At 32.9% G+C, this 72,089-nt stretch overlaps 1 protein-coding gene and 1 long non-coding RNA gene across 2 annotated transcripts; both read left to right on the top strand.

Moving 5' to 3' along the window:
• The first annotated feature begins 25,268 nt into the window (after positions 1 to 25,268).
• On the top strand, positions 25,269 to 33,820 carry LOC142231037 (uncharacterized). Its single transcript, XM_075301655.1, has 2 exons — positions 25,269 to 26,258; positions 33,800 to 33,820. Exons 1-2 carry the CDS (start codon positions 25,269 to 25,271, stop codon positions 33,818 to 33,820), a joined length of 1,011 nt encoding a protein of 336 aa, XP_075157770.1.
• Positions 33,821 to 43,724: 9,904 nt separating this feature from the next.
• Positions 43,725 to 44,245, top strand: LOC142229892 (uncharacterized). Its single transcript, XR_012720524.1, has 3 exons — positions 43,725 to 43,853; positions 43,983 to 44,059; positions 44,154 to 44,245. It is a non-coding gene; the product is annotated as an uncharacterized LOC142229892 (long non-coding RNA).
• The last annotated feature ends 27,844 nt before the right edge of the window (positions 44,246 to 72,089 follow it).

Below are 72,089 nucleotides of genomic sequence, written 5' to 3' on the forward strand. Positions count from 1 at the left end.
TGCTATTTAAGTGTGTCATCTTGATGTAATATGGCCAAAATACCCACATTTTACACACAATTCTGTGATTATTTCCCCATATCGTAGTCATATCCTACACACTGTAATGCCAAACTTTCCATAGAATGGTCGAATTTTAAAAAATATCCGACTTGTGGAAATATCGCCCGAATTGGGCAAATTATATATCATAACCCATAATTGAACATATATCTTGGCGAGATTTAACCAATATCCTTGTAAAATCGACACTGCTGAGTAGCAAAACTTGTAAATATTACTCAAATTGTCCTATATCTCGAATACATATGTATCGCCCGATAAATCATAAATGCTCTTTTGTACAATTTCATCAAAATTGCTCTAGCTTTATATTTCCCAAATTTTTTACTAACATTGTGTTTTATCCCAGGGTGTTAGCCGATTTAATTGTTAATTCTAGCGATTTTGTAGAAGTACAACAAATTGTCTCCAAATCGTTTCAGATATAAATATTTGTATATGGGAATATAAACCTTGATAATAACTCCCAACAAATTTGAAGAAGTTGAGATGGTAACACAAATTTTGGTCTACATAATGGTGAAGGGTATAATATAGTCGACCCCGCCCTACTTTAGACTTTACTTACTTGTTATACCCTCCACCATAGGATGCGGGTATATTAACTTTGTCTTTCCGTTTGCAACACATAGAAATATTGCTCTAAGACTCCACAAAGTATATATATTCTGGGTCGTGGTGAAATTCTTAGTCGATCTGAGCATGTCCGTCCGTCCGTCTGTTGAAATCGCGCTAACTTCCGAACGAAACAAGCTATCGACTTGAAACTAGGCACAAGTAGTTGTTATTGATGTAGGTCGGACGGTATTGCAAATGGGCCATATCAGTCCATTTTTACGTATAGCCCCCATATAAACGGACCCCCAAATTTGGCTTGCAGACCCTCTAAGAGAAGCAAATTTCATCCGATCCGGCTGAAATTTGGTACATGGTGTTAGTATATGGTCTCTAGCCACCACGCAAAAATTGGTCCACATCGGTCCATAATTATATCTAGCCCCCATATAAACCGATCCCACGATTTGAACTCCGGTGCCTTTTGTAGAAGCAAAATTCATCCGATCTGGTTGAAATTCGGTACGTGGTGGTAGTATATGATATTTAACAACCATGCCAAAAGTGGTCCATATCAGTCCATAATCATATATAGCCCCCATATAAACCGATCCAGAGATTTGGTTTTGAATCCTCTTGGAGGAGCAAAATTCATCCGAGTCAGTTGAAATTTGGTACATTGTGCTATATATGGCCGTTAACAACCATGCCTAACTAGGTCCACATCGGTCTATAGTTATATATAGCCCTCAGATAAATCGATCCCCAATCACACAAAAATTGGTCCATATCAAATTCATAATTGTATATAGCCCCCATATAAGCGACCCCCATATTTCAATTCTGGCTCCCTACGTACCGTGCAATAGTCCATATCGATTCGTAATTATTTGTAGACTTACCTACACATACCTTTTTTGTCTAATATATACCACGTATGGACTAACTCACAATTAAGAAAACGATTTAATATACCACAACCCAAGTAATTCGATTGTGGATGACAGTCTTTCGTAAAAGTTTCTACGCTCTCCATGGTGGAGGGTACATAAGTTTCGGCCTGGCCGAACTTACGGCCATATATACTTGTTTTTAAATAAAAATGTTACTAATTAGCACCTATATTTAAGAAAAATTAATTTTGATGTTATTTTTTCAATTGCAATTGCATAGCTTAAAAATGTTTTTTGTTTTGCCTTTTTATTGAAATGCATATTTGTGCATATTAAGTTTCGGTTTTTATATGATAAAATACATTGGAATTGTTTTAACCAAAACATAAGTTTATTTTAATATTATTTAAATTCCCGATTTTTTTAAGATTTTTGAAATGCAAATGCCGATTATGACGATTTCTCCGAAAAAAAGTGACGATTTTTCTGGACATTTTATTGGCAGCCCTGGTTCCATGGCTCGTGCATCTCTCCCTATGAGTAAAGTTGGTCGCGATTTTTTTACATCATGCGGATGAACATTTCGTCTTTTTCGCACTTGAAGCACCGTCCTGTGGCAAATTCCTAAAGTTCTTGCTATTTTCCGCGCTGACTCATTATTTTTTGTCATTTCGACAATTTGATTTTCCTTGGCAACCGATATTTTTCGCATTCTTCACTATTTGTATATTTTTGGGGAAAAATCAACAAGTGTGCACTAAACTGCTTGTCAATAACTTATCTATTTTGTTGATCGCACATCAACTCAAATAACGGTAAATAATCGTCATGCTTTTAACTCATTTTCCAGTGTTATCAGAGTAGAAAAATTAAAATGTGCAAAAGTGGATACATTGACTTTTTCATTATTTTGAATTATTCTTCAAACCGATGATGTTGTATTGAAAAAATGTGTTTCGAGTTTAAGTTTTGTGCTAATTAAGGTACTAAATAAAAAAGAAAAGTTCGCATTTTGGTTATTTTTATAGAGCTTACAGCCTTTTAAAGTTGAAATTGACAATTATGTATCCACATGTGATCGCCACTGTATATAACTATGGACTGATAAGAACCAATTTCTGCATGGTTTTTAGAGGCCAACATCACCACGCACCAAATTTAAACTAGATCTGTTGAAATTTGCTTCTCCTAGATACTCCGCAAACCAACACCACGCACCAAATTTAAACTAGATCCGATGAAATTTGCTTCTCCTAGAGGCTCCGCAAGCGCCTCGTAAAAATGGTCCGATATGGTCCATTGCAATTTCATTCGACCTACATCAATAACAACCACTTGTGCCAAGTTTCAGGTCGATAACTTGTTTTATTTGGAAGTTAGCGAGATTCCCACAAACGGGCGGACGCACCTCGCTAGATCGACTTAGAATTTCACCACGATATGTTCGATATGTTCAAATGACAAAGTTTATTTACCACTCATCCAATGGTGGAGGGTATAATAAACAATCTGATTTGAATTTTTCGTTGTACAAAAAATACACACGCCTATATATTAAATATCTTTGAATATAGTTACAATAATTAGTTTAACTTGTTTTTACACTAATTTTATTACACATTTAACTGATTATACGTCACACTGTGGATTTAATTACTTGAGGCTCGTTGATCCTTCAACGTAAAGAGTAACGAAAGTTTTCGTTTTGTCTGAAATACTCACTGTAGCATTGAACTCAGCCATCGGTGTATACGGTGGGAGCAATTCTTCAGAAATTTCCATGTTCGACATGTTGTATATGTAGTCCTGTCGAAATAAGAAAAACATGGAATAAATTCAAGGTCAAACTAACAAAAATAGTTCTATGGCATAATAAAAATTTTATAAATTAAAATTTGTGTTCTTAGATGGTCAAGAGTAAAATCGGGATACTCTGATAGAAAAATTTCGTAGCTTTAATGAAAAGTAACACAAAAATTGACCCAACGAAGTAATACCATAAATAGGAGGAACTATTTTGTTATTAAAATTTTAGTCTACTAAATAAGAGAATATTTCATAATAGCTATGAATAATTTCTAATTATACAATTATTTTTGGAGCTTTATGGACAGATATAGATTAAGGAACATGGTTAATAGAGCCATTGAAAAGAAAACGCCAGATACAAATCTATACACGCCTGGACTGTACATGTTTCGGTTCGGGCGAATGAACCTTTCCACAGCCTTTAGTATAGATCTGGCTGGGAGTGGTAACTCAATTTTGGGCCCTTTATGCTAACTCCTTATGGAGAAAACATTTGGGAAATTTCCTCTTACAAATTGAATCATCTTTTCTCCCACTGTACATCATCTTTTCATATAACTTACATTTCGTTGACGTTTGTTCGCTTTGTAGTGAGGTCGGTCTCAACTTCGTAAAACTTCACGTTTCGGGCGCGGTAATAAGGTTCTAGATCAAAACATTGATCTCCACTGTCAGTCATATAATATACTTTAAAATTAACTTAAATTGTATAGAATTGGGGGTCTAAGAATCTATGTCAAAACAAGTATATAAGTCCGTAAGTTCGGCCAGGCCGAATCTTAGGTACCCTCCACCATGGATTGGGTATAAATTTATACTATAGACTGTCATCCAAAATGGAATTACTTGGGTTGTGGTAATACGATGGCTGTTCGGAAACTTCTTAGCCTATCAATGAAAGAGGATAGTTTTTCAAAAATATTTTTATTTTTCAATATAATCTCCTGAAACTTCAATGCACTTAGCCCAACGCTTTTCTAGCAATTCTATCCCTTGATTAAAATAGTTTTCCCCAAGGTCTTCAACATAGTGGTTTACAACTGTAATTGCATCTTCTTTTGAGGTAAAACGCTTGCCAGCAAGGAATTTTTTTTAGATTTGGGAACAAGTAAAAGTCACTGGGAGCTAAATCAGGAGAATAAGGTGGGTGGTCAAGCAACTCGTACTTTAATTCGTTGATTTTAGCTTGTTGTCTTGATGAAAAATTATTTTTTTGTGTTGTAAGCCAAGACGTTTTTCTCGAATTTGTACATTTAATTGATCCAAAAGGTTGTAATAGTACTCTGAACTTATTGTTTTACCCTTTTGCAGATAGTCAATCAATAAAATATCTTTGAAGTCAAAAAAAAACCGTTGCCATAACCTTACCATCCGATCGAATTGGGTTTGCCTTCTTTGGGGCACTTCCTCCAGCTTCAGTCCATTGTTTAGATTGTTCTTTTGTCTCTGGAGTATTGTGGTGGATCCATGTCGCATTTACAGTTATGAAACAATGCTTAAAATACATTTTATTTCGCTTAAAACGATCCAAACAAGCTTGAGAAATGTTCATTCTTATGCGTTATTGATCGACTGTTAACAAATGCCGCACCCATCTTGCAGAAAGCTTTTTCATCTGTAGGTCTTCATGCAAAATTAAATGGACTCGATCATTTGAGATGCCCATGATATTAGCAATTTCACGCACTTTTATTCGTCGATCATTTAATACCATATCATGCACTTTGGCTACAATTTCAGTTGTTGTTGCTGTTTTTGGACGTCCACTACGTGGTTCATCTTCAATGCTTGTACAACCACGTAACACATTCACCATATCATTATGAATTTCTCGTCCCGATAAACCTTTTTTATGTAAATATTTAATGACAGCACGCATTTCTAATTTTTCCATTGTAAAAAAATTGCGGATGGGTTTTTTTGGAACACCTGTTTCTATATGAAGGAGTTGCCAGATCGAAACAAAATTTACCATGTGTTCATAACAGAGATGGAAGTTTCCAAAGCACTTAACTGTTTTCTGTTTATACCGCGCTTTTTGTGCAAGGCTAAGAAGTTTCCGAACTGCCCTCGTATATTCTGGGTCGTGGTGAAATTCTGAGTCGATCTAAGCATTTATATATATTCTGGGTCGTGGTGAAATTTTTAGTCGATCTAAGCATGTCCGTCCGTCCGTCTTTTGAAATCACTCTAACTTCCGAACGAAACAAGCTATCGACTTGAAACTTGGCACAAGTAGTTGCTATTGATGTAGGTCGGATGGTATTGAAAATGGGCCATATCGGGCCACTTATACGTATAGCCCCCATATAAACCGATGCTCAGATTTGGCTTGCGGAGCCTCTTGGAGGAGCCAAATTCATCCGATCCGGTTGAAATTTGGTACATGCACAGAAAAAAATATCACCAAAATATTTCCAATTAAAAAGTTAATTGAAGTTGAATTTTTTTTCAATTAATAAATTAATTGGTACAATTAACTTTTTAATCAAGATAGAAACATTAAGTTAATTAAGTCAATGATTGAAAATTTTAAAATTTTTAATTAAAAAGTTAATTGATACAATACACTTTTAATCATATTCGGAAGACTAAGTCAGTTAAAAAAGTGATTAACATTTTTTTTAAATTTTTAATTAAATTTTTTTTTCAAACAATCAATTGTTAATCCAAATAAAAATTCTAAGCCAATTCAAAAGGTAATTGAAAATAGTTACCTTTTTTTAATTAATAAATTAATTGAGTTTTGCAATCAACATCAATTAAATTTTTAATTGAATCAATTAAAAAATTAATTGAAATTTGGTAATGAAATCAATTAATTTTTTAATCAAGATTTTTTTCTATGCCCAATTAAAACTGTGATTGATACTATCATTTTCGTGATTGAAGACATTTCAATTAAAAAATTAATTGGATCAATTAATTTCGTGATTGAATCAGAAAAAATTTTTTTTGTGTGTGGTGTTAGTATATGGTCTCTAACAAACATGCAAGAATTGGTCAATATCGCTACATAATTATATATAGCCCCCATATAAACCGAACCCCAGATTTGGCTGGCGGAGCCTTTAAGAGAAGCAAATTTCATCCGATCTGGCCGAAATTTAGTAAATGGTGTTAGTATATGGTCTCTGACAACTACGCATAAATTGGTCCACATCGGTCCATAATTGTATGTAGCCCCCATATAAACCGATCCCTGGATTTGGCTTGCAGAGCCTCTAAGAGAAGCAAATTTCATCCAATCGGGCTGAAATTTGGTACATGGTGTTAATATCTGGTCTCTAACAACTACGCATAAATTGGTCCACATCGGTCCATAATTGTATGTAGCCCCCATATAAACCGATTCCCAGATTTGACCTCCGGAGCCTCATGGATGAGCAAAATTCATCCGATTCGGTTGAATATCATCTCTAACAACCGTGCCAGAATTGGTCCATATCGGTTCATAATTATATATAGGCCACATTTAAACCGATCCCCCAGATTTGACCTCCAGAGCTCTTGGAGGAGCAACATTCATCCGATCCGGTTGAAATTTGGTACGTGGTGAAATTTGGTACATTGCGCTAGTATTTTATATGGCCGCTAACAACCACAAAATCGGTCCATATCGGTCTATAGTTATATATAGCCGATCCCCAAAAATAATCTACCAAAATTTTATTTCTATAGAAAATTTTGTCAAAATGTTATTACTATACAAAATTTTGTCAAAATTTTATTTCTATAGAAAATTTTGTCAAAATTTTATTTCTATAGAAAATTTTGTCAAACTGAATTATATACGTATTGAGAAGATGGTGTTACGAAGTTTTAAGATACCTTGCCATCTTGCAAATGTTACCGCAACCCAAGTAATTGTGGATGACAGTTTTTCGTAGAAGTTTCTACGCAATCCATGGTGGAGGGTACATAAGATTCAGCCTGGACGAACTTACGGCCGTATATACTTGTCTTTTTTTACTAAAACTTATTTTTTAGTTGATAACTTACCGCTTTGATGGGACATGTTTTAGGCAAATTACTTTGAGACTTTACTATATGTACCAATTGTTTAAGCACTGGCATAACATTCACACTCTTCAATGTATCGCATAGATTTAATTTAACATCCAAGAATTTTATAGCTTTCGTTCTATACTTTGGTCTTGCTATAAGCACCACAGTAAGCAGAGACGTAGGGGGATATGGTTGAATTAATTCAAAGTGAGTATTAAATAGATATCCGCTTTTCCCCATTTTTTGCAAATTGCATTGACCTTGCTTAAAAACACCGGAGGTCAAAATACAAGTCAAATTAGCAATTTCCAGTCGAAAGTTTCGTTTTGCAGCCTATAATTTAAAAATTTCTATAGTGGTATGAGTCATCATTAAAACGTAGGTTATGCTTACTCCAGATAATATCAAGCTGTGCCAAATGCTTAGAACAAGAAGTAGTTTATACACGTAGTACATTGTAGATGAATGACTGACTGTGGCAAAATGTAGACTATTTGAAATTTTGTTCGCGACAAAAATTTTAAAAGTGCAATGACTTAAAAATAATTACCCAATAATTCAAAATTCTTTGATTTATGTTTAGATAAAAATATGCCTCTACCCCACTCTACTGCGGTAGTGTAATGTCAATAAATGTCCTCGTACCGAAGTGAGGCGGCACCGACTATATTAAATCCTCCACCACTGCGTAGATCCCAATTTTTAGTACAATATAAAAGATTATATTCCCACATACATTTAAAATTGAACAAATTTGGACAACATTGTCCAAATTCTCAACAATTAAAATTTAAATCGGCTTACGCCCTAGGGCGAAACACAATGTTAGTAAAAAAGTAGGAAATATGTAAAGCTAAAGCCATTTTCATGCTATTGCAGAAAAGTACATTTATAATTTATCGAGCGACACATATGTTTTAGAGGTACAGCTAAATTTGAGACTTTTTCCAATGTTCGCTATTTAATAGTGGTGGTCTAGATCTCGCCAAATAGGTGGTCAATTGAGGGTAGTAATCCCCCCATTTTGGTCTAAATGCACACAGAGAATAGATTGGTTGGAAATTGATTGTTATAATGAAAATTCCACATTTACAATTCAATGATAGCTGGGTCAATTTACATTCATTTTTTCCAAGCATTTCTTCGTCATTTCTACCACTTGGTGATTATTGGAATGGATGCATTATAAATAGTTGTAGTAACCAATTGTCTCTATTAAAAAAAATTCAGAATATCAGTCAATACGGCCTATTTCAAATCAGATTAGTAACTAACAGTTAATAATTACAACTTAGATTCGGTATACACAGCCGAATGTAATTTGTATTATTGGTCAAATGCCATTTTTGTCATTGCTAATTTATAGCCGAAATAAATAATTTTTCAAATTACAATTCTAAACCACTATAAATATGAAAAGCTCAAGCCCGCTTAATTATATATGTCTTTAGAAATCGACCGCAAAATAATGGCTGATAAGTCCCCGGTCTGACACATAGATGGCGTCGCTAGTATTAAATGCATATTACTTTTATATAGTACCAACCTTCAAATGATTCGTGTCAAAATTTGACGTCTGTAAGTCAATTAGTTTGTGAGATAGGGCGTCTTTTGTGAAGCAATTTTTCTTATTGTGAAAAAAATGGAAAAAAATAAATTTCGTGTTTTGATAAAATACTTTTTTCTGAAGGGAAAAATACGGTGAAAGCAAAAACTTAGCTTGATAATGAGTTTCCGGACTCTGCCCCAGGGAAATCAACAATAATTGATTGGTATGCAAAATTCAAGTGTTTGAAATGAGCACGAAGGACGGTGAAAGCAGTAGACGTCCAAAAGAGGTGGTTACCGACGAAAACATCAAAAAAAAAATCCACAAAATGATTTTGAATGACCGTAAAATGAAGTTGATCGAGATAGCAGAGGCCTTAAAGATATCAAAGGAATGCGTTGGTCATATCTTTCATAAATATTTGGATATGCGGAAGCTCTGTGCAAAATGAGTGCCGCGCGAGCTGACATTTGACCAAAAACAACAACGTGTTGATGATTCTGAGCGGTGTTTGCAGCTGTTAACTCGTAATACACCCGAGTTTTTCCGTCGATATGTGACAATGGATTAAGCATGGCTCCATCACTACATTCCTGAGTCCAATCGACAGTCGGCTGAGTGGACAGCGACCGGTGAACCGTCTCCGAAGCGTGGAAAGATTCAAAAGTCCGCTGGCAAAGTAAAGGCCTCTGTTTTTTGGGATGCGCATGGAATAATTTTTATCGATTATCTTGAGAAGGGAAAAACCATCAACAGTGACTATTATATGGCGTTATTGGAGTGTTTGAAGGTCCACCAAAACAACGCACGGTGCCACAAGTCATTGAGAACGATGGCAAAAATTCATGAATTGGGCTTCGAATTGCTTCCCCACCCACCGTATTCTCCAGATCTGGCCCCAGCGACTTTTTCTTGTTCTCAGACCTCAAAAGGATGCTCGCTGGGAAAAAATTTGGCTGCAATGAAGAGGTGATCGCCGAAACTGAGGCCTATTTTGAGGCAAAACCGAAGGAGTACTACCAAAATGGTATCAAAAAATTGGAAGGTCGTTATAATCGTTGTATCGCTCTTGAATGGAACTATGTTGAATAATAAAAACGAATTTTGACAAAAAAATGTGTTTTTCTTTGTTAGACCGGGGACCTTAGACCTGGGACTTATCAGCCAACATGTTAGTGGTGATGGGTGTAATATAGACGGCCACGCCCGACTTTTGACTCTCCTTATTTGTTCAAATTTATAAAAGATTGATGAGTCGAATTACCAATTAGTGCATATCCCTTCCCACCAAAAAAAAAGTTGAAGGTTCTTCCCAAGTCGTTACTTTCAATTTTCATTCAAGCAAGGCTCTTGTAGGAATGGAATTAATTTTCCTTTCAAAACGAATCTCTCTTGAGGTGATGTATAAAAATCCTGTTTTATCACTGAAAAAAAGCATGTCCGGTTCCAAAGATTTTGTCTTTACTTTAAAATTTTTTTTGATTCCGAGTCGAAGAAGCGGAGAATACAAGTAAGGATACTTTTAAGACACAATTTTCTTTTAAATTTAGGTTTTGTGTACTTGCTTCTAGGATGCAAATTTTAATTTTTCGCTTTCTCAGCTTTTTTTCTTCATATGCTATCAAAGTCCTTTAAAAACGACGACATTTTCATTTTCCAAATTAGACAACTTTATTTTCCAAATTAGGACTCTACTTCCAGTAGAAATTATGCTATGTTTGAAGTAAAAAACTTATTTAAAATAAAGTTTTGAAAAACATGTCCTATATTTGAACGATTTTTTGCTTTGTAGTAAAGATGCAAAAAGACAACAAATTTAAAGACAATTTCATTAAATTTAAAGAATTTTTCCGAATTATTAAAGTCATGTTGACCTTAGCCTATAAATTTTTTCTTTCATGTTAAGATACCCATTTTTAAGTCAAATCACTTAATTATAAGGACAATATGACTTCATTGAAAAGTTTATCGACTTTTGGACAAGGAAAATAACTTTATTTTAGAGAAATGCATTTTCTATGCTAAGCAAAATTTGTATTCGTATTTTAAAGACATGAAATCTTTGACCTCACAACAATATTTTTTTCAGTGTACATATTTTTCGCAACAAATTTAAATGTTCTGTATTTTACTTTGTATTAAAAAAATTTAATCCATTTCTGGGCAGACGTGGAATTTTCGTTAAAATATTTTCTAGTATTATTCAATACGCCTTTACGTAAATATTTTTATTTTTATTTTAGGTTTTCCCTTTTGTTTTTGAAATACTGAAATAGTATCACATCTCAAGGTCTAATGCGAAATCAATGCTACGGATGCTTAAAAAGATGACTTCCTTCCCAGCAAACAATTTGGAAGTTCTTCTCAAGGCACAACTTTAAAAGAACTTCCAAAAATGCTCTCCGAAAGATGTTCTCTATTTTAACTGCACAGGAAGTTCATTTGAGTCAATTTTTTTATAACACGCGTTTTTTCATATATTTAAAGGAAAAATTATTTTTATTTGTTGCAAATAGGTTAAAAACAGTAATAAGAATTAATAAAATGGTACAAATTATTTAAATTTAGTCGAAAAAAATGTTAAATACTTTCTAGAAAAGTTGCGAATTTTTCAAAATATTTGATGACAAACGTTCTAGACAAGCGTTATAATGCTTTAAAAATCATAAAAAAATTAAAAATTATTTATTTGTCAAAATATCACACAAATTCTTAATTCACATCCAAAACACTGAACTCACCTCACACCTTAAGAAGTGATGCAAATTCAGTGCAGCGGCTGTTGAAATGTTGGACATTAAATTCATCGCATCTGTGTCAATTTGACACCACTTCCGGATCCAAAAAGAACATTTTCACTACTTTTTTGGACACGCTTTTTTTACTGAGATGTATCGTTTCTGACCCAATTGTGATTCAGAAAAGAATATTTTCATTGCTTTTTTGGCTACGCTCTTTTGCTGGGTTGTAGTACTTCCGTTTGCCATCACAATCGATACCGACTTTCCGTTTTTTCCCTTAAAAGTCGATGTTAACCATCACCAAAAGTCAATTATCGAAATTATCTAAAGTCGATTTGCCGAATTTGAAGATTATTGTTTTGACTTGTATTCAATTAACCGATTTATCTTAGATCAGCGATAAACATTGAGAAAAATGTGTTAATGTATTGAAAGAGTCCTATGGCGACATTAAAGACAACTCAAAATTTAGTGAAACTGTTCAAATTTACTTTAAATGTTCTAGAAACATAAATACAGTTCCTGATCTTCCTAAATGTATTGACCATTTATTACATTTATTTATGTTCACTAGCTGAAATAAATCGCGGTTAAGATGCTAAACATTCGTCGCTATAGTAAATTTTTTCATTACCACCCAAAATGTGGTGCAGAGTATAATTTAGTCGAAACCGTCTAGTTTTAGCTCTGGCTCATTTGCAATTATACTGAGAATAATAACCACAATAAAAAAAAACAATTACAGTTTAACTCATTCTGGTGCTAAATGTTACCAATTAAAAACAAAAAAAAACTGAAATGATTGCTTACTTGCAAGATCTTTTCGAAGAGATTAATATCCCAGCAAAAAAAGGATGTTATTCTTAAGGTACAATTTTATAAGCACTTCCAAAAATAGCTTTCCAAAGATGTTCTTTATTTTAACTATACAGGAAGTTCTTTTAATTTATTTCTTTTATAGCTCGCCTTTTTATATTTTTAACCCTTTCACTGCCGAAATAAAACTAATGTTAAAAACTTTAATTTTTCTTCTGTTTTTACTTGTACTAACAGCATGTAGAACAAAAATTGTCATTTTTAAAACCTACCTCAACTACTTCAAGAACTATATGAGCTTGTTTTGAAAATTTGATGCTTGAATTGTGACCAAATGGCCTTACGAAAATAAGCTCTATTTGGCCTATAATGTCCTTTAAAGTGTGAGCAAAAATACAAAAAAGAACATGTAAAAGTGTCAGCTATAGTATTCGTATGAATGTCCATTTACTAGAAACATACAGTAAAAAAATTGTCTCAAATTTTCGTATTTTTCGTTTATTTCTAAAGAAGTTCACAAAAATGTATTTTAGACCTCACCAATGGAAAATATTTATAGCTTATTTAGATTAAAACCTCTTCTTTAAAATAACATCGAGAAATAAATCGAAACTAAGTAGAAAAATAGAATTTGGTGTCTCTTTCGAATGTCGTTCAAAGTGGACATCGGTAGTGAAAGGGTTAATGGGTAATTTTAACTTCCTTTGTTTCACATAGGTTAAAAACACTGTTAGAATTACCCAGCAAAAAAATTGGAAGATGCTCTAAAGCCACAACTTTAAAAACACTTCAAAAAATATTCTCCCAGCGATGTTCTTTATTTTAACTACACATTCATATATAATTCATTTTTTTTTCATATTTTTAATGGGTAATTTTAACTTTTTTAGATTCAAAGGAGTGATGCAAATTCAGTGCAATGGCTATTGAAATGGTGGACATCGGTCCTTCGACAAGCCCATGTTAAATTCATCGCTTCTGCGCCTATTTTGCACGACTTCCGGATTCAAAAAGAAAAATTTTACTACTTTTTTGGCGACGATTTTTTGGCTGGGATATCAAAGTGTACTTACCATAACCTGGATTGAACTCCACAATATATTAACCTCCACAATAATTAAGATTTTTGACTTCACTTAATAATGTTTGTACTGATTCTGAGCCAAAAATGCGAATTCTTTAAAATAACTGTATTTTTACATCTAGATTCTACGAGGGTTGCCTTTTATATTTCTCCGATATAAGATTATTTTCCTTATCCAAAAGTCGGAAAATTTTTCAATGAACTACTTTGTCCTTATAATTAAGTCATTAGGCCTAAAAATGGATATCTTTACATGAAAGAAAATTTTGTTTGACCAAAGTCAACTTACCTTTAATAATTCTGACAAATTCTTCAAAATAAATAAAATCGTATTTAAATTTGTTGACTTTTTGTATCTTGACTACAAAGCTAAAAAAGCTTTCAAAAATAGGAGATATCTTTTATCACATTTTGTGCTTGAAACTTAGCATAATTTCTACTTGAAGTCAAGTTTGTATATAATCAAGTATAACATTTTTTGTATGTTAATATGTATATGAACCCTCAAAAAAATCGCTTCTCTAACATATGTTCCAAACATATGCAGGAGGCACATATATTATTGGATACTGCCGAAACATTAATATATTTGTTTTATGTGAACATATTATACGTTTGGAATCATTTTGGGCCCAAAAATACTATATGCTTGGAAGAATTTTCCCCAAAGAAGATTGTGTTCATTTCCTCACATAATTTTCACTTCCACGAAATTTTTTAGTTCTTGGCACCGTTTTCTGTAATACAAATAATGTTGAAGAAATTATTCAATTTTATACATTTTTTAAAATTTACCTTTCGCCTGGACGGAGAATACAGTTTGTAAGCCAACACACTATCCACTGGGCTACGTAGCTGTTATAGTCACCAGTAGACAATTATCGTTATAAGTTACATTTATATAGCATAGTTTGAAGCGCCCATGAGCCCATGCAACCATAACATTATTTAACAGAAACATACATTTGTTGGCAACGTGGAGCAGTGGTTAGCATGTCTGCATTGCATGCAAAGGGTCGTGGGTTCAATCCCTGCTCCGACCGAACACCATTTTGTATACCCTCCACCATAGGATAACTTTGTCATTCCGTTTGTAACACATCGAAATATTGCTCTAAGACATGGGGTCTGCAAATTCTGAGTCAGTCTAACCATGTCCGTCCGTCCGTCCGTCTGTTGAAATCACGCTAATTTCCGAACGAAACAAGCTATCGACTTGAAACTTGGCATAAGTAGTTGTTATTGATGTAGGTCGGATAGTATTGCAAATGGGCCATACCGGTCCACTTTTACGTACAGGCCCCATATAAACGGACCCTCAGATTTGGCTTGCGGAGCCTCTAAGAGAAGCATATTTCATCCGATCCGGCTGAAATTTTGTACATGGTGTTGGTATACGGTATGTAATAACCATGCAAAAATTGGTCCACATCGGTTCATAATTATATATAGCCCCCATATAAACCGTTCTCCAGATTTGACCTCCGGAGCCTCTTGGTGGAGCAAAATTCATCCGATCCGGTTCAAATTTGGAACGTGGTGTTAGTATATGGCCGCTAAAAACCATACCAAAATTGGTCCACATCGGTCTATAGTTGTATATAGACGATCTCCAATCACACAAAAATTGGTCCATATCAGTTCATAATCATGTTTGCCACTCGAGCCAAAAATAATCTACCAAAATTTTATTTCTATAGAAAATTTTGTGAAAATTTTATTTCTACAGAAAATTTTGTCAAAATTGTATTTCTATAGAAAATTTTGTCAAAATTTTATTTCTATAGAAAATTTTGTCAATATTTTATTTCTATAGAAAATTTTGTCAAACTTTTATTTCTATAGAAAATTTTGTCAAAATTTTATTTCTATAGAAAATTGAAGAGAAGCCAACAATAACAAACAAAACAAAAAAAAATTTATTTCTATAGAAAACGTGGTGTTAGTATATGGCCGCTAAAAACCATACCAAAATTGGTCCATATCGGTCTATAGTTGTATATAGACGATCTCCAATCACACAAAAATTGGTCCATATCAGTTCATAATCATGTTTGCCACTCGAGCCAAAAATAATCTACCAAAATTTTATTTCTATAGAAAATTTTGTGAAAATTTTATTTCTATAGAAAATTTTGTGAAAATTTTATTTCTATAGAAAATTTTGTCAAAATTTTATTTCTATAGAAAATTTTGTCAAAATTTTATTTCTATAGAAAATTTTGTCAAAATTTTATTTCTATAGAATATTTTGTCAAACTTTTATTTCTATAGAAAATTTTGTCAAAATTTTATTTCTATAGAAAATTGAAGAGTAGCCAACAATAACAAACAAAACGAAAAAAAAATTATTTCTATAGAAAATTTTGTCAAAATTTTATTTCTATAGAAAATTTTGTCAAAATTTTATTTCTATAGAAAATTTTGTCAAAATTTTATTTCTATAGAAAATTTTGTCAAAATTTTATTTCTATAGACAATTTTGTCAAACTGAATTATAAACGTATTTAATCGGCACTTTTTGATGGACAACGTATGGACTTACTTATAATTTAGACGACGGTGTTAGGAGGCTTTAAGATACCTTGCCATCGGCAAGCGTTACCGCAACTCAAGTAATTCGATTGTGGATGGCAGTGTTTAGAAGAAGTTTCTACGCAAGCCATGGTGGAGGGTACATAAGCTTCGGCCTGGCCGAACTTGCTGCCTATATACTTGTTTTTTTTTTTTTTAATTTACACATTTATATTTATACTATATTAAATTTTTATAATAAAACTTCGAAATGTGGGTTATTAAAGATTTACAGTCAGAAACAGTGCTTGATATAAACGAAATGGACTGAGCTTTTGGATAAAATATTATTATACCCTTCACCACTACTGTGGTACAGGGTATAATAAGTTTGAGCATTTGTATGTAACGGCAAGAAATAATTGTCATAGACCCATCTTTTAGTATACCGATCGGCTTAGAATTAAATTCTATCTAGCGATATCCGTCTGTCTGTATATGTAATTTTGTGCACAAAGTACAGGTCGCAGTTTAAGTCCGATCGTCCTCAAATTTGACATAACGTCTTTCTTCGGGTAGAAGACAATCGCTATTGATTTTGGAAAAAAATCGGTTCAGATTTAGATATAGCTGCCATATATAGTTATAACCGATTTGATCATAATTCACGTATTTATGAACCGACGTTCTTCAAATTTTGTACATCTGAATATTTTGTCAGTCCCGTCAAAACTGCCAAATATCAGCTAAATCGGTTCAGATTTATATATAGCTCCCATATATATCTTTCGTCCGATTTGGACTTATATGGCCCCAAAAGCGAGAGTTTTGCCCTGATTTGCTTCAAATTTTGCACAACGTGTACGTTTAATAGTATCGTTATTTGTGCCAAATTTAGTTGAAATCGGTTTAGATTTAGATATAGCTCCCCTATATATCTTTGTCCGATTTTGACTTATATTGCTTCAAAAGCCAGAGTTTTGCCCTGATTTGATTAAAATTTTGTACAAGGAGTACGTTTAATAGTATCGTTAATTGTGCCAAATTTAGTTGAAATTGGTTCAGATTTATATATAGCTCCCATATATATCTTTCGACCGATTTGGACTTATATGGCCCCAAAAGCCAGAATTTTGCCCTGATTTGCTTCAAATTTTGCACAACAAGTACGCTTAATAGTATCGTTAAGTGTGCTTAATTTGGTTAAAATCGGTTCCCATTTAAATATAGCTCCCATATATATCTTTCGTCCTATTTGGATTTATATGGCCTCAAAAGCCAGAGTTTTGCCCTGAGTTGCTACTCTGATTTACGTGAAATTTTGCAGAGGAAGTAGAATTGAACTTGAAACTTTGCACAGGCAGTAGAATTAAGGTTCTGCATATGCGTGTTTATTTTGTTTGAAATCGGATCAGATTTTGATATAGCTCCCATATATATCTTTCGCCCAATTTTCCGTCATATGACCACAGAGGTAAAAGATGTTATCAGATTTACGTGAAATTTTGCACAGGGAGTAGATTCAACATAGTAACTATGCATGTGAAATTTGATTGCAATCGGTTCAGATTTCGATATAGATTCCATATATATGTTTTTCCTATTTAGGCAAAACTGGTCGAAATACCTACATTTTCCTTATCAAATCGCCACTGCCAAGTCGAAAACTTATCAAAATGACTTAAATTTTCCTATTACTCTATTACACATCTATCGACCGATAAATCATAAATACACTTTTGCGAAGTTGCCTCAAAATTGGTTCATATTTAAATGTTTCCTATATTTTTTTACTAATATTGTGTTCCACCTCAGCGCATTAGCCGACTTAAATGTAAAATCTATAAGTATTGCAGAACTCTGTACAGATCTGCTCAGATATACAGAGTATATGTGTATGGATTCATATAGCATCCAACACATTGGACGGATTTGATATGGTATCGAAAATGTGGACTTACAAAGTGGTGAAGGGTATAATATAGTCGGCCCCGCCCGACTTTAGACTTTCCTTACTTGTTTTTTTTATTGCAAAATAAATAATTTTGTAACAAAAAACTGTGTTTGGTATAAAAGTTTGAAATTTTGGAAGGAATTCAAAAACTCTAACAAAAGAAAAACGTGGAGTCGAGTATAAACATACATAAATAATTTTATAATATACACATAAATTAATTTAGGCGTGAATAGCTTTTTTACTAGTATATAAAATCATTTTAAATGCATTTAAAACTTATTGTGTTTTGTACTTAATTTTATTTTTACTTTTAAGGTCGGTATTAAGTTGGCATTATCGCTCTAAAATGACTCTGTTTTGCCTTTTACTTTTCTTTAACAATTCATTTTAAAGAAAATAAACTTTTTCAATTGTTTTAGCTGCAAAACTCGAACTTAATGCCCGCTTTTATATTTATTAATAAGTAGTCAACTCCTCTTGGACTACTTACTAATAAAAAGGAACTAAAATGTATTTTTATATATTTTACTATTTAATTTTTCACTATTTCCTCCTTTTTTTATTTTATCATCCCAACTCTAACAAGTATATACGACCGCAAGGCCGAAGCTTATGTACCCTCCACCATAGATTGCGTAGAAACTCCCTCTAAAGACTGTTAGCCACAATCGAATTACCTGGGTTGCGGTAACACTTGCCGATGGCAAGGTATCTTAAAACTTCTTAACATCGCCTTCTAAATTGTAAGTTAGTCCATTCGGGTTATATATTAAACAAAAACAAGTAAGTAAAGTCCAAAGTCGGACGGGGCCGACTATATTATACCCTTCACCACTATGTAGACCAAAAATTTGTGTTACCACTTCAACTCCTTCAAATTTGTTGGGAGTTATTATGAAGGCTTCCCATTGAAAATGGGTCTAAAATATGAAACATTCTACTCAACTGTGGCATATATATACAAAACTTGAAGCAAATCAGGCTTCAACTCTGGGTTTTGTGCAAATCGGACGAAATATATATATGGGAGCTATATCTAAATCTGAACCGAGTTCAAACAAATTTGGCACAGTTAAACATATGTTACTATTAAACGCACTCCTTTTGCAAAATTTGAAGCAAATCAGAGTAAAATTCTGGCTTTTGAGGCCATATAAGCAGCGTTGCCAATTTAGCTTTTTTCCCGCTAGATTTGGCTTTTTTTGAAGACGTTTAGCGGGAAAAAAATGCATTTAGCTTTTAGCTTTTTTTCTGGCTTTTTTTCATGACCCTTTTAGCTATTTTTGGCTTTTTTATTTTCGACATGTTCCTATTGAAATATGGATAAAACTTCGTTTTTATCTAAGCCTTGCTGCCAGAATAAGGTTTTTCACATGTTTCAAATCTCAATTGAAACATTAATAATTATTCCAGCCATTATGCGGGCATTTTTGCAGCAAATACACCTTGTGGTAAAGTTCTTGCCTCGTATTCATAAAAGTTATCGTAAACTTTAAATCTACTATTACCATGCCTGTCAGTAAATTATTAGGAATATTAGCATTTGACTCGTTTATCCTTTTTATGTTATTTTAATATTCTAAAGTTATTATGATATTACTAAATTAAAATAGTAGATGTGAATTGCTTTGTACACTGAAAAAATATTGTCGTGAGGCCAAAGATGGTTATATAGCATTTGTGAATTTCTCTTATATAAACTGTTTTCCTTGTCCAAAAGCCGATGAAGTCGTTTTGTCCTTATAGTTAAGTGATTCAACTTAAAAATGGGTATCTTTTCATGAAAGAAGGCTAGGGTCAATTCTAAAAAATTCTTTAAATTAATAGTCTTAAATTTGTGGAGTTTTTGTATCTTGACCACAAACCAAAATAACATTAAAAAATTGAAGAGGTTTTTAAACATTTTATTTTAAAAACGTATACATAAAATAATTTCTACTTAAAGTCGAGTCTGAATTTGAAAATTTAAGTTTTCGTTAGCACGTTTTTAAAGCACTGTGATAGCTCATGAAGAAAAAGCTGAGAAAACGAATAAATTCAAATTTGACTCGGAATCAATACAAAAATCATTAGTGTACAAAATCTTTGGAACCGAACATAGAAATAATTAAGGAAATAAAGTTTTGAATGTGGTATTATTTTTTTTACACCAAAAAATGCAATAAAAAATTCGTAGTGATAGGATCAAAACAAATCTGCTATTTATTAATGGGATGGATTTACATTTACGAAAATTGGACAACAATAGGTTTGGGAAATTTTCGAATAAAAGTTATTCATTATAAACTTGCAAGACAGTTAGAATGGGTTTTATTCTCTTGGGTAAAATTAAGAGAAGTGTACACGTTCACGAATTTATCATTAATTCAGTTAAAACAAAATATATAGATATTTGCTAATGCATGATTAACCAGCTGACAATTGCAAGTTCACTGGGAAAAATGATTTTACAAGGAAATATAAACGAAGGACTTCAAGTAAAAATTTGTGATAGTAAAAATGTATCGAGTACGCCAACAGAGCTAATATGATTTAGACTTTCTTACAGTCTCACAGAAATGGAATTAAATTGAATACAATTAAAATAATATGCATTTTAAGTGAAATAAAGCCTTTAAGTTTGTTAAATTTCAATTAAAAATGTGACTTTTGATACAAAAAATTTAGCTTTTTTTTCTAGCTATTTTTTTTAAATTTTTTAGCTTTTTTTGGCTAGTTTTTTGGACAAATCTAGCGGTTTTTGGTGAAACAATTCTGGCAACGCTGCATATAAGTGCAAATCGGACAAAGGTATGTATGGGAGCTATATCTAAATCTGAACCGATTTTAACCAAATTTGGCACAGTTAACAATATTATTAAACGTACTCCTTGTGCAAATTTTAAATCAAATCAGGGCAAAATTCTGGCTTCTGAAGCCATATAAGTGCAAATCGGACGAAAGATATATATGGGAGCTATATCTAAATCTGAAGCGATTTAGCTGATGTTTTGCAGGTTTTACGTGACCGACAAAACATTCAGATGTACGAAATTTGAAGAAGATCGGTTCATAAATTATGATCAAATCGGTGATAAATATATATGGCAACTATATCTAAATCTGAACCGATTTTTTCCAAAATCAATAGCGATTATCTTTGACCCGAAGAAAGACTTCAGTTAAAATTGAGGACGATCGGACTTAAATTGCGAGCTGTACTTTGTGCACAAAATTACATATACAGACAGACGGACGGACAGAGAGACAGACAAACGGACATCGCTAAATCGACTCAGAATTTAATTCTAAGACTAATCGATGGGTCCCAGACTTTTCCTTCTTGGCGTTACATACAAATGCACAAACTTATTATACCCTGTACCACAGTAGTGGTGAAGGGTATAAAGAGCCGATTAAATACGTATATAATTCAGTTTGACAGTTGTCTCTGTAGAAATAAAATGTTGACAACATTTTCTATAGAAATAAAATTTTGACAAAATTTTCTAAGAAATAAAATTTTGACAAAATTTTCTATAGAAGTAAAATTTTGACAAAACTTTCTATAGAAATAAAATTTTGACAAAATTTTCTATAGAAATAAAATTTTGGCAAAATTTTCTATAGAAATAAAATGTTGACAAAATTTTCTATAGAAGTAAAATTTTGACAAAACTTTCTATAGAAATAAAATTTTGACAAAATTTTTCTACAGAAATAAAATTTTTACAAAATTTTCTATAGAAATAAAATTTTGACAAAATTTTCTATAGAAATAAAATTTTGACAAAATTTTCTATAGAAATAAAATGTTGACAAAATTTTCAATAGAAATAAAATTTTTACAAAATTTTCTACAGAAATAAAATTTTTACAAAATTTTCTACAGAAATAAAATTTTGACAAAATTTTCTATTGAAATAAAATTTTGACAAAATTTTCTATAGAAATAAAATTTTGACAAAATTTTCTATAGAAGTAAAATTTTGACTAAACTTTCTATAGAAATAAAATTTTGACAAAATTTTTCTATAGAAATAAAATTTTTACAAAATTTTCTATAGAAATAAAATTTTTACAAAATTTTCTATAGAAATAAAATTTTGACAAAATTTTCTATAGAAAAAAAGTGTTGACAAAATTTTCTATAGAAATAAAATGTTGACAAAATTTTCTATAGAAATAAAATTTTTACAAAATTTTCTACAGAAATAAAATTTTGTCAAAATTTTCTATTGAAATAAAATTTTGACAAAATAAAATAGAAATAAAATTTTGGTAGATTATTTTTGTGGTGAAGGGTATAAAAAGCCGATTAAATACGTATATAATTCAGTTTGACAGTTGTCTCTGTAGAAATAAAATGTTGACAACATTTTCTATAGAAATAAAATTTTGACAAAATTTTCTAAGAAATAAAATTTTGACAAAATTTTCTATAGAAGTAAAATTTTGACAAAACTTTCTATAGAAATAAAATTTTGACAAAATTTTCTATAGAAATAAAATTTTTACAAAATTTTCTATAGAAATAAAATTTTGACAAAATTTTCTATAGAAATAAAATTTTGACAAAATTTTCTATAGAAATAAAATGTTGACAAAATTTTCAATAGAAATAAAATTTTTACAAAATTTTCTACAGAAATAAAATTTTGACAAAATTTTCTATTGAAATAAAATTTTGACAAAATATTCTATAGAAATAAAATTTTTACAAAATTTTCTACAGAAGTAAAATTTTGACAAAACTTTCTATAGAAATAAAATTTTGTTGTTTTAATTAGTTGACCTTTAAACTTTTAATTATATTTGCTTAGTTCGGCTTGAGGTCATGTGAATAAAAACAGATGTTGTTGTTTTTTGAGTTGTATTTTTATATTTAAAATTTTCCAATATTTCGAGACATCTCCGATGCTCGTCTTCAGGGAAATTACTTTAAACAAAAAGAAAAAACATTTAACACATTAACAAAAAAAATATATCATTACATGAAAAACACAGATAATTACATTTAAATTTAAAGAACAGTGAACTTCTTTACAAGGGAGTATATTTACAACTAAAAGCTAATCTGTCTTTCTATATTTTTGTACAATATTTCTATAAATATGTGCACAATGGTCCGTATCAGTCTTAAAATTCATTCGTCTTTCTGCAGGTACATTTATAATATGTAGCATCTCCAGAGTAAATCTCCTTTTATAATTGGTTTCTTGCGTCAAAATATCTACGTCCTTAAAGTTTGGTTTGTGTCCTGTTAAAGTGCAATGTGCTGCAAGTGCCGTCTTTTGCTCCAAGGGCTTATCAGTGGCTTTCTGATCAGATTTATGCCCTGAGAGTCTAGTTTTTAATTTGGTTTTCGTTGTACCAATATATACTTTTTGGCAAGTATCAGAGTCATTTCCATTGCATTTGATCTTATATACTACGTTTGACTTGTCTTCTTTCTTAATTTTGGATTTTGTCTTGCTGAAGAATTGATTTACTGTATTATGAGTCCTTTGTGCAATTTGAAATTTGTCCTTATTTAGCATGTTAGATGATTTGAATCTTTCCGAGAATTGGGGGACATATGTCAAGGGTTTATAAATTTTGGGTTCAATTTCGTCATGTTTGATATGTTGTTGTTCTTTTACATGTTGTATTAGGTCGTCAATCGTCTTATTCGGGAAATCATTTAATCGCAATATGGTCCTTATCTTATCTTCGTTGTCCTTATGAAATATTTTGTCGCTGATATCGTGTACTCTTCTTATAAAATTTGTAGCCGTATTCATTATAACTCGTCTAGGATGTTTGGAGTTGAAATTTATCAATCGTCCTGTGGCTGTTGGCTTTTGATACCAGTTAATTTTTATTCCATTTCTGTGCCTTAGAATTATGGTATCTAAGTATGGTAACTTGTTGTCCTCTTCTGTTTCCATCGTAAATTGAATTTGTCTATCAAAGGCGTTTAAAGCTGATAAAGTGGCCTGAACGTCATTTTTATTCAAAATACAGAACAGATCATCTACATATTTTGTCATTATTTTTGGTTTAATAGTCAATTTTTCCAATACTGAGTCCAAGAGTACTTCCATTACAATATCGGCGATAATAGGTGAAGCTGGTGATCCCATTGGCATTCCTTTACGTTGCTCATACACCTTGTCATCATATACAAAATATCTTGAGTCCTTTATACAAAAAGTTAACATTTCTATAAAAATATCCATCGGTATCTTCGTATAGTCCTTTATTTCGTCCCATTTTTCTTTTATAATCTTAATCGCCAAATTTACTGGAATACTTGGAAAAAGAGATACTACGTCAAACGAGATCATTGTTTCATTGTCCTCAATCTTAATATTACTGGTTTTATTCTTAAATTCAATTGCGTCCTTTACATTATATTTGGAATCTTTCGTCAAATTTTTCAAAATATTTACAATATATTTTGATAGTTCATAAGAGGGGGAATTTATTGAAGAACATATCGGTCTTACAGGGACTCCTTCCTTATGTATCTTCGGAAGTCCATAAATTCGAGGGGCGTTAGCAGTTTTACATATCAATTTTAATTTTTCGTTGGTGTCAATGATGTTCATTCTGAATAATTTTTCCACCAGTTTGTTATTTTTGGTTTGTAGTGTTGATGTCGGATCTCTTTTTAAGCGTCTATATGTACAAATATCTCTTAAAATATTTTTCATCTTTATGTCATAATCGTCTTTATACATCGCTACGGTTTTTCCCCCTTTATCAGCAGTTAGAATAAGTAAATCTTTATTTTCCTTTAGATATTTCCGTGTCTCCCCCACTGTGTCAAGTATAAATTTCTCTTTACAAAAACATTAAACATAAATATAACACAGAAACGAAAAATATAATCAAACAATATTCCAAAAGTAACAGGCAAGCAGCATCCCTAAAGGCATCAACCACTTTTCTAATAAAATGCAAACAAGCAGGTATTATACCAAAATTCATCACTAATACAACAACACATACTTATAACATCTTCAATACTAACAACTTGCCGCCAAAATTCAAACGAGAATTAGAAAAGCATAACTATAACTTTCACACTAAAGTATTGAATCTCATCATACAATACAAACACATGCAAATACACAAAAATACAATAATGATTTCTAATGCTAAAGATAAACTAAGCAAAGTCATGAGCACGGATGACTACAACAAATTCATTGAGAGTGAAAATACTCTCAGAATATCACACAACTATAAAATTAAAACTACTCACATTAAAAAACTAAACGCATTAAAACAACAACAACAAGTAGAGCTTGGCATGAACAACAAAACAAGTTGGTTTGAGAACCTCACAAATAAAACCATACCAACTAATGTTAAATGGCTGCTTTCTCTAGGACCCAAGTTTTCTCTTCCGACAACAACAACTTCCTTTCCGTTGTTCAATGTTATAGCTGAAGGCGATGAGTGCATACAAACATTAGACAATAAAGAAGAACAAGAGAACGCGAGAGTACGTTTAGCTTCTCTTATAGATGACCACATACAAAAGACTAAACCAAATAAGAAAGAGAAATTTATACTTGACACAGTGGGGGAGACACGGAAATATCTAAAGGAAAATAAAGATTTACTTATTCTAACTGCTGATAAAGGGGGAAAAACCGTAGCGATGTATAAAGACGATTATGACATAAAGATGAAAAATATTTTAAGAGATATTTGTACATATAGACGCTTAAAAAGAGATCCGACATCAACACTACAAACCAAAAATAACAAACTGGTGGAAAAATTATTCAGAATGAACATCATTGACACCAACGAAAAATTAAAATTGATATGTAAAACTGCTAACGCCCCTCGAATTTATGGACTTCCGAAGATACATAAGGAAGGAGTCCCTGTAAGACCGATATGTTCTTCAATAAATTCCCCCTCTTATGAACTATCAAAATATATTGTAAATATTTTGAAAAATTTGACGAAAGATTCCAAATATAATGTAAAGGACGCAATTGAATTTAAGAATAAAACCAGTAATATTAAGATTGAGGACAATGAAACAATGATCTCGTTTGACGTAGTATCTCTTTTTCCAAGTATTCCAGTAAATTTGGCGATTAAGATTATAAAAGAAAAATGGGACGAAATAAAGGACTATACGAAGATACCGATGGATATTTTTATAGAAATGTTAACTTTTTGTATAAAGGACTCAAGATATTTTGTATATGATGACAAGGTGTATGAGCAACGTAAAGGAATGCCAATGGGATCACCAGCTTCACCTATTATCGCCGATATTGTAATGGAAGTACTCTTGGACTCAGTATTGGAAAAATTGACTATTAAACCAAAAATAATGACAAAATATGTAGATGATCTGTTCTGTATTTTGAATAAAAATGACGTTCAGGCCACTTTATCAGCTTTAAACGCCTTTGATAGACAAATTCAATTTACGATGGAAACAGAAGAGGACAACAAGTTACCATACTTAGATACCATAATTCTAAGGCACAGAAATGGAATAAAAATTAACTGGTATCAAAAGCCAACAGCCACAGGACGATTGATAAATTTCAACTCCAAACATCCTAGACGAGTTATAATGAATACGGCTACAAATTTTATAAGAAGAGTACACGATATCAGCGACAAAATATTTCATAAGGACAACGAAGATAAGATAAGGACCATATTGCGATTAAATGATTTCCCGAATAAGACGATTGACGACCTAATACAACATGTAAAAGAACAACAACATATCAAACATGACGAAATTGAACCCAAAATTTATAAACCCTTGACATATGTCCCCCAATTCTCGGAAAGATTCAAATCATCTAACATGCTAAATAAGGACAAATTTCAAATTGCACAAAGGACTCATAATACAGTAAATCAATTCTTCAGCAAGACAAAATCCAAAATTAAGAAAGAAGACAAGTCAAACGTAGTATATAAGATCAAATGCAATGGAAATGACTCTGATACTTGCCAAAAAGTATATATTGGTACAACGAAAACCAAATTAAAAACTAGACTCTCAGGGCATAAATCTGATCAGAAAGCCACTGATAAGCCCTTGGAGCAAAAGACGGCACTTGCAGCACATTGCACTTTAACAGGACACAAACCAAACTTTAAGGACGTAGATATTTTGACGCAAGAAACCAATTATAAAAGGAGATTTACTCTGGAGATGCTACATATTATAAATGTACCTGCAGAAAGACGAATGAATTTTAAGACTGATACGGACCATTGTGCACATATTTATAGAAATATTGTACAAAAATATAGAAAGACAGATTAGCTTTTAGTTGTAAATATACTCCCTTGTAAAGAAGTTCACTGTTCTTTAAATTTAAATGTAATTATCTGTGTTTTTCATGTAATGATATATTTTTTTTGTTAATGTGTTAAATGTTTTTTCTTTTTGTTTAAAGTAATTTCCCTGAAGACGAGCATCGGAGATGTCTCGAAATATTGGAAAATTTTAAATATAAAAATACAACTCAAAAAACAACAACATCTGTTTTTATTCACATGACCTCAAGCCGAACTAAGCAAATATAATTGAAATAAAATTTTGACAAAATTTTTCTATAGAAATAAAATTTTTACAAAATTTTCTATAGAAATAAAATTTTTACAAAATTTTCTATAGAAATAAAATTTTGACAAAATTTTCTATAGAAATAAAATGCTGACAAAATTGTCTATAGAAATAAAATGTTGACAAAATTTTCTATAGAAATAAAATTTTTACAAAATTTTCTACAGGAATAAAATTTTGTCAAAATTTTCTATTGAAATAAAATTTTGACAAAATAAAATAGAAATAAAATTTTGGTAAATTATTTTTAGTCCAAGTGGGATCAAAATTTATCCCACTTGGGCTATATATAATTATGAACCGATCTGGACCACTTTTTGCATGGTTGTTAGAGACCATATACTAACACCACGTACTAAGTTTCAACCGGATCGGATGAATTTTGCTCCTCCAAGAGGCTCCGGAGTTCAAATCTGTGGATCGGTATATAAAAGGGATGTATATAATTATGGACCGATATGGACCAATTCTGGCATGGTTGTTAGAGACCATTTATCAACACCAGGTACAAAATTTCAGCCAGATCGGATGAAATATGCTTCTCTTAGAGGCTCCGCAAGCCAAATCTGGCGATCGGTTTATATAGGGGCTATACGTAAAAGTGGACCGATATGGCCCATATGCAACAGCATCCGACCTACATCAATCACAACTACTTGTGCCATGTTTCAAGTCGATAGCTTGTTTCGTTCGGAAGTTAGCGTGATTTCAACAGACGGACGGACGGACATGCTCAGAATTTCACCACGACCCAGAATATATATACTTTATGGGGTCTTAGAGCAATATTTCGCTGTGTTACAAACGGAATGACAAAGTTAATATACTCCCCATCCTATGGTGGAGGGTATAAAAACAAACTTTGAACTTGCTTCCTGTAAAATTCTCGTTTTAGACTTAGCGTACACTCAGAGAGGACAAATGATGGTCACAATCATATTCGAAGAGCAAAATAATATGATAGGAGCTATTTTTGCGGCGACCATATAACATTTTAACCTTCAACCATGTTGGCTCAGTGAACATGGTTCTAAGAAAAATGTAATTGTCCTCATCTAAAATGGTATTTATTTATAAAAAGAAATTTGTTTGAATGAAAAGACAATGGTCATGATTTAAAATGTCATGGTATTCATTAAAAATGTTTTTCTCCTAGTTAAAAGAACAAGGTCACAACCTAAAGGGTGGTACGATCAAAATTTGGTCAATATAAACTTGACGTATGTCTTTCAATTTTGCATTTAAAAAACACACCTCATTTTGAAGGTGTGTGTGTGTAGAATGTTGCTCCTATTTTGATTTTGGAATTCACTCTTCAGTTGTCAAAATACCGTCCTAGCAAGAAGAGCAGCGTATCAAAATTTTGCTCGCGCATCGCGAAAATCCGAGCTACTCGCACGCAAAGCTGGCAAAATCGCTAAAAGTTGCCAAATCAACCGTTACATATGTAATTAAAGTGTTTGGAGAACGTTTGTCGAAAGCCAGGAAGTCTGGAGCGGGGGGAAATCGAAAACCGGAAGCCGCTGAGACGACAAAGAGAGTTGCCGGTAGTTTCAAGCGAAACCCTAAACTCTCTCTCCGAGATGCCGCAAATAAGCTGGGTGTATCGCCTACAACCGTGCATCGAGCCAAAAAACGAGCCGGACTATCGACTTACAAGAAGGTAGTGACTCCAAATCGCGATGATAAACAAAATACGATGGCCAAAGCGCGATCCCGGAGGCTGTACACGACAATGCTGACGAAGTTTGACTGCGTGGTAATGGACGACGAAACCTACGTCAAAGCCGACTACAAACAGCTTCCGGGACATGAGTTTTATACGGCAAAAGGAAGGGGAGAGGTAGCAGATATTTTCAAGCACAAAAAATTGTCAAAGTTCGCAAAGAAATATCTGGTTGGGCAAGCCATCTGTACCTGTGGCTTGAAAAGTAGCATTTTCATAGCTTCCGGGACTGTCAACCAAGAAATTTACGTGAAAGAGGGTTTGAATAAACGTCTGCTGCCTTTTCTGAAGAAACACGGTTGTTCGGTACTGTTTTGGCCGGATTTGGCATTTTGCTATTACGGTAAAAAGGCCATGGAGTGGTACGCCGCCAACAACGTGCAGGTGGTTCCTAAGGACAAGAACCCTCCCAACACGCCAGAGCTCCTCCCAATTGAGAAATACTGGGCTATTGTCAAGCGGAACCTAAAGAAGTCCAAAAAAACTGCTAAGGACGAGCAGCAGTTCAAGGCAAACTGGCTTACTGCGGCGAAGAAGGTGGACAAGGTGGCTGTACAAAATCGTTTTCCCTTCACCAAATTTTGACCGTATCACCCTTTATTTAAAAAATCAAATTAAATTTCTTTTTCAAGTTCAATTAGTATAAAATTCAGGAAAAATATTCAGTTAGGCTTTCGCTTTTCCAAATCCGAATTGCTGGGCCTCACGCTTTACACCTGCCATCAGATTTTGTACAGCCACCTTGTCCACCTTCTTCGCCGCAGAAAGCCAGTTTGCCTTGAACTGCTGCTCGTCCTTAGCAGTTTTTTTGGTCTTCTTTAGGTTCCGCTTGACAATAGCCCAGTATTTCTCAATTGGGAGGAGCTCTGGCGTGTTGGGAGGGTTCTTGTCCTTAGGAACCACCTGCACGTTGTTGGCGGCGTACCACTCCATGGCCTTTTTACCGTAATAGCAAAATGCCAAATCCGGCCAAAACAGTACGGAACAACCGTGTTTCTTCAGAAAAGGCAGCAGACGTTTATTCAAACACTCTTTCACGTAAATTTCTCGGTTGACAGTCCCGAAAGCTATGAAAATGCTACTTTTCAAGCCACTGGTACAGATGGCTTGCCCAACCAGATATTTCTTTGCGAACTTTTACAATTTTTTGTGCTTGAAAATATCTGCTACCTATCCCCTTCCTTTTGCCGTATAAAACTCATGTCCCGGAAGCTGCTTGTAGTCGGCTTTGACGTAGGTTTCGTCGTCCATTACCACGCAGTCAAACTTCGTCAGCATCGTCGTGTACAGCCTCCGGGATCGCGCCTTGGCCATCGTATTTTGTTTATCATCGCGATTTGGAGTCACTACCTTCTTGTAAGTCGATAGTCCGGCTCGTTTTTTGGCTCGATGCACGGTTGTAGGCGATACACCCAGCTTATTTGCGGCATCTCGGAGAGAGAGGTTAGGGTTTCACTTGAAACTACCGGCAACTGTCTTTGTCGTCTCAGCGGCTTCCGGTTTTCGATTTCCCCCCGATCCAGACTTATTGGCTGTCGACAAACGTTCCCCAAACACTTTAATTACATTTGTAACGGTTGATTTGAAAACTTTTAACGATTTTGTCAGCTTTGCGTGCGAGTAGCTCGGATTTTCGCGATGCGCGAGCAAAATTTTGATACGCTGCTCTTCTTGCTAGGACGGCATTTTGACAACTGAAAAGTGAATTCCAAAATCAAAATAGGAGCAACATTCTACACACACACACCTTCAAAATGAGGGCTGTTCAGGTTTTTTAAATGCAAAATTGAAAGAAATACGTCAAGTTTATATTGACCAAATTTTGACCGTATCACCCTTTAGTTGTTATTGATGTAGGTCGGATGGTATTGCAAATGGGCCATATCGGTCCACTTTTACGTGTAGCCCCCATATAAAGGGACCCTCAGATTTGTCTTGTGGAGCCTCTAACAGAAGCATATTTCATCCGATCCGTCTGAAATTTGGTACATGGTGTTCGTATATGGTCTTTAACAACCATGCAAAAATTGGGCCGCATCGGTCCATAATTATATATAGCCCCCATATAAACCAATCCCCAGATTTGGCTTGCGAAGCCTAAAGGAGAAGTAAATTTCATACGATCTTGCTGAAATTTGGTATATGGTCTTTAATGACCATGCAAAAATTGGTTCACATCAGCCCGCATATAAACCGTTCTCCAGATTTGACCTTCGAAGCCTCTTGGGGGAGCAAAATTCATTCGATCCGGTTCAAATTTGGAACGTGGTGTTAGTATATGGCCGCTAACAACCATACCAAAATTGGTCCATATCGGTCTATAGTTATATATAGCCGATTTCCAATCACACAAAAAGTGGTCCATATCGGTTCATAATCATGGTTGCCACTCGAGCCAAAAATAATCTACCAAAATGTTATTTCTATAGAAATTTTTTTTCAAAGTTTTATTTCTATAGAAAATTTTGTTAAAATTTTATTCGGTTCATAATCATGGTTGTTACTCGATCCAAAAATAATCTACCAAAAATCTACCATTTGTATGGAAAATTTTGTAAAAATTTTATTTCTATAGAGAATTTTGTTAAAATTTTATTTAGGTAGAAAATTTTGTCAAAATTTTATTTCTATAGAAAATTTTGTCAAACTGAATTATATACGTATTTGATCGATCTTTTTTGGTTTAATATATACTTACATACAATTTAGTAATTCGATTGTGGATGGCAGTGTTTCTACGCAATCCATGGTGGAGGGTACATAAGCTTCGGCCTGGCCGAACTTACGGCCGTATATACTTGTTTCAATTACACTTTCCTTTTTTGTGTTCACATAAAACCACGTGCCATTTCTGTATAAATAAATTAACCCAGTAAATCCGTATTCTCCGTCCATTCCATGAAACAATCAACACACGACTGACGCGCAAAATGAAAATCGTGTGTACCTGCTCAATGTTTTTTATATAATTATTTTCGCTGCAAAAAAGTTAAAAAATTAAATGGTCTCGAAAAAATACAAATGGTCTTTATGGCCTCGTAATGGTTCTAGACATGTCTCTACTTAACATATAAAAATACTTTTTCCCTGTAAAAAAGTAAAAAAAATTAATGGTCAGGTACATGATTTTTCCGACCATTTAATGGTCTCAAATACTATCATTTAAATGATAGAACATGTTTGCGGTATTTGAGAACCATTTAAATGCTTATTTCCACCATACATTTTTCTCCGCTCGAAAACTATTTTTACAAAGACAAAATACATGGTTTTCGCGGCAATTACATGCTCAAGATAATGTATTTTCGCTCTCCTGTAAAATTGAGATTTTAGACTTATGGGGTTTTGTCATAAATCCGAACCGATTTCGACCAAATGTGGCACGCACTGCTAGAATAGTAGTTCCACTCTTTGTGAAAAATTTGGTCATATTTGGAACCGATTTCGACCAACACTTTACGACACTATTAATTGTACTCCTTGTGTAAAATTTTAAGCCATTCAGGTTAAAACTATGGCTTGTGGGGCCATATAAGTACATATCGGGCGAAATATATATAAGGGAGCTATATCTCAATATGAGCCGATGTCTTCCAAAATCAATAGGCTTCTATTCTGACCCAAAAAAGATACATGTGGCAAATTTGAAGATGATTGAACCAAAACTACGACCTAGACTTTGATTACAAAAATGTGTTCATAGATAGACTGACGAACGGACATAGCTAGCTCGATACAGGGGTCGAGCCAGAGTACTATTGACAAAGACACCATGTACCTATATCGTCTCCTGCAGGGTGTTGCAAAGATTTGCACTAACTTATAATACCCTATTCCACAGTGTGGTGCAGCGTATAACAATTAGAGAAAGTATAAAGTCAGGCGGGGCCGACTTTTTTATTCTCTTCACCACTATGTAGACTAAAAGTTTTGTCACCAGCTCAAATCCATCTCAAATTTGAAGCTATATAAAGGTTTATATTTCCATACATATACACTTAAAAAAAGTGAACCCTATATTTCACGAAAGCCGATTTAATTCTATTTTAGTTCACGGAATTATTACGTTTTAAGAATGTTTCCATGATTTTAATAATTTTTTGCGTATGTTATGTTAGTTAAATTAATTGAAAAATTGGAAAAAAGATTATACATAAAGGTAGCATAAAGATTAACTAAATTCGTGTCTCCCACAAAATAGTTCAGAATTTCTTAAAATTTGTAATTTTGACCAATAATGCGTTCATCTTGAACTGCGTATGGCACTAAAGACATTTTTACAATCTTGAACTCCAATTTTTTCCTTCAAACTACGAAATTTCCTTTAATAAGTGAAAAATAATAATTTTGTCTAATAAAATTTCTTGAATTTGTCAAAAAGCATTTGCTTATTTTTGTGAAATCGGCGTGACATCTGCGTTTCTAATACAGTTTAGTTAAAATGTTCTACAATTAATCTATTTTTTCCTTAAATTAACTAAAATTTTCTTTTCAGGTTAGTTCACTGTATATTTAAATCTGGACAACATTTTAACACTTCTACGAATTCTGTACAATTAAAATTTAAATCGGCTAACGCTCTAGAATGAAACACAATGTAAGTAAAATATGGGCAATTAAAACTGCAAACTACAAAGCAAAAAATCATTGAAATATAGGACATGCTTTTCAAAACTTTATTTTAGAGACGTCTTTACTTGAAACATACCATAATTTATACTGGAAGTCGAGTCATAATTTGGAAAATAAAGTTATCGTTAAGTCGTTTTTAAAGGACTTTGATAGCATATGAAGAAAACAAGCTGAAAAAGCGCAAAATTTGTTTCCTAGAAGCAAGTACACAAAACCCACATTTAAAAGAGAATTGTGTCTTAAAAGTATCCTTACTTGTATTCTCCGCTTCTTTGGCTCGGAATCAATACCAAAATTTTTAAAGTAAAGACAAAATGTTTGGAACCGGACATGCTTTCTTCAGTGTATAGGAGCTTTACGACACTATCAATTTTACAAAATTTCTCTTGGTGGACACACGTCCTATGACAAGCACATGTTTAATTGTACCACTTCCAAATCCAAAAGGAAGATTTCACTACTTTTTTGGTCATGCTTTTTTAATGAGTTAATATACCCCGTTCCAAGGTGTATAAATATTTGGTTTTATAAATATTATGCCCGTTTGTATGTATCGAACATGAGCTTTCTTTTGTATTTCTTCTTTTGTCGGATATAAGAAACAGGCTGTAAAAGGTTTATATATATATATATATATATATATATATATATATATATATATATATATATATATATATATATATATATATATATATATATATATATATATATATATATATATATATATATATATATATATATATATATATATATATATATATATATATATATATATATATATATATATATATATATATTAACTACAATTTAAGTCAAGAGATTTTGTAGAGTTCTAAATACATGGGAAATTTTGGAATTATATAGAACCCAACAAATTTTAAAAATTAAATAGAAACTTTTCTTGCCAAATACTATCTGGAACTAATTTCGACTCACAAACTTACGTATATTCGATTTTAAGCCTTTTCTCGCGTCCTTAAAACAATTGTTGTTTTGTACCTTATAAATGAAATAAATAGAGGTTTGCTCATATATATAAAGTTATATACATGATAGAAATGTTCGAATTCTAAGATATGACAACTAACAAAAATTACCGATAAATATTCTGGCTAAAATGTTTCTTGGGGGGCCCTAGCTACACCAATGATTTATACTGATATTTATGCAGTCAGTAACGAACTCTCTTTCGCGTTTATAACAAACATATGCAGTTATAATAATAATTATCACACAAAGCCTAAATCGAGAAAAAAATATAACGGACATAAAACTGTTATGGTTTGATTTCATGCTGATCTATTCAACCATGTCGAACACACTCTTACCTACAAGGTTTATGGCAGGGATAATTTGCAAATGTACTGGCGACATCTACATGCAAATTAAAAAGAAGACTTCATAATATGAGCTTTCATGCAGACATTACCAGCGTGCAATTATGGTTACAAGGGGTAATTGGGAAGAGTATATAAAATTGGTTTTGCAGATATTTTCGAGAATTATGTATACTAACATACTCCGAAATTTTGTCTGCTGTGTTGAATACTCAATTATGTGGCAAGAGCATTGCATATTACTGTTATGAAAAACGGGGAGAAAAACTTACCTATGGAGAGTCACAGTCATTTGCCTACATAAAACCATTAATGGTACACACTACACTTAATCTAGCACATTATTTTGTATACACCATTTTGCAATCGTTCTATGTTACAAATAATACACACATGGCAATAAAACTAAAACACAACATTGTTCTGAGTAGAAAGCAATGACATATAAAACTCTGAAGATCAAAAAGCAAAAATAAACCGCATAAACTGAAACGAGAACCTATCAACGCAAGCTAAATAACCGAACTGCGAATGCATGGGGTTGCATTTTTTGTTGTTTACCACAAAATATTTGAGAGCGAATGGAAACGATATAAATCTCTTAGAATATTAACCGATGGAAACGGAACCCCATTAGTAGGACTGCCATATATAATGATTTATTCAATATTATTTCCAATACAACAAAATAGTATCTTAAAAATAACGGAACTAGAGTAGCATGTACCGTAAAAAAAAATTAAACTGTTTTATAGGAAGAATGAACTACGAAAATTGAACTAAATTTTACTCCACATTTTGAGATTTCCACAAAGCGTTGTTAAAACTAAGAAAATTTAATGCTTTGTTGTAATTTTAACTGCAGTTTACGAAATTACATCCTCTCATAGAAGAAAACATTAACTAAAAGTAAAGAAGAAAATCATTGGCGCCAAATCATGACCATTTTAACCGTACAGTAGTTCATTCTTACTATTTTTGGAAATCGTACGAAAATCTTCTTTTGCTTTAGTTCATATTTAACTTATGAGCACGGTCATAGAACTTTATACCCACGTTTAGTTTATAAAATTTTTGAGACATATTTAGAAAAAAGTTAAAAAGTGGAAAATTTCGAAAAACAAACATAATAAACTTTAACTACTAGCAAATAATTTTTTTCTAATAAAAATAAATAAAATTTAGCGTTAGTTTCAATACGATTTTTTTTCTGTGTGGTTTAAATATTATTATAGAGTTATTAATATGTATTAAATTAAATTGAAATAAAATTCAAATACATAATATATAATATATAATAACAACATTTTAAAATTGATTAGATAGAATAGAAATTGATTAGGAACAGTCATAAACATAGATCTTTTAGTATACCGATCGTCTTATAATTAAATGCTGAGTCGATTAAGCGATGTCCTAAAATTTGGCACTGGGTTGTTCTTCGACCCAAGGATGATCTGTATTGATTTTGGAAAAAATCGCTTCAGATTTATATATAACTGCCATATATATTTATAACCGATCTGGTCATAAATGACGTATTTATCAATCGATCTACTTCAAATTTCGTACATTGAAATGTTTTGGGAGTCTCTTAAATCTTGCTAAATATCAGAAATCGGTTCAGATTTAGATATAGCTCCCATATATATCTTTTGTCCGATCTGTATTTATAAGACCCCAGAAGCTAGTTTTACACTGACTTGCTTTAAATTTTGCACAGGGAGTAAAACTAACATTCTTACTATGCATGCTAAATTTTGTAAAAATCGGTTCAGAGGCTAACGTTTTAAGCCGCCATGAATAGAATTAACAATCTAGTAATGCATGCTAAATTTGGTTAAAATCGGTTCATATTTATATAGTCAGCCCGCTCGACTTTAGACTTTGCTCCTTTGTTATACCCTCCACCATAGGATGGGGGTATATTAACTTTGTCATTCCGTTTGTAACACATCGAAATATTGCTCTAAGACCCCATAAAGTATATATATTCTGGGTCGTGGTGAAATTCTGAGTCGATCTGAGCATGTCCGTCCGTCCGTCTGTTGAAATCACGCTAACTTCCGAACGAAACAAGCTATTGACTTGAAACTTGGCATAAGTAGTTGTTATTGATGTAGGTCAGATGGTATTGCAAATGGGCCATATCGGTCCACTTTTACGTATAGCCCCCATATAAACGGACCCCCAAATTTGGCTTGCGATTGCTCTAAGAGAAGCAAATTTTGTCCGATCCGGCTGAAATTTGGTACATGATGTTAGTATATGGTCTCTAACAACTGTGCAGAAATTGGTCCATATCGGTCGACTTTTACGTATAGCCCCCCTATAAACGGACCCCCAAATTTGGCTTGCCATTGCTCTAAGAGAAGCAAATTTCATCCGATACGGCTGAAATTTGGTACATGGAGTTAGTATATGGTCTCTAATAACCATGCAAAAATTGGTCCACATCGGTCCATAATTATATATAGCCCCCATATAAACCTTTCCCCAGATTTGATCTCCGGAGCCTCTTGGAGGGCAAAATTCATCCGATCCGGTTTTTTATTTTTGTAAAAAATTTTGTCAACATTTTATTTCTGTAGAAAATTTTGTCAAAATTTTATTTCTATAGAAAATGTTATCAAAATATTATTTTCTCAAAATTTTATTTCTATAAAAAATGTTGTCAAACTTAATTATATACGTATTTTATCTGCCGTTTTTAGTTTAATATATACCACGTATGGACTACCTTGCAATTTAGAAGACGGTGTTAGGAAATTTTATGATACCTTGCCATCGGCAAGTGTTACCGCAACCCAAGTAATTCGATTGTGGATGATAGTTTTGAGTAGAAGTTTCTACGCAATCCATGGTGGAGGGTACATAAGCTTCGGCCTGGCCGAACTTACGGCCGTATATACTTGTTTTTTACCTGAAATAGTTATAAGGATTAGAGCATAGAATAAACGTACAAAAAGGGCATTGTAGGTGTATCGTTAGCTCATTGCATATTTTTGTCCTAAACTGATCGCCATAGGCCTTTATGCTCTATTTTTTCAATAATCGGCAATAAGTATAATCAGCGTATTCAAAAACACAATATGATTTTAAAGTTGGGGTATTACAAAAATGATTTTCGGAAGAATCCAATGTCCACATATCAACTGCGCCTCGAGTACTAAACAGTAGGTTGCATCAACACTGTATACTGAGATAGAAGAAAACTATGATTACGCCAAAAGAAGATCATAAAGGGTGATTCTTTTGAGGTTAGGATTTTCATGCATTAGTATTTGACAGATCACGTGGGATTTCAGACATGGTGTCAAAGAGAAAGATGCTCAGTATGCTTTGACATTTCATCATGAATAGACTTACGATCTGCCACAACGTCGAATTTTCAGTGAATGGGCCCTAGAAAAGTTGGCAGAAAATCCGCTTTTTTATCGACAAATTTTGTTCAGCGATGAGGCTCATTTCTGGTTGAATGGCTACGTAAATAAGCAAAATTGCCGCATTTGGAGTGAAGAGCAACCAGAAGCCGTTCAAGAACTGCCCATGCATCCCGAAAAATGCACTGTTTGGTGTGGTTTGTACGCTGGTGGAATCATTGGACCGTATTTTTTCAAAGATGCTGTTGGACGCAACGTTACGGTGAATGGCGATCGCTATCGTTCGATGCTAACAAACTTTTTGTTGCCAAAAATGGAAGAACTGAACTTGGTTGACATGTGGTTTCAACAAGATGGCGCTACATGCCACACAGCTCGCGATTCTATGGCCATTTTGAGGGAAAACTTCGGAGAACAATTCATCTCAAGAAATGGACCGGTAAGTTGGCCACCAAGATCATGCGATTTGACGCCTTTAGACTATTTTTTGTGGGGCTACGTCAAGTCTAAAGTCTACAGAAATAAGCCAGCAACTATTCCAGCTTTGGAAGACAACATTTCCGAAGAAATTCGGGCTATTCCGGCCGAAATGCTCGAAAAAGTTGCCCAAAATTGGACTTTCCGAATGGACCACCTAAGACGCAGCAGCGGTCAACATTTAAATGAAATTATCTTCAAAAAGTAAATGTCATGGACCAATCTAACGTTTCAAATAAAGAACCGATGAGATTTTGCAAATTTTATGCGTTTTTTTTTAAAAAAAAGTTATCAAGCTCTTAACAAATCACCCTTTATAATCAAAAGAACTATGCAGCAATCCACTCGAATATCATCTAAAGTAGTCAAAAATTACTTCAATTTAATTTCAACCTAATATAGCTCATATCATGAGATGTTTGTAGTAATAGATTTGTCCCTAGCCTTCGGTTTTTTTTTTTTATTAAAAATAAAAATGTTTCTATAATTCATATATTATCTGTGTGGTATCATTGTGACTCTTCTATGGAATGAACGAAAATATATTAAGTATTTCTTTCTACAAAACTGATTTCCATTTTGAATAAAATTACATTAATAAATCAAAAAGGGCAACATAAATATCATGAACGGAGTTCACGTTTCCATTTTAATTTTTTGTGAACGTTTCATTGTGTTACCATCCATTCACGATTTTGGAACGTAATTTTTTCTATCAGTATTCCCTTTTAACCGTCGCCCACCGCTACATTTGTTCGCTAATACATTTCGTTTCCCATAGTCAAAAAAAAGTGAGTTTCACTAAAGCCAATTTACGAGGGCGGTTCGGAAACTTCTTAGCCTATCAATGAAAGAGAATAGTTAGTTTTTCAAAAATATTTTTATTTTTCAATATAATCTCCTGAAACTTCAATACACTTAGTCCAACGCTTTTCTAGCAATTCTATCTCCTGATTAAAATAGTTTTCCCCAAGGTCTTCAAAATAGTGGTTTACAACTGTAATTGCATCTTCATTTGAGGTAAAACGCTTGCCAGCAAGGAATTTTTTTCGATTTGGGAACAAGTAAAAGTCACTGGGAGCTAAATCAGGAGAATAAGGTGGGTGGTCAAGCAACTCGTACTTTAATTCGTTGATTTTAGCCATTGTTAAAACACTCTTGTGCGCTAGTGCGTTGCCTTGATGAAAAATTATTTTTTTGACGTTTTTCTCGAATTTGTACATTTAATTGATCCAAAAGGTTGCAATAGAACTCTGAATTTATTGTTTTACCCTTTTGCAGATAATCAGTCAATAAAATACCTTTGAAGTCCCAAAAAAAACCGTTGCCACAACCTTACCAGCCGATTGAATTGTTTTTGCCTTCTTTTGGGCACTTCCTCCAGCTCCAGTCCATTGTTTGGATTGTTCTTTTGTCTCTGGAGTATAGTGGTGGATCCATGTCTCATCAACAGTTATGAAACGACGCTTAAAATCCATTTTATTTCGCTTTTTTGGACGTCCACTACGTGGTTCATCTTCAATGCTTGTACGACCACGTTTAAATTCAGCAACCCAATTTTTTATTGTGGCATATGAAGCAGCATCTAACACATTCACCATATCATTGTGAATTTCTTGTCCCGATAAACCTTTTATGTAAATATTTAATGACAGCACGCATTTCTAATTTTTCCATTGTAAAAAATTGCGGATGCGTCTTTTTTGAACACCTGTTTCTATATGAAGGAGTTGTCAGATCGAAACAAAATTTAACATGTGTTCATAACAGAGATGGAAGTTTCCAAAACACTAAACTTTTTTCTGTTTATACCGCGCTTTTTGTGCTAGGCTAAGAAGTTTCCGACTGCCCTCGTAGCTTTATTTTAGTTCATGCCATTATATTTGGAGAAAGTTTCCTTTACTCTAATAATTTTTTGAGTACGATAGTTAAATTAACTAAAAAACGGGAAAACAATATACACAAATTAAGCATAAAGATTTACTAAATTCGTATTTTTCACAAAAAAGTTCATTATCTCTTTAAATTTGTAAATTTTACTACAAATGCGTCCATAATGAACTTCGTGTGTCACTAAAGACATTCTTGCATTCTTTTGAACTCCAAATTTTTCCTTGAAAGTAAAAAATTTTCTTTATGAAGTGAACAAAATTACTTATGTCTAATAAATTTTCTTAAATTTGTCAAAAATATTTACTTAACCCTGCACAGTCATCCTTATTTTTTGTACACTAACGTCATCCTTCGCCATTTTGACTACGGCTTATTTCAAGATGCTATAATTTGCACTGTGAGCAAAAATGTGAACCAAAATTTAATTTATTTTCTTATTCATTTTGTTCTTAATTAGTATACAACAAAAATTCATAAAATATTTGCATTTGTATAACTTAAATTTATCATTCCCCAATCGACTAAAATGCATTTTAGATCGAAAATGAAATTACGCGTCGTCATTTTGACGAAGGATGACTGTCCAGGGTTAATTTTGTTATATCGGCGTGATGCCAGCGTTTGTAATGCTGGTTAGTTAAAATTTTCTAAAAATATTAAAAAATTTTTAAATTTTACCAAAAGTTTTCTTCCTAGTGGGTTCACTGTTTTTTCAGTGTTAAAAAAATCACTAAAAAGAAATGTTGTGCTTTTTGGAAATTAAAAAGCACTCGATTTTGTGCTAAAAGCACCAACTTGGCAACCATTTGTAAGATAGAGAGGATTTCTGTTTCCATATTCGAAGAGATTCATATCCGTTCCATAATATTTTGTGGTATACAACAAAGAAACAACCGCAAGTAAACTTAGTTCGATTTGTTAGCTTGCATTGATCGGCTGGAGTTGGGAGACGTTTCATTCTTGACGTGTTGTTGTACCGTTTAATAGTTCGAAATATTTGTGTTCGGAAGTAAAGTTGTGTGTCAATTATATTCACGTGTATTTATGATTTAACATATACTAATACAGCGTAATTTAGCAGACAGTAGAATAGTGCTAGTCAACAACGAATATTCAGACAAACAGAAAAAATAAGGCATCCAATAGGTAAATCCATATTTTCTTTATCTTTCACGAGTATTCTCTCTCTCTCTCTCTCCGAGTATTCTAGCTCATTGTTTTCTGCAAATAAAAATTTGTATTTACTCTTTACAAACTCTCCAAGTGCTATACTCACCATTTATTGGAATATATAACATTAACGTGTTAATAGAATCTCTCCAACAAACTCTACATGCAGATGGCGCTGTGTACCAATAATCATAGTCACAAACCATATTAATTAGGAATCTGAAACAAGGATGAATAAATCTAAACGCATTCAAATTGCTACAATGTCAGCGAAATTTGCTGACATATACGGCTCTAGGGAAACATAGGAGGCGACATTGTCATTTGTTAAAGGAGAAACTATAAATAGTAGATAACATTGCTCTAACGAAAATTTTACTACACAGAAAAAGTGTCTCGTAAATTTAAGAAGATTTTTACATTTTTTTATTACAAGAATTTTCCAGAATTTTAGTTCATTTTTCGTATCTTCAACGAAAATTAACTACTCGAAAGGAAATTTTACAAATTCTAAGTAGCAATCGTTTAGTTCATGGCCTACAAAACACGATGGAAATTTCATTAAAAAATTTCTTAACTGGTAGTTAAAAATTCGTTTGTCATGCTATAAAACTACTTGTGAAATGTAAAGTACTTTCTTTTTTGTATGAGAAAATATTTTTTTACGAAAAATGAACTTGAAAGTGGATAGCAATTTCTTACTGACAATTCCTATAGTTAATAATTGTTGGTAGAAAATTACCCTATGAAATATTTTTAGTTCACATGTAATTAAATTTATAGACATTTTCGTCAAAAATGTTTTTAGTTCACATGTAATTAAATTTATAGACATTTTCGTCAAAAATGGTAGATAACATTTCATGAAAATTTTGCAAATTTTAAGTTAAACGTTTCATCGTTCATAAACTGGTGTGCCTTTACGAATATTATTCTTAGAGTAAATTGTCAGCAGATGCGATGAACTAATGCATAGTACAGAGATCTTTATCGGAATAGTGGAATGTGATTAATGTAAAGATGATGTTACTTGAGTTTCGTTGGTATACATGAGCCTGGGGTTGTTTTTATTTTTGTTCATTTAGTGGTTTGTGTGTGTGTTTGTTATACGCGGATGGTTTATTTGGCTGGATGAGGTGTTGTTTTCAATAAAGGCACATGCTTCAGTTGTATAGTTGGCGTTGGCGTGGGTTATTGCATCTTTTAAGCAGGTATGCAATAAGGGAATATAAAGGCATGGAATATTTTGGATTTTTGGTGTTTGTTTATTAAACCTTTTAAATGAAAGTTATTAATATATTATCGGTGGTTTAGAAAAAAGTTATTCTCATTTCAAGACGCTATAATTTTCATCGTGAGCGAAACTTGAATTTATTTTCTTATTCAATTTGGGTTTAATTAGTATAAAACAAAAATTCATAAAACGGTCGAATTAGTATAACTTAAATTTTCCATTTCCCAATAGACTAAAATGCATTTTAAATCGAAAATGAAATTACGTGTCGTCATTTTGACGAATGATGACTGTCTAGGGTTAACCAGAATATTTGGTTTTTTATGCATAATGTAAAAAATAAATATTTAATTTCAGAGTAACCCAAATAAATTTGGACAACTTTTTATATTTCCCCTCAGCGTACAATTTAATAGAGAATTGGTAAGTTTTATATTAAAACTTTGGCTTTCTTTCAACTAGAATATTTATTTTATTATATCCTTCACATCGATAACAACACAATTTTGTGAATTTATATAGAATACTTCATTATTTCTCTAATTGTTTCAGGTACAAATTTTATGAGATACGTTTTCCAAAGAAAAGTTGAATTCCATACACCATCTGATAAAATGCCCCCAAATATGGTAAGTTACAAGCTAAAATGATGAATTAAAAAATTATATTTCATTACATGGTGTAATCTTTAACAACTTTCATTATTGTTTCCATTTTTTCCAGCAAGATATGTGAAAAAATTACCTACGATGAATAAAAAAAGGATAACTAAAAATGTCCAAACAGCGGATTCAAATGAACTACTCTCTGTTCCACGTGGTCATAAGTTTTATTCACAAAAAACATTGTATTAAGAACTTTAATCATAAGATTTTATAATAAAGTACTTTTGCTTAATGAAAGTTTAATTTTAATGTATGAAAATTGTCATAATAGTAAAACGGTTTGTTGTTGCTTTGATTATTTAATTTTTCTGTACTGTGGAATGATTGATTTAAAAATAGTTTAGTCATTGACATTTTAAAGAGACTGTTAACCAAAATAATACTGACTTTTTAACTTGGTAGGGGTATATAAATCTTATGGTGTTGTAAAAATTAACTAAAAAACAATGTTATAGAAGAACTAAAATTTAAGAGAATTATAAACTAGACAAGTTGAAAAAATCTTAAGGGCTAAATCATGGTCAATATTACTACAGTTTAGTTCATTTTGCAATGGAAAAGGGTTCACTGTTTTTTCAGTGTATACCCTTCACCACTACTGTGGTACAGTGTATAATAAGTTTGTGCATTTGTATGTAACGCCAAGAAGGAGAAGTCAGAGACCCATCGTTTAGTATACCGATCTCTTAGAATTGAATCGATCGATTGAATCGATTTACCTATGTCTGTCTGTCTGTCTGTCTGTCTGTCTGTCTGTCCGTCCGTCCGTCTGCCTGTTCATGTATTTTTGTATTTTTAAGCTGCCATATTTATGTACCACCGATCTGGTCATAATTGGCGTATTTATCAACCGATCTTCTTCAAATTTCGTACATCCGAATACTTTATAAGTCTCGAAAAACTTGCAAAATATCAGCCAAATCGGTTCAGATTTAGATGTAGCTCCCATATATATCTTTCGCCCGATTTAGACTCATATGACCATAGAGGCCTAAGTTTACTACCGATTTACGTGATTTAGCTATGCTTGCTAAATTTGGTTGAAATCGGTTCAGATTTAGATATAGCACCCATATATATCTTTCGTTCGATTTACACTCATATGACCATAGAGATCAAAGTTTTAGTTTGATTTATGTGAGCCTATGCACAGGGAGTAGAATTAGTATTATAGCTATCCATGCCAAATTTAAAAGCTTTTTTTTCTTGTCCAAAAGTCGATAAACTTTTCAATGAAGTCGTAGTGTCCTTATAATTAAGTGATTTGATTTAAAAATGGGTATCATAACATGAAAGAAAACATTTTTGGACTAAGGTCAACTTAACTTTAATAATTCCGAAAAATTCTTTAAAATTAATGAATTGTCTTTAAATTTGTTGTTGTTGACTACAAAGCAAAAAATCGTTCAAATGTAGGACATGTTTTTCAACACTTTATTTTAAAGATGTGTTTTACTTGAAACATAGCTACTAGAAGTCGAGTCAAAATTTGGAAAATAAAGTTGTCCTTAACTCGTTTTTAAACGACTTTGATAGCATATGAAGAAAAAAGGCTGAAAAACGAAAGTTTAAAATTTGCTTCCTAGAAGCAAGTACACACACGCAAAAAAATAATTCTTTCCTCCCAAACGAAATTTTAGACAAACAAAGTTCGTTTCTCATTTGCTTTTCGCTGTAAGGAAGTGTATTTGGAAGAAAAGTATATACTTTTTGTGATAAACGTTTATTCTTTTCTAGGATGTAAAAACAATTTCATAAAGACTAGCTCAAAAAACATTGTTTTCTTGCTAATTGCATTTTCCCTCACATCTTTCTCACATCCACGAGGTTTTTTAGTTCTTAACACCTTTTCCTGTAATACCAACAATGTAGAAGAAATGATACGATTTTATAAATTTTTAAAATTTTTTTTACCTTTCGCCTGGACGGAGAATCGAACCGCGGACCATGCACTTTGTAAGCCAACACACTAACCACTGAGCTATGTACCTGTTATGGTCATCAATAGATAATTACCCATATAAGTTATATTTATATAGCATAGCTTGCGGCGCCCACGGACCGAATAAACAAAGTTTATTTAACAGAAACAAACATTTAGTTTGGCACCGTGGAGCAGTGGTAGCTACGTCCGACTCTCATGCCAAGGGTCGTGGGTTCGATCCCTGCTTCGACCAAAGTTTTTTTTTTTGCTTTTGTTTTTTTTACATATATTCCAGATATATTCGGAAGATTCCGAAAAAATGTTCAACATTACATTGTACTATATTAAATTTTGAACTGTAAAATGTGTCTTATTAAAGACCTAAAGTCAGAAAAGAACAGTGTTTGATATAAACGAAATGGACTGTGTTGTTGTTTCAAAAATAACTTTTTTTATTGAAAAAATAAAAAATTTGTAACAAACGAATTTTTTTGGTGATAAAAGTTTAAAATTTTCGAAGCAATTCAAAAAACTCTAACAAAAGAAAAACGTTTTCGGTACACGTTTTCCAAACGTTTTTTTCTTTGCGTGCAAAAGCCAAATTTAAAAGAGAATTATATCTTAAAAGTATCCTTACTTGTATTCTCCGCTTCTTTGGCTCAGAATCAATACCAAAATTTTTAAAATAAAGATAAACTCTTTGGAACCGGGCATGCTTTTTTCAGTGTAGTTTTTACTTAATTGTGTTACTTTTCAGGGCGTTAGCCGATTTAAATTTAAAGTGAAAAGGTGTTGAAGATAATATGAGAAAACTTTGACAAAACACTACCCTAAAATGCAACGAAAAAACCATGTGGTTTTCAATACTTATTTGAGCAACGAAGTTCGTCGTCAATTGCAAGAAATAAAAAAAATTGAAAATTTTAGACAAATAACCAAATAGTTTATAAAAATAGGTAAGTGAAAATAAAAAATGAAATAAAACTTTAAGGAAGTCACTAAATGTATATCTCTTTGCAGAAAACTAAAATTATGGATTCTACACGGATGAAAAAGACTGTTTTTCATATGTTTGGCTATAAACATTATATGTTTGGAACACAAATTTTTAAACACAATATTTTTGAGTGCAAGCATATAATGTTCATAAACTAGCATAACATGTTTGGGACATATATGTTAATATGTTAGAACATATTATGTTTGGGACATAAAATGTTTGTAAATATAATATGCTTGGATGCAAACATATATTAATTTAGAAATAGCCTATAAACATATATGTGTTTAGTAGCTTGGAGCGCTATTTAACAGGGAACGATATTGAATTAAGTTGGTGGTTGTTGCTTGTTATTACAAAATTAACATTTTATTTTCCCTTGGGCAATTGATCAGCTACTTCTTTGATCCTTACAAACTGTGTGGTCCGCTGTTCGAATCCCCGTCCGGCAAAAGGTAAAATTAAAATAAAAAAAATCATAAAATTGAATAATTTCTTCTACAATGTTTGTATTACAGAAAAAGTTGCTAAGAACTAAAAAATCTCGTGGAAGTGAGAAAGATGTGAGGGAATATACAATTAGGCAGAAACAAAATTTTGAGCATTCGGGTCGAAAACCTATGTTGTTAGCACCTATATTACCTGTTTATTTTCATAATTCATTATGACTGTCAATATATAAATAAATAAAATTTTGAGCACAATATTGTTTGGGAGATTTTTTTTAAGCATATAATATTTTTGGGTGCAAAATGCTTCCAAACATATTATATGTTCACATAATAACATATTGTTTTTTGGAAGACAACATTATTGAATTTGGATGCAAAAATACAAAATGTTTGGAACTTAGACTACCCAAACATATATTGTTTAGACCAATATGCTTTCAAACATATTATATATTGGAAGAGATCAAACATATAAATGTTTGGGCAATACCCAAAAATGTATATGCTTGAAGCAAAATATGTTTGGGAGTATATGTTACAGAAGCGATTTTTTGTGAGGGTGTACGTTCTTGAAAACATTACAAAGCTGACTGATGAAAAAATGGTGGACAATTAACTGGAACTGCTTCAAATAGTTTATAATAATTGGTACGTCAATATGAAAAATTAAATCAACACTTTAGAGAAGTCACTAAAGTTAAATCTCTTTGCAGAAATCTAAAATCTTTGGATGCTACATTCTTGCAAACATTAAGAAGCTGACCAATGAAAAATGAGTGGCTTATCGACAAGAAAAAGTTTCCAGAAACATTACAAGCGCAACCAATTAAAATTATTAAAAACAACAAATTGTTGAAATCAACAACTTCTGGATGAAAATGTGCATCACATCGTCAGTTTAATTCATATGCTATTATCAGTTTAAAATGGATATTTTGTGAATTCCTTCTGCTGGAAATCAATTCTAACACGCGGTCTAGTACGTTCCTAATTTCAAATTGGCCATATTAATTGGATGTTAAGAAATTTTAATGCTGTTTTATGGCACCAAAAGGAAGGAAAACTAATTATCAATGCAAAAGTGTTTACTAATAATGTTTAAGATATTTAAAGTTTTTTTTTTATACCCTCCACCATAGGATTGGGGGTATATTAACTTTGTCATTCCGTTTGTAACACATCGAAATATTGCTCTAAGACCCCATAAAGTATATATATTCTGGGTCGTGGTGAAATTCTGAGTCGATCTGAGCATGTCCGTCCGTCCGTCTGTCCGTCTGTTGAAATCACGCTAACTTCCGAACGAAACAAGCTATCGACTTGAAACTTGGCACAAGTAGTTGTTATTGATGTAGGTCGGATGGTATTGCAAATGGGACATATCGGTCCACTTTTACGTATAGCCCCCATATAAACGGACCCCCAAATTTGGCTTGCGAGGCCTCTAAGAGAAGCAAATTTCATCCGATCCGGCTAAAATTTGGTATATGGTGTTAGTATATGGTCTCAAACAACTATGCAAAAATTGGTCCATATCGGTCCATAATTATATATAGCCCCCATATAAACCGATCCCCCGATTTGGTTTGCGAGGCCTCTAAGAGAAGCAAATTTCATCCGATCCGGCTGAAATTTGGTATATGTTGTTAGTATATGGTCTCTAACAACCATGTAAAAATTGGTCCACATCGGTCCATAATTATATATAGCCCCCATATAAACCGATCCCACGATTTGGCTTGCGAGGCCTCTAAGAGAAGCAAGTTTCATCCGATCCGGCTAAAATTTGGTACATGGTGTTAGTATATGGTCTCAAACAACCGTGCAAAAATTGGTCCATATCGGTCCATAATTATATATAGCCCCCATATAAACCGATCCCCCGATTTGGCTTGCGAGGCCTCTAAGAGAAGCAAATTTCATCCGATCCGGCTGAAATTTGGTACATGGTGTTAGTATATGGTCTCCAACAACCATGCAAAAATTGGTCGATATCGGTCCATAATTATATATAGCCCCCATATAAACCGATCCCCAGATTTGGCTTGCGGAGCCTCTAAGAGAAGAAAATTTCACATGATCCGGCTGAAATTTGGTACATGGTGTTAGTATATGGTCTCTAATCGCTATGCAAAAATTGGTCGAAATCGGTCCATAATTATATATAGCCCCCATATAAAATGATCCCCAGATTTGACCTCCGGAGCCCCTTGGAAGAGCACAATTCATTGGATTCGGTTGAAATTTGGTGCGTGATGTTAGTATATGGTATCCAATAACCATACATGAATTGGTTCATATCAGTCCATAATTATATATAGCCCCCATATAAACCGATCCCCAGATTTGACCTCCGGAGCCCCTTGGAAGAGCAAAATTCACCCAATCCGGTTGAAATTTGGTACGTGGTGTTAGTATATGGTCTCTAACAACCATACAAAAATTGCTCCATGCCGGTCATAATTATATAACCCACATTTAAATCAATCCCCAGATTTGACCTCCGGAGCTCTTAGAGGGCCAAAATTCATCAGATCCGGTTAAGATTTGGTACGTGGTGAATTTTTGTACATTGTGCAGTATATGGCCGCTAACAACCATGCCAAAATTGGTCCATAGCCGTCTATAGTTATATATAGCCGATCCCCAAAAGTAATCTAGAAAAATTTTATTTCTATAGAAAATTTTGTCAAAATTTTATTATTATAGAAAATTTTGTCAACATTTTATTTCGATAGAAAATTTTGTTAAAATTTTATTTCTGTAGAAAATTTTGTCACAATTTTATTACTATAGAAATTTTTGTCAAAATTTTATTTCTATAGACAATTTTGTCAACATTTTATTTCTATAGAAAATTTTGTCAAACTGAATTATATAGTATTCAATCGACCTTTTTTTTGTGTAATATATTCTCCATATGGACTAACTTACAATTGAGTAGACGGTGTTTTAAGAAACCTTGCCATCGGCAAGTGTTACCGCAACCCAAGTAATTCGATTGTGGATGGCAGTCTTTAGTACAAGTTTCAATGCAATCCATGGTGGAGGGTACATAAGATTCGGCCTGGCCGAACTTACGGCCGTTTATACTTGTTTTTTTTTTTTTTTTTTTGTTCTTATTTGTTGATATATTTAATAAGATTATTATTTATCAATTGGTATTGTAGTGTAGTGTATTATTATATATTTTATTTTGATGAAAATGAATAAATTATATAAAATTCATAGAATTTTGGCTTTGACTTTCAATTTGAACAGGGGATATCATTCGTACAAATTTAGTTTGAAAAGTATTTGCAACGATGTTAATTTTGAATTTGACTCGCATCGAAAATTGTTTGACAAATTATAGAGTAGCGATGCATTTCAATTTGAGGATAACACTTGAGATATTATTGCTAATGTGTTGAATTTCACTGTTGAGGGTAATGTCTGTTTTATGTTGAGAACGCGATTTTCTCACTAATTTCTCAACTTGAATATTACCCTAATCCTTTGAAAAAATGTTTGAAAAATTGTTGAAATTTAGCATTTTTCAAACGTTTGTGTTTATTGGGATGTAATCATTTCATGACATTTTGCGATGTTGTCAATACATTTCGATGAAATAAACGCGAAAAAGTTCCAATATGGCTGTGTTTGATTGTGTGGGTAAATAGTAATGATATTAATGACCTAAATTCCCAAATTACGCACGTGGCTTGATTGCAAATGATCTAAGAATTTAATAACACAATTGACTCATTATAAAATCACAACTATTAACAAATGAAAACCATTAAAGTCTTTTTTTTATAAAATTGCACAATTCATATCTGCTGAACAATCAGCAATTTTTGCTGTATTACTTATTTGTGGTCTATTTGATTCATCGAACCCTTCCTATAAATAACAGGAATCGTTGATAAAAGTCCAAAGTTTTTATTTTACCATAAAAGTGAGATCGATTCCCTTTTAAAGTATTATTTTAATTTTATTTGTGCAAATTAAAAAAAAATATATATATATTCAAATCCAACATAATGTTGAGTAAAACATTAATGTTGCTTATCACTGCGATTTTGTTAAATCAGGGCATGGTATGTCTTTTTTTTAATATATTATTTTCAAAAGTGCAGTAAAAAAGTACAGTGCAGTATAAACATATTTAAAAACTGTTAAAAATAAAGTGGCGAATGACATCTCCAAATTGTTAACCTTTTCACTACAGAAATAAAAGTAGCCATTGTAAAATTATGTTTTCTTCGGAACTAGTTTATTTTAGTGACATAGAATAGAGTATTTTAGTGACATACGAGGGCGGTTCGGAAACTTCTTGGCCTATCAATGAAAGAGAATAGTTAGTTTTTAAAAAATATTTTTATTTTTCAATATAATCTGCTGAAACTTCAATACACTTAGTCCAACGCTTTTCTAGCAATTCTATCCCTTGATTAAAATAGTTTTCCACAAGGTCTTCAAAATAGTGGTTTACAACTGTAATTGCATCAATAAAATACCTTTGAAGTCCCAAAAAAACCGTTGCCATAAACTTACCAGCCGATTGAATTGTTTTTGCCTTCTTTGGGCACTTCCTCCCGCTTCAGTCCATTGTTTGGATTGTTCTTTTGTCTCTGGAGTATTGTGGTGGATCCATGTCTCATCTACAGCTATGAAACGACACTTAAAATTCATTTTATTTCGCTTAAATCGATCAAAACAAGATTGAGAAATGTTCATTCTTATGCATTTTTGATCGACTGTTAACAAATGCGGCACCCATCTTGCAGAAAGCTTTTTCATCTGTAGTTCTTCATGCAAAATTAAATGGACTCGATCATTTGAGATGCCCATGATATTAGCAATTTCACACACTTTTATTCGTCGATCATTTAATACCATATCATGCACTTTGGCTACAATTTCTGTTGTTATTGCTGTTGCTGTTTTTGGACGTCCACCACGTGGTTCATCTTCAATGCTTGTACGACCACGTAACACATTCACCATATCATTATGAATTTCTTGTCCCGATAAACCTTTTTTATATAAATATTTAATGACAGCACGCATTTATAATTTTTCCATTGTAAAAAAATTCCGGTTGCGTCTTTTTTGAACACCTGTTTCGATATGAAGGAGTTGCCAGATCGAAATAAAATTTAACATGTGTTCATAACACAGATGGAAGTTTCCAAAACACTTAACTTTTTTCTGTTTATACCGCTAGCACAAGGCTAAGAAGTTTCCGAACTGCCCTCGTAAGTAAAGTCTAAAGTCGTGGCGGGACAGACTACACCAAAAAAAATTCCGTAGTTCAACTAACGCTATTTATACCCTTCACCACTACTGTGGTACAGATTTAGATATAGCTGCCATATATATTTTTCACCGATCTGGTCATAATTGGCGTGTATATAAACCGATCTTCCTCAAATTCCATACATTCGAATATTTTAAGAGTCTCGAAAAACTTGCAAAATATAAGCCAAATCGCTTCAGATTTAGATATAGCTCCCATATATAGCTTTCGCCCGATTTGCACTCATTTGCCCACAGAGGCCAATTTTTTGCTCCGATTTAGTCGAAATTTTGCACAGGAAGTAGAATTAGTATTGTAGCTATGTGTGCCAAATTTGGTTGAAATCGGTTCAGATGTAGATATAGCTCCCATATATAGTTTTCACCCGATTTACACTCAAATGACCACAGAGGCCAACTTTTTGCTCCGAATTCGTTGAAATTTTGCACAGGAAGTAGAATTAGTCTTGTAGCTATGTGTGCCAAATTTGGTTGAAATCGGTTCAGATTTAGATATAGCTCCCATATATAGCTTTCGCCCGATTTACACTCATATGACCACAGAGGCCAATTTTTTGCTACGATTTAATTGAAATTTTGCACAGGGAGTAGAATTAGCATTGTAGCTATGCGTGCCAAATTTGGTTGAAATCGGTTCAGATTTAGATATATCTCCCATATATAGCTTTCGCCCGATTTACACTCATATGACCACAGAGGCCAATTTTTAACTCCGATTTAGTTGAAATTTTGCACAGGGAGTAGAATTAGCATTGTAGCTATGCGTGCCAAATTTGGTTGAAATCGGTTCACATTTAGATATAGCTTTCATATATATGTTTTTCTGATTGCGACAAAAATGGTCAAAATACCAACATCTTCCTTGTAAAATCGCCACTGCTTAGTCGAAAAGTTGTAAAAATGACTCTAATTTTCCTAAACTTCTAATACATTTATATCGAGCGATAAATCATAAATAAACTTTTGCGAAGTTTCCTTAAAATTGCTTCAGATTTAATTGTCTCCCATATTTATACCCTTCACCACTACTGTGGTACAGGGTATAATAAGTTTGTGCATTTGTATGTAACGCCAAGAAGGAGTAATCATAGACCAACCTTTTAGTATACGGATCGGCTTAGAATTAAATTCTGAGTCGATTTAGCGATGTCCGTCTGTCTGTCTGTCCGTCTGTCTGTCCGTCTGTCTGTCCGTCTGTCTGTCTGTCTGTCTGTCTGTCTGTTGATGTATTTTTGTGTGCAAAGTACAGCTCGCAGTTTTAGTCCGATTGTCCTAAAATTTGGTATAGGGTCCTGTTTCGGCTCAAAGACGATCCCTATTGATTTTGGAAAAAATCGGTTCAGATTTAGATATAGCTGCCATATATATTTTTCGCCGATCTGGTCATAATTGGCGTGTATATCAACCGATCTTCCTCAAATTCCGTACATCCGAATATTTTATGGGTCTCGAAAAACTTGCAAAATACCAGCCAAATCGGTTCAGATTTAGATATAGCTCTCATATATAGCTTTCGCCCGATTTACACTCATTTGCCCAAAGAGGCCAATTTTTAACTCCGATTTGGTTGAAATTTTGCACAGGGAGTAGAATTAGCATTGTAACTATGCGTGCCAAATTTGGTTGACATCGGTTCAGATTTGGATATATCTCCCATATATAGCTTTCGCCCGATTTACACTCATATGACCACAGAGGCCAATTTTTAACTCCGATTTAGTTGAAATTTTGCACAGGGAGTAGAATTAGCATTGAAACTATGCGTGCCAAATTTGGTTGAAATCGGTTCAGATTTGGATATATCTCCCATATATAGCTTTCGCCCGATTTACACTCATATGACCACAGAGGCCAATTTTTGCTCCGATTTAGTTGAAATTTTGCACAGGGAGTAGAATTAGCATTGTAGCTATGCGTGCCAAATTTGGTTGAAATCGGTTCAGATTTAGATATATCTCCCATATATAGCTTTCGCCCGATTTACACTCATATGACCACAGAGGCCAATTTTTAACTCCGATTTAGTTGAAATTTTGCACAGAGAGTATAATTAGCATTGTTGCTATGCGTGCCAAATTTGGTTGAAATCGGTTCAGATTTAGATATAGCTCCCATATATATGTTTTTCTGATTTCGACAAAAATGGTCAAAATACCAACAATTTCCTTGTAAAATCGCCACTGCTTAGTCGTAAGGTTGTAAAAATGACTCTAATTTTCCTAAACTTCTAATACATATATATCGAGCGATAAATCATAAATAAACTTTTGCAGAGTTTCCTTAAAATGCTTCAGATTTAAATGTTTCCCATATTTTTTCACTAACATTGTGTTCCACCCTAGTGCATTAGCCGACTTAAATTTTGAGTCTATAGATTTTGTAGAAGTCTATCAAATTCTTCCTGATCGAGTGATATTTAAATGTATGTATTTGGGACAAACCTTTATATATAGCACCCAACACATTTGACGGATGTGATATGGTATCGAAAATTTAGATCTACAAAGTGGTGCAGGGTATAATATAGTCGGCCCCGCCCGACTTTAGACTTTCCTTACTGGTTTTTTACTAACATTGTGTTTCTTCCCAGGCTGTTAGCCCATGTAATTTTTAATTCTAGCGATTTTGTAGAAGTACAAAAAATTTTCTCCAAATCGTTTCAGATATAAATATTTGTATATGGGAATATAAACCTTGATAATAAATCCCAACAAATTTGAAGGAGTTGAGATGGTAACACAAATGTTGGTCTATATAATGGTGAAGGGTATAATATAGTCGGCCCCGCCCGACTTTAGACTTTACTTGCTTGTTTTTTACTAAAATTGTGTTCCACCCTAGTGCATTAGCCGACTTAAATTTTGAGTCTATAGATTTTGTAGAAGTCTATCAAATTCTTCCAGATCGAGTGATATTTAAATGTATGTATTTGGGACAAACCTTTATATATAGCCCCAACACATTTGACGGATGTGATATGGTATCGAAAATGTAGATCTACAAAGTGGTGCAGGGTATAATATAGTCGGCCCCGCCCGACTTTAGACTTTCCTTACTTGTTTTAACTTATTTTATTTATTTATTTATTTTTTTTTTTTTGAAAAAAATATATGTCGGTAGTTAAATTCTATTATTATACCCTAAACCACATGGTGGTCACATGGTGATCTGCCAAAAAATGTGCCTACCAGAAATATTGATTTTAGACCCCATAAAATTTATAACGATCGACTCAGAATCACCTTCTGACACCATCTATATGGCGTAGCTAGTATTTAATAGAGCGTCTTTTGTGAAGCAACTTTTGTTATTGTGAAAAAAAATGGAAAAAATGAATTTCGTGTTTTGATAAAATACTGTTTTCTGAAGGGAAAAAATACGGTGGAAGCAAAAACTTGGCTTGATAATGAGTTTCCAGACTCTGCCCCAGGGAAATCAACAATGATTGATTGGTATGCAAAATTCAAGCGTGGTGAAATGAGCACGGAGGACGGTGAACGCAGTGGACGCCCGAAAGAGGTGGTTACCGACGAAAACGTCAAAAAAATCCACAAAATGATTTTGAATGACCGTAAAATGAAGTTGATCGAGATAGCAGAGGTCTTAAAGATATCAAAGGAACGTGTTGGTCATATCATTCATCAATATTTGGATATACGGAAGCTCTGTGCAAAATGGGTGCCGCGCGAGCTCACATTTGACCAAAAACAACAACGTGTTGATGATTCTGAGCGGTGTTTGCAGCTGTTACCTCGTAGTACACGCGATATGTCACAATGGATAAAACATGACTCCATCACTACACTCCTGAGTCCAATCGACAGTCGGTTGAGTGGACAGCGACCGGTGAACCGTCTCCGAAGCGTGGAAAGACTCAAAAGTCCGCTGGCAAAGTAATGGCATCTGTTTTTTGGGATGCGCATGGAATAATTTTTATCGATTATCTTGAGAAGGGAAAAACCATCAACAGTGACTATTATATGGCGTTATTGGAGCGTTTGAAGGTCGAAATCGCGGCCAAGAAAATTGAACTAAATTTTGCTACACATTTTGAGATTTCCCCAAAGCGTTGTTAAAACCAGAAAAATTTAATGCCCTTTTGTACTTTTTAACTACAGTTCACGAAATTACACCCTCTAATAGAAGAAAATATTAACTAAAAGTTAAGAAGAAAATCATTGGGAGTCTTGTCACAAACTGAGCAGAAATGTCTGATATCAGGAGCTATAGTTGATTTTGAACCTACAGAGTTAGTAAGCTATTAATATGAGTCATTATTAAAAAAGAGGAAATCGCTCAATTAGAAGTGGGTAATAAATCCAAATTTGTAAAAATCGGGCAATATTATTATGTAAGAGCTACATGTAAGTCTAAATAGATCGGCTAGTACATCTAAATTTGGAATTTGAGTACCATTGGTTAATAAATAAGAGTATTATGGCCAAATTTGGGAAAATCGAGCGATGCATATATATGGGAGGCCCAGCCGAACATGCTGCTGTAGTCGTTTATACGTGTTTTCACGTAAAGATTTTCGGTATAGGCTGCCCCGCAAAAAAAAATGGAAAAAATGTCCTGCCAGAGATGTTCTATAAATTAACTACACAGGAAGTTCTTTTAAGTCAGTATTTTATAACTTTTTTTCATATTTTTAAAGAGTAATTTTAATTTTCAAGTAGGTTAAAAACAAAGTAAGAATTAATAAAATGATAAGAATTTTGTAGAAAAAAAGAAGAAAAGTAGCGAATTTTTGAAAATATTTGAGGTAAAACGTTTTAAACAATGCAATATAAATTATAAAAATTATTTATTTGTTTTTGACAAAATGTATCACAAAATTTTTTTATTCACACCAAAACACTGAATTCAGACCACACCTTAAGAAGTGACGCAAATTCAGCGCAAGACCGGTGGAGCTTTGACTATGAAGAACTGTGGGCCGACGGTGTTCGTAAACGGGGATGACGATGGTGGTGGGCTGGTGGTGCTCGTGCACGGAGATGACGATGACGGGGTTTCGTGTGCAGCGGTGTTGTCAGGTTAGGGGTTTTCCCACCAAATTTAGGGGATTTTTCACGTTTAGGGGGATTTTTAGGGGTAACATTTATTTAGGGGGATTTTTGGGGGTAAACAAATATCTTAGATCTTATAAAGTGGAGCAATTCTAAAGCAAATTCGGAACAATTCTGGCATGAAAAAGATGAGGGAAGTCAACAAGAAGGTCCTAAATACAAGCAAGTATGCAATATCATTATTTTCGTTATCTTTTTTTAAACGCTTCTGTTGAAAGGGCATTTTTAATATTTGCCGCAATTAAAAACAATCATATTTTAACTTTGCAGCTGAAAGCATTTTAAGAGTAAGACTGCTTGTTAAATTGATATTGTATTACTACATCCAAAGAAAAAATAATTTATTCAGGGACGAAATTTTAAACAAACGAAATTGTCTTTTGTTATAAAGTATTTTCTTAATGAGCAAATTTTATGTTTTATTTACTTCAAAATAAAATTTTTTAGCATCAAACGAAAACTTAATTTGTCTAAAATTTCGTTTCTCAGAAAAGAAAACTCTTCTTTCACTATATATATTTGTGTAAAATTTAATTTTTAAAGTGGATTTTTTCACGATTTTTTTTTTTGTACTTTTTACATTCTTTAATTTTTTGGGGGTTTTTGAAAAAAGACTAGACCAATTTAGGGGTGTTTTTCTTAAGATTTGGGGGGAAGAATCAAAAATCGCCTGGCAGCACTGGTGTGCAGTGATGACGTGATGATGGTGTTGTCGGGCCGATGGTGTTCTTATGTGGATGTGACGATTGTATCGGGCCGATGATGACGATGGTGTTCGTGCACGGAGATGATGATTGAGCCGGGCCGATGATGCTCGTATACGAGGATGACGATGGGGACGGCCGATGGAGCTCGTGTTGGTTTCTGTAACGAAAAGAGGGACAGGGAAAAGGATTCAGCTATACTAGAACCTGATTGATGGGAACGAATCGCGTAATCGGACGAATCGCGTAAGCGAACTAATCGCGTAAGCGAACGAACCGCATAAGCGGACGAACCGCGTAAGCAGCCGAACTGCGTAAGCGAACGAATAGCGTAAGCGGACGAACCGCGTAAGCGAACGAACCGCGTAAGCGAACTAATCGCGTAAGCGAACGAATCGCGTGAGCGGACGAACCACGTAATCAGCCGAACTGCGTAAGTGAACGAATAGCGTAAGCGGACGAACCGCGTTAAAGAGGGGGTGCTGGTATAGCCTTAGAGGTGAAGGTAAGGGATAGGAGAAGGTAGTGGGGAGTTCTAGTCTACTACAGGGTTTGGATGCGAACGAATGGCGTTAACTACAATCGGATGCGAACGAATCGCGTTAGGATGAATCGGTTGTTGCTATCGGAAGTTCGGCAGCGGTCGTAGCCACTCGCTTTACTGTTCGTCAAGCCTCGGTTGATTAATGTCATTGTCCTGACAAACCCACACTCTTAAGTCGGCCGAGACACCAAGCCAATGAGAATTACCAACGTGTAATCTCAAAAACGTTGGGTGATGAAAGTAAGTTTCCCTTTGATACCACTTGTACCACACGCAAGAAAATGACAGTTACCATGGGTACTGTGGCGCACAGCAAGCAAGTGGGTACAGTGGTACGAAGGGGAAAAAAGTGGAATTAATTAAATTCAACATAAGAAGAATATGTACGAGCAATTGACTCGTTACACCGTCCTATGACAAGCCCATGTCAACATTCATCGCTTCTGCGCCAATTTTGCACATCTTCAGCATCCAAAAAGAACATTTTCACTACTGTTTTGGCTACGCCTTTTGTGCTTATCGTCCTAATGGCCATCAAGCAAAGCTCACAAATACTGTGTCATGGTTCAAAAACACAAAAAAAGAAACAAATAAATATTGCACCATATGTGGAATGAACTCAAACTACACCGAAACACTCCTCACGGCCCAAAGAACATGAAAATAAAATTTGGTTTAAATCGGTCTAGTAATTTTTGAGTTTATCGATCACGAACGTACATTCCATTTTTATATACCATATATAGAGATCTTCTTTTTATAATTAATTTCTTTTTATCAATTTTACAATAGACCGCCAATCCCCGATATCAAATAGTACTCCGCGATTCTATTTGTGAAATTTACAATGACATAGCGAAACAAGTTGCTTGCACATATGTAAATGTCGGAGACAGTCGCTATGAACTGAATCTTATGTTAGATTTGGTGCGTGATTTGCCATCGACTGCTGAAATCACCTTTAACATTTTTACTAAAAGTCTGCAGGTGAACCACTTTGGCCATAACATTAATGTAAAACGAAAGATATGTGAATTGGTGAAAAGTATCGATATACCATCAATTTTACCATCATTGAAAAATGCCATTTTATTGGCAAGGAGGCATAGTAATCTACCATTTGCATGTCCCATAACTGGGGTAAGTAAGAAATCAACAGTTTTCATGTTGCACATTTTAGAAACAAACAATATTATTACACTCAGTGAAAAATCATGTTTGGACCTGTTTACCACCCACAAAAAGTCAAAGTCGTTAAATTGATGCTAAATTTAACTTACACCCAGAAAGAAGTGAATCCACCATGAAAGAAAATGTAGGTTTATATTAGAAAAGTGTAACTAAAATACTTTAGTAATTGCAACATGAAACAAATAGGTTAATAATATTTGTCAAATTGACGAAAATTTATTACAAATAATATTTTTTCTCTGTTGTTTAATAAAATTTCATATTTTGGAAGGAAAAAAATTGGAATTAAAAATTGTTCAAATGTCTTTAGCGCTATATGAAGTTCTTGACAGACACAATTTAACTAACATTTACTCATTTGAGAAACTTATGAAGTCAGTTTCCGCAAACTTCTCCCATTTTATGAAAATATAAACTATTTTCATATTTAGTAAATTTGTGTGCCTCATTTGTATATTTTTTTTTTCTAAAAATTTTGAAAGTAAAGGAAACTTTCACCAAACATAATAATTTTATGAAATAAAATAATGTTAAATTGGCTTTAGTGAAACAGAGGGTTCACTTTTTTTAAGCATAACATATTATGTATCCAATTAAAAATTAAATAAAACTCTATGTTAAAACCAGTAAGGAAAGTCTAAAGTCGGGCGGGGCCGACTATATTATACCCTGCACCACTTTGTAGATCTAAATTTTCGATACCATATCACATCCGTCAAATGTGTTGGGTGCTATATATAAAGGTTTGTCCCAAATACATACATTTAAATATCACTCGATCAGGAAGAATTTGATAGACTTCTACAAAATCTATAGACTCAAAATTTAAGTCGGCTAATGCACTAGGGTGGAACACAATGTTAGTGAAAAAATATGGGAAACATTTAAATCTGAAGCATTTTAAGGAAACTCTGCAAAAGTTTATTTATGATTTATCGCTCGATATATATGTATTAGAAGTTTAGGAAAATTAGAGTCATTTTTACAACCTTACGACTAAGCAGTGGCGATTTTACAAGGAAATTGTTGGTATTTTGACCATTTTTGTCGAAATCAGAAAAACATATATATGGGAGCTATATCTAAATCTGAACCGATTTCAACCAAATTTGGCACGCATAGCAACAATGCTAATTATACTCTCTGTGCAAAATTTCAACTAAATCGGAGTTAAAAATTGGCCTCTGTGGTCATATGAGTGTAAATCGGGCGAAAGCTATATATGGGAGATATATCTAAATCTGAACCGATTTCAACCAAATTTGGCACGCATAGCTACAATGCTAATTCTACTCCCTGTGCAAAATTTCAACTAAATCGGAGCAAAAATTGGCCTCTGTGGTCATATGAGTGTAAATCGGGCGAAAGCTATATATGGGAGATATATCCAAATCTGAACCGATTTCAACCAAATTTGGCACGCATAGTTTCAATGCTAATTCTACTCCCTGTGCAAAATTTCAACTAAATCGGAGTTAAAAATTGGCCTCTGTGGTCATATGAGTGTAAATCGGGCGAAAGCTATATATGGGAGATATATCCAAATCTGAACCGATGTCAACCAAATTTGGCACGCATAGTTACAATGCTAATTCTACTCCCTGTGCAAAATTTCAACCAAATCGGAGTTAAAAATTGGCCTCTTTGGGCAAATGAGTGTAAATCGGGCGAAAGCTATATATGAGAGCTATATCTAAATCTGAACCGATTTGGCTGGTATTTTGCAAGTTTTTCGAGACCCATAAAATATTCGGATGTACGGAATTTGAGGAAGATCGGTTGATATACACGCCAATTATGACCAGATCGGCGAAAAATATATATGGCAGCTATATCTAAATCTGAACCGATTTTTTCCAAAATCAATAGGGATCGTCTTTGAGCCGAAACAGGACCCTATACCAAATTTTAGGACAATCGGACTAAAACTGCGAGCTGTACTTTGCACACAAAAATACATCAACAGACAGACAGACAGACAGACGGACAGACAGACGGACAGACAGACGGACAGACAGACAGACGGACATCGCTAAATCGACTCAGAATTTAATTCTAAGCCGATCCGTATACTAAAAGGTTGGTCTATGATTACTCCTTCTTGGCGTTACATACAAATGCACAAACTTATTATACCCTGTACCACAGTAGTGGTGAAGGGTATAAAAATCTATATGTATATATGCCATTTTGCGTCTTAAGGCGGGTATTAAGTTCGAGATTAGCCGCTAAAATCGTGATTTTTTCACGATTACTTTTCTTTAATAATCCATTTTAAGGAATACAAACTTTGTAAAAATTTGCTTTGGGCTATTCCCTATCAAGTTATAAAGAAATCTGCAACAAATGTGTATAATTTTATGCCTTTTTATACCCTCCATCATAGGATGGGGGTATATTAACTTTGTCATTCCGTTTGTAACACATCGAAATATTGCTCTAAGACCCCATAAAGTATATATATTCTGGGTCGATCTAAGCATGTCCGTCCGTCCGTCCGTCTGTTGAAATCACGCTAACTTCCGAACGAAACAAGCTATCGACTTTAAACTTGGCACAAGTAGTTGTTATCGATGTAGGTCGGATGGTATTGAAAATGGGCCATATCGGTCTACTTTTACGTATAGCCCCCATATAAAGGGACCCTCAGATTTGGCTTGTGGAGCCTCTAACAGAAGCATATTTCATCCGATCCGGCTGAAATTTGGTACATGATGTTGGTATATGGTCTCTAACAACCATACAAAAATTGGTCCATATCGGTCCTTAATTATATATAGCCCCCATATAAACCGATCCCCAGATTTGGCTTGTGGAGCCTCTAAGAGAAGCATATTTCATCTGATCCGGCTGAAATTTGGTACATGGTTTTGGTATATGGTCTCTAACAATCATGCAAAAATTGGTCCACATCGGTTCATAATTATATATAGCCCCCATATAAACCGATCCCCAGATTTGGCTTGCGGAGCCTGAAAGAGAAGCAAATTTCATCCGATCCGGCTGAAATTTGGTTCATGATGTTGGTATATGGTCTCTAACAACCATTCAAAAATTGGTCCACATCGGTCCATAATTATATATAGACCCCATATAAACCGATCTCCAGATTTGGCTTGCGAAGCCTCAAAGAGAAGCAAATTGCATCCGATCCGGCTGAAATTTGGTACATGGTATTGGTATATGGTCTCTAACAACCGTACAAAAATTGGTCGACATCGGTCTATAATTATATAAGCGCCCATATAAACCGATCCCCAGATTTGGGTTGCGGAGCCTCAAAGAGAAGCAAATTTCATCCGATCCGCCTGAAATTTGGTACATGATATTGGTATATGGTCTCCAACAACCATGCAAAAATTGGTCCACATCGGTTCATAATTATATATAGCCCCATATAAACCGATCCCCAAATTTGGCTTGCGAAGTCTCCATGAGAAGCAAATTTCATCCAATCCGGTTGTAATTTGGAACATGGTGTTAGTATATGATCTTTAACAACCGTGGCAGAATTGGTCCAAATCGGTCCATAATTATATATAGCCCCCATATAAAACGTTCTCCAGATTTGACCTCCGAAGCCTCTTGGAGGAGCAAAATTCATCCGATCCGGTTCAAATTAGGAACGTGGTGTTAGTATATGGTCGCTAACAACCATACCAAAATTGGTCCAATCACACAAAAATTGGTCCAAATCGGTTCATAATCATGGTTGCCACTAGAGCCAAAAATAAACTACCAAAATTTTATTTCTATAGAAAATTTTTTCAAAATTTTATTTCTAGAGAAAATTTTGTCAAAATTTTATTTCTAGAGAAAATTTTGTTAAAATTTTATTCGGTTCATAATAAAATTTTCATCGTTGTCAAAATTTTATTTCTATAGAAAATTTTGTCATAATTTTATTTCTATAGAAAATTTTGTTCAAATTTTATTCGGTTCATAATCATGGTTGCCACTCGAGCCAAAAATAATCTACCAAGATTTTATATCTATAGAATATTTTGTCAAAAGTTTATTTCTATAGAATATTTTGTTAAAATTTTATTTCTGTAGAAATGTTTGTCAACATTTTCTTTCTGTAGAAAATTTTGTCAACATTCTTATTTCTATAGAAAATTTTGTGAAAATTGTATTTCTATAGAAAATTTTGTTAAAATTTTATTTCTGTAGAAAATTTTGTCAAAATTTTATGTCTACTTTGTCAAATTGAATTATATACGTATTGGATCGATCTTTTTGATTTAATATATACCACGTATGGACTTACATACAATTTAGAAGATGGTGTTAGGAGGTTTTAAGATACCTTGCCATCGGCAAGCGTTACCGCAAGTTAAGTAATTCGATTGTGAATGGCAGTGTGTAGAAGAAGTTTCTACGCAATCCATGATGGAGGGTACATAAGCTTCGGCCTGGCCGAACTTACGGCCTTATATACTTGTTTTTAATGATTTAGTTTTCACTTTAGCGAAAAAATTACGATTTTAGCGGCTAAACTCGAACTTAGGAATAACCACTGTACTATTCTTTTTCATTCTGGGTCCCACGGGACCTCATCGGAGGGTTAAATGAACTAAAAACAATTAAGAGCAGAGTTAAGTTCGGCCCGTCCGAAGCTTAAATAACCATGGAAATGCAGAGCAATTCTATTAACATTGAGCTTTTTTAATTATTAAACAAATCCTCGATTTTTGTTTATATATACTGATATATATTTCCAAAATACTGTATTTCATATTTATTAACATTAATATTGAATATTATTTGAACAATCATATAAAAATACCGTCATGGTGAAAATGATTTGTTGCTTATGTATTACATTTCACATTTTGATTGATTTAAACCCCTTCGTTAGATGTTGTCTTTCAGTTAGGCTAAAAGGGTCTGGATGCCATCTATGTCCTCAAGAGGAAACATCGTGAGCTCGGTCTATATGGGGGCTATATCGAAACATGGACCGATATATACCAAATTTAGCACAGCTTTTAACTGAATTAAAATACCTCTAGATTTCAAATTTCAAGCAAATCGGATAAACATTGGGGCTTCCATGTCCACAATAAGTCAAATCGGAGAATCGGTTTATATGGGAGCTAGGTTAGGTTAGGTGGTAGCCCGATGTATCAGGCTTACTTAGACTATTCAGTCCATTGTGATACCACATTTGGTGAACGTCTATTTTATAAGGGGGCTATGTGGAAACATAGACCGATGTAGTCCACCTTCGAACTTGACCTGCTTGTAGACCAAAAACGAGTTTGTGCAAACTTAACCAAGATATCTTTTTTATTCAAAGCTGTAGCGTGATTACAACAAACATGCAGACAGACGGACATTGTTATATCGTCATAGAATTTCTCCCCGATCAAGAATATATATATATACTTTATACAGTTGGAAGCCGTTATTTCGATGTGTTACAAACGTAATGGCAAACTTATTATACCCCCATTACCATCCTATGGTGGTGTGTATAAAAAGGTGCAACATTATAACATACACAAATGAGGCATAAAGATTTACTAAATTCGTGTATCCCACAAATTAGTTCAGAATTTTTTGAATTTTGTAAATTTTACCATTAATGCGTACATCTTGAATTTCGTATTGCGCTAAAGACATTTTTGCAATTTTGAACTCAATTTTTTTTCCTTCAAACTGTTTTGTTTTGCAAGTGAACAAAATAAATTACGCTTAACAAATTTTCTAGAATTTGTCGAAAAATATTTTTTCTTGTTTTTGTGACATCGACTTGGTATCAACGTTTCTATCAGGGCTGTGGAGTCGAGCCAATTTTGCTCGACTCCGACTCCAGCATTTTTCATCAGCTCGACTCCGACTCCGGAGTCGACTCCGGGTAATATAACTAAATCTCATTTTAATACAACTAATTTGTTGTTCTATTGTGGGGGTACCGTAAGTGGATCGATATAAAGTATCATATTTATTTATGTGTGCAAAAAAGGTCTTCATTTCACATTAAATGCCAATTGAACTCTATATTTCAAATTTAGGACAATGTTTAATAAATAAAATAATGATATAAATACCCATCATAATATGAGAAGATACCAACAGTATATGTATTTGTGGACCAAAATTGTTGATACTATCTGAAATCCTTTAAATTTGTTGCGAGCTATATAAAGATTTATATTCCCATATGCATGAATTTGAATCTGAATCGATTTAGACAAAATTGTATATACTTCTACAAAATCTATGTACTTAAAATTTAAATCTAACGTTATGGGACGTAACACAATTTGAACAAAGAATGCAAGGAAATTCTAAAGTCGGGCGGGCCGATTATAATATACTCTGCACAACTTTGTATATAGATCCACATTTTGATAAAATCTCAAATCAGACTTCTACAAAATCTCGGGCAATATTTGGGAAATATTTAAAATTGTTTAGACAATTTCGCAAAAATGCATTTATGATTCATCCATTGAAAAATTTGAAAATTTGAGTCATTTCTACAAGTTTTCGACTTAGCAGTGAGTATCAGTGAGCATACAATTTTGGAAAAATTTGTGTCTAGTAAATAAAATTTTGACTAAATTTTCTATAGAAATAAAATGTTGGCAAAATTTTCTATAGAAATCAAATTTTGACCAAATATATAGAAATAAAATTTTTATAGAAATAAAAGTTTGAAAAAATTATCAATAGAAATACAATTTTAAAAAAATGCGTAGCAAACAAATTTTTGCAAAATTTTCTATAGAAATAAAAGTTTGCAAAATATTCTATAGTATCAAAATTTTGACTAAATTTTCTATAGAAATAAAATTTTGACTAAATTTTATATAGAAAAAAAAATTTCTATAGTAACAAAATTTTGAATACATTTTTTATAGCAGTGAGTATCAGTGAGCATCAGTAAGAAAAACTATTTTAGAAAATTTGCTATAGAAATAAAATTTGACAATTTTTTCTTATAGAAATAAAATGTTGGAAAAATTATCAATAAAAATACAATTTTAGAAAAATTTTTGTGCAGTAAATAAAATTCTGCAAAATATTCTACAGAAACAAAATTTTGACTAAATTTTCTATAGAAATAAAATTTTGACAAAATTTTCTATGGAAATAAAATGTTGACCAAATTTTCTAATAAAAAAATCTATTACTATAAAATTTTGGCAAAATTTTCTGTAGAAATAAAATTTTGATCAAATTTTCTAATAAAAAAAATCTATTACTATAAAATTTCGCCAAAATTTTCTATAGAAATAAAATTTTGACTTAAATTTTTATAGAAATAAAATTATCAATAGAAATAAAATTTTGAAAAAATGTTTGTGTAACAAACAAAAAAATACAATTTTAGAAAAATGTTTGTGCAGTAAATAAAATTCTGCAAAATATTCTACAGAAACAAAATTTTGACTAAATTTTCTATAGAAATAAAATTTTGACAAAATTTTCTATGGAAATAAAATGTTGACCAAATTTTCTAATAAAAAAATCTATTACTATAAAATTTTGGCAAAATTTTCTGTAGAAATAAAATTTTGATCAAATTTTCTAATAAAAAAAATCTATTACTATAAAATTTCGCCAAAATTTTCTATAGAAATAAAATTTTGACTTAAATTTTTATAGAAATAAAATTATCAATAGAAATAAAATGTTGAAAAAATGTTTGTGTAACAAACAAAATTTTGCAAAATTTTCTATAGAAATAACATTTTGCAAAATATTCTATAGAAACAAAATTTTGACTCGATTTTCTATAGAAATAAAATTCTGACTAAATTTTCTATAGAAAAAAATATTTCTATAGTAATAAAATTTTGAATAAATTTTTTATAGAAATAAAATTTTGACAAAATTTGCTATAGAAATAAAATTTTGCCAAAACTTTTTATAGAAATAACATTTTGACAAAATTTTCTATAACAAACAACTTTGAAAAAATTTTCTGTCAATATTCCACATATGTATATGGCCTTAAAATAAAATTAAAAATAAAATAATTTCGATTGTTCGAAATATTTCAAATAAATTGATATGGGCATTAAAATGGATCGATCCAGCCCATCTGCTAGTCTAACATTCTAGGAAACATAAAAAGATAGCCGTAATTGGAAGTTGATTTTCATTTACAATCATGCTGTACATTGATCGAATGAATAACGCAATGGAAACTAGTTTGCGTAAAAACTTGCTTAATTACAAAAATGTGAAGTGTTTTAAAAAATTTGGTTTAGCCGGAGTCGGAGTCGAGCAAAATTTTTACGACTCCGACTCCAGCAAAATCTTCAGACTCCGACTCCAAGACTCCGACTCCGGCTCCACAGCCCTGGTTTCTATAGTAAAATTTTCTGAAATTACCCAAAATTTTATAAAATAAAAGAAATATTTCTTTCTGGTAAGTTCACTGCGAATATAACTTAATCTCATTTTAATACCACTAATTTCTAGTTCTATTGTCGGCGGTACCATAGATGGATTGATATAAATGATCGTATTTATTTATGTGTGAAAAAAAGATCTTAATTTCACATTTGATGCCAATTGAACTCTATATATTTTTGGGAGCCACCGTGGTGCAATGGTTAGCATGCCCGCCTTGCATACACAAGGTCGTGGGTTCGATTCCTGCTTCGACCGAACACCAAAACGTTTTTCAGCGGTGGATTATCCCTCCTCAGTAATGCTGGTGACATTTCTGAGTGTTTCAAAGCTTCTCTAAGTGCTTTCACTGCAATGTGGAACGCCGTTCGGACTCGGCTATAAAAAGGAGGTCCCTTGTCATTGAGCTTAACATGGAATCGGGCAGCACTCAGTGATAAGAGAGAAGTTCACCAATTCGGTATCACAATGGACTGAATAGTCTAAGTGAGCCGATACATCGGGCTGCCACCTAACCTAACCTATCTCTATATTTCAAAATTTAAGGCAATGTCAGTCCTATGTTTAATAAATAAAATAATGATATAAATACCCATCACAATATGAGCAGATACCAACAGTCTTCAGTATGTGTATTTATAGACAAGTAAAGAAACTTCAAAGTCGAACGGGGCTCATTGTATTATACCCTTCAACACATTGTGGACCAAAATTATTGATACCATCTCAAATCCTTTAAATTTGTTGGGAGGTTTATACTCCCATATGCATGAATTTGAATCTGAACTGATTTAGACAAAATTGTATACACTTCTACAAAATCGATGTACTTAAAATTTAAATCTAACGTTATGGGACGAAGCACAATTTTAGTAAAAGCCAAATAAGGCCGACTATAATATACCCTGCACAACTTTGTATTTCGATCAAATCTCAAATCCTTCCAATTTGTTGAGTGCTTTATATAAAGGACCAATATTTAAAACTGACCCGATTTGGACACTATTTTGTCAGACTTCTACAAAATCTTGGGCACAGCAAATGCCTTGAGCACAATGTGGCGCAGGGCATAAATATGGGAAATATTTATAATATTAATAATATTTAGGCAATTTTTTCAAAAATGCATTTATGAGTCGATAAATATGAATTAGAGGTATAGAAAAATTTGAGTCATTTTTAAAAGTTTTCGTTGTAGCAGTGAGCATCAGTAAGAAATAAAATTTTGAGAAAATGCTATAGAAATAAAATTTTGAGAAAATTTGCTATAAAAATAAAATTTTAAAAATTTATTTTTGAGAAAATTTGCTATAGAAATAAAATTTTGAGAAAATTGTCTATAGGAATAACATTTTGAGAAAATTTTCTATAGGAATAAAATTTTGACTAAATTTTCTATTGAAATAAAATTTCGACCAAAATATCAATAGAAAGAAAATGTTAACAAAATTTTCTATAGAAGTAAAATTTTGAATAAATTTTTTATAGAAATAAAATTTTTAAAATTTTTTCTATAGAAATAAAAATTTTAAAATTTTTTCTAAAGAAATAAAAATTTTACAATCATTACCCATCAGCGATAAAAACAGATATTTAATATATATATTTTTTTTTTAAACTATGTATTTTTGATTTATCTTTTTATCTGCATCTTAATCCATTTTTTTATAAAAGGTTGACTTAGCACCTTTACACATTAAGCTAACGATATGTATATAGTTATAGGGTCTTAAAATAAAATTTAAAACAAGTATATACGGCCGTAAGTTCGGCCAGGCCGAATCTTATGTACCCTCCACCATGGATTGCGCAGAAACTTCTACGAAAGACTGTCATCCACAATCGAAATACTTGGGTTGTGGTATCTTAAAACTTCTTAACATCGTTTTCTAAATTGTGAGTTAGTCCATGCGTGGTATATATTAGACAAAAAAGTTATGTGTAGTTAAGTCTAAAAATAATTACGAATCGATATGGACTTTTTGCACGGTACGTAGAGAGCCAGAATTGAAATATGGGGGTCGCTTATATGGGGGCTATATACAATTATGAAGTTGATATGGACCAATTTTTGTGTGATTGGAAATCGATTTATCTGAGGGATATATATATATATATATATATATATATATATATATATATATATATATATATATATATATATATATATATATATATATATATATATATATATATATATATATATATATATATATATATATATATATATATATATATATATATATATATATATATATATATATATATATATATATATATATATATATATATATATATATATATATATATATATATATAACTATAGACCGATATGGACCGAGTTAGGCATGGTTGTTAACGACCATATACTAGCACAATGTACCAAATTTCAACTCACTCGGATGAAATTTGCTCCTGCAAGAGGCTCCAAAACCAAATATCGGGATCGGTTTATATGGGGCTATATATGATTATGGACTGATATGGACCACTTTTGGCATGGTTGTTAAATATCATAAATGATCACCACGTACCAAATTTCAAGCAGATCGGATGAATTTTGCTTATCCAAAAGGCACCGGAGGTCAAATCTGGGGATCGGTTTATATGGGAGCTATATATAATTATGGGCTGATAAGAACCAATTCCTGCACGGTTGTTTGATACCATATACTAACATCACGTATCAAATTCAACCGAATGGGAAGAATTTTGCTCTTCCAAGGGGCTTTGGAGGTCAAATCTGGGGATCGGTTTATATGGGGCCTATATATAATTATTGACCGATCTCGACCAACTTTTGCATGGGAGTTTAAGGCCATATATTAACACCACGTACCAAATTTCAACTGAATCAGATGAATTTTGGTCTTCCAAGAGGCTTCGGAGGTCAAATCTGGTGATTGGTTTATATGGGGGCCATATATAATTATGGACCGATGTGGACCTATTTTTGCATGGTTGTTAGAGACCATATACTAACACCATGTACCAAATTTCAGCCGGATCGGATGAAATTTGCTTCTCTTAGAGGCCTCGGGGGATCGGTTTATATGGGGGCTATATATAATTATGGACCGATGTGGACCAATTTTTGCATGGTTGTTAGAGACCATATACTAACACCATGTACCAAATTTCAGCCGGATGGGATGAAATTTGCTTCTCTTAGAGGCCTCGCAAGCCAAATCGGGGGATCGGTTTATATGGGGCCTATATATAATTATGGACCGATGTGGACCAATTTTTGCAGGCTTGTTAGATACAATATACTAACACCATGTACCAAATTTCAGCCGGATCGGATGAAATTTGCTTCTTTTGGAGGCCTCGCAAGCCAAATCGGGGGATCGGTTTATATGGGGGCTATATATAATTATGGACCGATGTGGACCAATTTTTTGCGTGGTTGTTAGAGACCATATACTAA

The sequence above is a fragment of the Haematobia irritans genome, chromosome 3 (assembly GCF_050003625.1).
Source record: "Haematobia irritans isolate KBUSLIRL chromosome 3, ASM5000362v1, whole genome shotgun sequence".
In the NCBI taxonomy this organism is placed as follows: Eukaryota; Metazoa; Arthropoda; class Insecta; order Diptera; family Muscidae; genus Haematobia; species Haematobia irritans.

Excerpts from the sequence above, each read along its gene's own strand:
- LOC142231037 (XM_075301655.1), top strand. The coding sequence starts at position 25,269 with ATGAACAACAAAACAAGTTGGTTTGAGAACCTCACAAATAAAACCATA. Across the intron at positions 26,259-33,799 it reads CACCTATTATCGCCGATATT|GTTAGTTCACTGTATATTTA; the intron begins GTAATGGAAGTA and ends TTTTCTTTTCAG.